The sequence below is a fragment of the Prionailurus viverrinus genome, chromosome X (assembly GCF_022837055.1).
Source record: "Prionailurus viverrinus isolate Anna chromosome X, UM_Priviv_1.0, whole genome shotgun sequence".
NCBI classification, from domain to species: domain Eukaryota; kingdom Metazoa; phylum Chordata; class Mammalia; order Carnivora; family Felidae; genus Prionailurus; species Prionailurus viverrinus.
Genome location: NC_062579.1, coordinates 56,121,329 through 56,193,417, shown reverse-complemented (window position 1 = coordinate 56,193,417; position 72,089 = coordinate 56,121,329). Strand labels below are relative to the sequence as shown.

At 38.9% G+C, this 72,089-nt stretch overlaps 2 protein-coding genes across 3 annotated transcripts; one reads left to right on the top strand and one right to left on the bottom strand.

Annotated features, from left to right (window-relative positions):
* Positions 1-36,038: 36,038 nt before the first annotated feature.
* TAF9B (TATA-box binding protein associated factor 9b) lies at positions 36,039-44,471 on the top strand. 2 transcript variants are annotated; one of them, XM_047844609.1, is made up of 7 exons: positions 36,039-36,167; positions 36,810-36,891; positions 37,431-37,567; positions 37,642-37,776; positions 38,605-38,680; positions 41,420-41,530; positions 42,501-44,471. In XM_047844609.1, exons 1-7 carry the CDS (start codon positions 36,117-36,119, stop codon positions 42,539-42,541), a joined length of 633 nt encoding a protein of 210 aa, XP_047700565.1. In that variant the 5' UTR covers positions 36,039-36,116; the 3' UTR covers positions 42,542-44,471. The 2 variants fall into 2 exon arrangements, with proteins under 2 accessions (XP_047700565.1, XP_047700564.1); XM_047844608.1 differs by having other exon boundaries at positions 42,406-44,471.
* A 3,529-nt stretch (positions 44,472-48,000) lies between these two features.
* Positions 48,001-69,780, bottom strand: PGK1 (phosphoglycerate kinase 1). The gene is made up of 11 exons (XM_047844556.1): positions 69,618-69,780; positions 63,995-64,045; positions 60,497-60,652; positions 60,243-60,387; positions 56,538-56,641; positions 55,347-55,466; positions 51,524-51,638; positions 51,095-51,274; positions 49,239-49,416; positions 48,864-48,962; positions 48,001-48,483 (listed from the first exon to the last, which is right to left on the bottom strand). The coding sequence occupies exons 1-11, from the start codon at positions 69,680-69,682 to the stop codon at positions 48,443-48,445; spliced, it is 1,254 nt and encodes a 417-aa protein (XP_047700512.1). The 5' UTR covers positions 69,683-69,780; the 3' UTR covers positions 48,001-48,442.
* Positions 69,781-72,089: the final 2,309 nt, after the last annotated feature.

Below are 72,089 nucleotides of genomic sequence, written 5' to 3'. Positions count from 1 at the left end.
ATGTGGAATGGGTTAACCCAAATTAAATTGGTTAACCATTACCCACCCACCTCCCCTCCAGCAACCCTGTTTGTTCTCTACATTTTAGAGTGTCTTATGGTTTACCTTATTCTCTGTTTTTATCTTATATTTCCTTCACTTCCCCTATATTCATCTGTTTTGTTTCTTAAATACCACATATGAGTGAAATCATATATTTGTCTTTCTCTGACTAATTTCTCTTAGCATAATACACTCTAGTTCTAGCCATGTTGTTGCAAATGGCAAGATTTCATTCTTTTTGAAGGCTGAGTAATATTCCGTTGTATATGTATACCACAACTTCTTTATCCATCCATCAGTCTGTGGACATTTGGGCTCTCTCCACAGTTTGGCTATTGTTGCTAGTGCTGCTATAAACATGGGAGTGCACGTGCCCCTTCAAATCAGTATTTTTATATCATTTGGATAAATACCTAGTAGTACAATTGCTGGGTGTAGGGTAGTTGTATTTTTTACTTTTTAAGTAAACCTCCATACTGTTTTCCAAGTGTCTGCACCAGTTTGCAGTCCCACCAACAGTGCAAGATTTCCCCCCTTTCTCCACATCCTCGTCAACATCTTTTGTTGCTCGAGTTGTTAATTTTAGTCATTCTGACAGGTGTGAGGTAGTATCTCACTGTGGTTTTGATTTGTATTTCCCTGATGATGAGTGATGTTGGTCATTTTCTCATGTTGGTTGGCCATCTGGTTATCTTCTTCGGAGAAGTGTCTACTCATGCCTTCTGCTTATTTCTTCACTGGATTATTGACTTTTTGGATGCTGAGTTTGATAAATTCTTTATAGATTTTGGATACTATCCCTTTATCTGATATGTCACTTGGAAATATCTTCTCCCATTCCATTGGTTGTCTTTTAGTTTTGTTGTTTGTTTCCTTTGCTGTGCAAAAGGTTTTTACCTTGATGAGGTCCCAATAGCTTATATTTTTGCTTTTACTTATATCCCTTGCTTCCGGAGACATGTCTAGTAAGAAGTTGCTGTGGTCAAAGTCAAAGAGGTTGCTGCCTGTTTTCTCCTGTAGGATTTTGATGACTTCCTGTATCATATTTAGGTCTTTCATCCATTCTAATTTTATTTTTGTGTATGGTGAAAGAAAGAGATCCTGTTTCATTCTTCTGCATGCCCCTGTCCAGTTTTCCCAGCACCACTTGCTGAAGAGACATTTTTCCATTGGATACTCTTCCCTGATTTGTCAGGGATTAGTTGGCCCTACATTTGTGGGTCCATTTCTGGGTGCTCCATTCAGTTTTGTTGATCTATGTATCTGTTTTTGTGCCAGTAGCGTGTTGTGTTGATGATTACAGCTTTGTAATACAACTTAAAGTCTGGAATTGTGATGCCTCCAGCTTTGGTTTTCCTTTTCAACATTACTTTGGCTATTCAGGGTCTTTTCTGGTTCCATGCAATTAGGATTATTTGTTCTAGCTCTGTGAAGAATGCTGGTGTTATTTTGATATTGCATTGAATGTGTAGATTGCTTTGGATAGTATAGACATTTTACCTATATGTATTCTTCCAATCCATGAGCATGGAATGTTTAACCATTTACTTGTGTCTTCTTCAATTTATTTCATAAGCTTTCCATAATTTTCAGGGTACAGACTTCTATCCTTTTGATTAGGTTTATTCCTAGGTATCTTATGGTATTTGGTGCAATTGCAAATGGGCTCAATTCCTTGATTTCTCTATCTGCTGTTTCATTATTGGTGTATAGAAATGCAACTTATTTCTGTACATTGATTTTATATCCTGCAGCTTCGCTGCATTCATGTATCAGTTCTAGAAGGTTTTTTTTTTTTTTGGTGGAGTCGTTTGGGTTTTCCATATAGAGTACCATGTCATCTGTGAAAAGTGAAAGTTTGACTTCTTCTTTGACAACGTCTTTGACTTTCATTTCTTTTTTTGCTTGATTACTGAGGCTAGGACTTCCAACACTATGTTGAACAACAGTGGTGACTGTGGACATCTCTTTCATGTTCCTGACCTTATAGGGAAAGCTCTCAGTTTTTCCCCATTGAGGATAATATTAGGTATGGGCCTTTCATATATGGCCTTTATGATGTTGAGGCATATTCCTTCTATCCCTACTTTCTTGTGGGTTTTCATCAAGAAAGAATGCGGTGTTTTGTCAGATGCTTTTTCTGCATCAATTGAGAGGATGGTATGGATTTATCCTTTGTTTTTTTTTTTATTAATGTGGCATATCACGTTGATTAATTTGTGGATATTGAACCAGCCCTGCAGCCCAGGAATGAATCTCACTTGATCATGGTGAATAATTCTTTTAATAAATTGATTGATGCATTCGATTTGCTAGTATCTTGCTGAGATTTTTTTGCATCCATGTTCATTGGGTATATTAGCCTGTATTTCTCCTTTTTAGAGGGGTCTTTGCTGGTTTTGGAATCAAGGTAATACTGGTTAATTAGAATGAGTTTGGAAGCTTTCCTTTTATTTCTACTTTTTTGGAACAGTTTGAGAAGAATAGGTATTCACTCTTTTTTAAATGGCTGGTGAATTCCTGTGTGATACCATCTGGCTCAGGACTCTTGTTTGCTGGGAGATTTTTGATAACTGATACAATTTACTTCCTGGTTCTGGGTTTGTTCAAAAATTCTACTTATTCCTATTTCAGTTTTGGTAGTTTGTGAGTTTCTAGGAATTTGTCCATTTTTCCAGATTGCCCAGTTTGTTGGCATATATTTTTTCATAGTATTCTCATAATTGTTTATATTTCTGTGGTGGTGTTGTAATCTCTCCTCTTTCATTCATGATTTTATTTACTTGGGTCCTCTCTCTTTTATTTTTTGATAAGTCTGGTTAGGGGTTTATCAATTTTGTTTATTCTTTTAAAAAAATTTTTTTTCAACGTTTATTTATTTTTGGGACAGAGAGAGACAGAGCATGAACAGGGGAGGGGCAGAGAGAGAGGGAGACACAGAATCGGAAACAGGCTCCAGGCTCTGAGCCATCAGCCCAGAGCCGGACGCGGGGCTCGAACTCACGGACCGCGAGATCGTGACCTGGCTGAAGTCGGACGCTTAACTGACTGCGCCACCCAGGCGCCCCCAATTTTGTTTATTCTTAAAAAAACAAGCATTTAGTTTCATTGATCTTTCTACTTTTTTTGTTGTTTCTATATCACTTATTTATGCTCTAATCTTTATTATTTCCCTTCTTCTGCTGGCTTTAGGCTTTATTTGCTACTTCTTTTCTAGCTCCTTTAGGTGTAAGTTTAGGTTATGTATTTGGGACCTTTTTGCTTCTTGAGATGGGCCTAAGTTGCCATGTACTTTCCTTTTAGTACTGCCTTTGCTGCATCCCAAAGGCTTTGGACTGTTGTGTTTTCATTTTCATTTGCTTCCATGTATTTTTTAATTTCTTCTTTAATTTCCTGGTAACCTATTCTTTCTTTAGTGAGATGTTCTATTTTTTTCTCTTTTTTCTTTTTTAAAATTTACATCCAAATTAGCTAGTATATAGTGCAGCAATGATTTCAGGAGTAGATTCCTTAGTGCCCCTTACCCATTTAGCCCATCCCCCCTCCCACAACCCCTCCAGTAACCCTCAGTTTGTTCTCCATATTTATGAGCCTCTTCTGTTTTGTCCCCCTCCCTGTTTTTATATTATGTTTCCCTTCCCTTATGTTCTTTAACTTCCATGCATTTTAGGGCTTTCCATTTTTTCCCCCTGTGGTTGATTTCAAGTTTCATAGTGTTGTGATCTGAAAATATGTGTGGTATGATCTCATTCTTTTTGTACCTATTGAGGGCTAATTTGTGACCTTGTAAGTGATCTATTCTGGTGAATGTTGCATGTGTACTCGAGAAGAATGTGTATTCTGCTACTTTAGGATGATAAGTTTTGAATATATTTGTGAAGTCCATTTGGTCCAGTGTATCATTCAAAGCCATTATTTCCTTGTTGATTTCCTGCTTAGATGATCCTTCCATTGGTGTAAGTGGGGTATTAAAGTCTCTTACTATTATTATTAAGATATTAATAATATCTTAATATTATTATCAATGAGTTTCTTTATGTTCGTGATTAATTGATTCATATATTTGGGTGTTTCAAGTTGGGGGCATAAATATTTAAATTGTTAGATCTTCTTGATGGACAGATTCATTAATTATGACATAGTGCCCTTCTTCATCTCTTGTTACAGTCTTTGTTTAAAATCTATTTTTTCTGATATAAGTATGGATACTCTGGCTTTCATTTCATGTCCATTAGCATGATAGATGGTTCTCCATCCTCTAAATTTCAATCTGCAAGTCTCAGTCCTCAGGTCTAAAATGAGCCTCTTGTTGGCAGCATATAGATGGATCTTGTTGTTTTATCCATTCTGATACCCTATGTCATTTAGTTGGAGCATTTAGTCCATTTACATTCAGAGTGATTATTGAAAGATATGAATTTATTGCCATTGTGTTACCTGTAAAGTTGGTGTTTTGGTGTTGTTCTCTGGTCCATTCTAGTCTTTGTTGCTTTGGCCTTCTTTTTTCTTATCCACTCAGAAAGTCCTCCTTAAAATTTTTTCAGGGCTGGTTTAGTGGTCACAAACTCCTTTGGTTTTTGTTTGTCTGGGAAACTCTTTATCTCTTTTTCAATCTGAATGACACTCTTGCTGGGTAAAGAATTCTTGCCTGCATATTTTTTTGCATTCAGCACATTGAATATTTCTTGCCACTCCTTTCCAGCCTGCCAAGTTTCAGTGTACATGTCTGCTACTAAACTTATGTGTATACCTTTGTATATTAAGGGCCTTTTGTCCCTAGACGCTTTCAGAATTCTCTCTTTATCTTTGTATTTTATAAGTTTCACTATGATATGTCATGGTGTTGACCTGTTTTTGTTGAGTTTTGAGGGGATTTCTCTGTGCCTCTTGGATTTGAATGCCTGTTTCATTCCCAGATTAGGGAAGTTGTCAGCTATAATTTGTACAAAGAAACCTTCTTCGCCCTTTTTCTGCTCTTATTCTTCTGGGATAACTATGTAGGGATAGTGTTTTGTTTCATGGAATCAGTTCTCTAATATCCCCTCATGATCTAATAATTTTATTTCCCTCTTTTTTTTAGCTTCACTATTTTCTATAATTTTATCTTCTATTTGCCTATTTTCTCCTCTGCTTTCTCAATCTTTACTGTCACTGTATCCAGTTTGTTTTGCGTCTTACATATAGAATTTTTTAAATTTCATTCTGATGAGCTCTTAGGTCTTTGATGCCTGCAGCAAGGGTTTCTCTGGTGTCGTCCTTGCTTTTTTAGAGCCAAGCTGGTAATCTGATGAATGTAGTTCTAATTTCTTGTTCAGATATAATGTTTATATTATATGAAAAAAGGGGAGAGGAAACTTGATCCCCCCAAAAAAGAGAAAAGAGAAGAGAAGAAAAAAACTCCAGAGAATCAAAAAACTGTAAGGCCAATTCCAAAGAAAACGAATGTAAAAAAGGAAAAAAAAATAAAACAGAAAAAAAAGAAAAAGAAAAGAACAAAAAAGTCTGATCTAAAGAAAAGAGAAAAGGAAGTGAAAAAAACAAGAAACTATTAGCCTGAGTTCAAGAGAAAAAAAGAAGGAAGAAGAAATGAAGAAAGAACTGTAGGTGTCATTGTTGAGCAATTGATTTTTAGTTCACTTGGTGCATGGGAGGTACTGGCTGTGCTGGTCTTCTGAGGAGAAGCCAGATGCATTGGCTCAGAGTCCATCTTGCCCCACTAAATAAGCAGTTGCCAGGCACCGTGGGTGGTGGGTTTTGGTGTAAGTGGATCCCACCTCCACTGATGGTTGTTGTGATGCTCTCTGAAGTACCACCATGTTGGGAGGAAAATTGCACAACCCCAATTTTTTCTTCCTGGGCCAGGGATCTTACCTCCATACTGTTCAGGCAGCCCTTACAGAATAGTGAGGGCAGTCAGCTCACCCTGTGTCACAACTCCCCTGCATTTTTTTCTTTGGCCTGTTGCTAGGATTCAAAACCCAAAGTCTTAAAGGACCCTGCACTGTGCAGATCTGCTTCCCTCCTCTGGAGTAGAGCGTCTCCACTCTATGGATGAAGCATCTTTGGCTGGCACCTGCAGGGTCTTTTCTTCTTGGGGTGACAATAAACCCTCTCCAAAAAGTACTCCAAATGGGGAATGTTCTCTCCTAGTATGACCCAACGATCTCTTCACCACCCTATGCACTCTGGGGCCAGCTCCCTCTTCCCCAGGACCGCATGACACTGCTCCACTCTGGATAAAGTCACACACTTCCAAATCCTTAGAGTTTGAGCTCCAAAGTCTGGAAAAAAAAATAAAACTAAGATACTAAGTACTTCTCACTCCCCAGTCCAGGCTCCAGAGAGGTTTTTGTCTTATGCTAACTTTATGCCATACTTTCTCAACCCCTCTCTCTTTCTCTCTCTTGTGTCTCTCCACGGAAATTTTCTCTTCCTTCTGCAACACCGCCATTTTTCTCTTTTCCATTTCACTTCCACACACTTCGCACCTTCTAAGCTGTCTCCCTGCAACTGTGGAGATCTTTATGCCACTCCACAGATCACTTTCCTGGGTGTTCTAAGTGATCTGACTTCAATACAGCTGTGTTTGAGGGATGAGGAAAGCCCAGGGTACCCCTAATTCTCAGCCATCTTAACTCCTCATATTTGTTCTTTAGTAGCTGGTTTATTTCACTTAGCATAATATTTTGAAGTTTCATCCATGTTGTAGCATGTGTCAGAATTTCTTTCCTTTTTAAGGGTTTATAATATTTCATTGTATGTGCACACCAATTTTGCTTACCCATTCATCCATTGATGAATCTACTTGGGTAGATTACAACTTTCAGCTATTGTGAATAATGCTGCTATGACATAAATGTGCAAATATCCCTTCCAGATCTTGCTTTCTGTCCTTTTGGGTATATAGCCAGAAGTGGGATTGCTGGATGAAGGTAATTTTGTTTTTAATTTTTGTAGGAAATACCATATTGTTTTCCATAGTGGTTGCATAATTTTTCATTCCTACACATAATGCAAAAGAGATCCAATTTCTCCACATTCTCATCAAGACTTATTTTCTCTCTTTTTTTTTTTTGAGAGTAGCCACCTTAATGGGTATGAGGTGGTATCTCATTCTGATTTTGATTTGCATTTTCCTAATGATTAGTGATTTTTCAACATCTTTTCATGTACATAGTAATTTGTATATCTTCTTTGGAGAAATATCTGTTAAAGTCCCTTGACCATTTTTAAAATCAAGTTTTTGTTGTTGTTGTTGTTGTTGTTGTGTTGTAGGGGTTCTCAAGTTTTTATTTAAATTCAGTTAGTTAACATAAGGTACAATATCATTTTTCAAGTATACAATGTAGTGATTTTTGTGCTTTTTAAAATATTTTAAATGTTTATTTATTTTTGAGAGAGAGAGACAGACAGAGCATGAGTGGGGGAGGAGCAGAGAGAGAGGGAGACACAGAATCCAAAGCAGGCTCCAGGCTCTGAACTGTCAGCACAGAGCCTGATGTGGGGCTCAACCTCATGAACAGTGAGATCATGACCTGAGCTGAAGCTGGACACTTAACTGACTGAGCCACCCAGGTGCCCCGATTTTTTTGTGCTTTTTAAAGAAAATTTATTTAGTTATTAATTTTAAGTTTTATTTGAATTCCAGTCAATATACAGTGTTATATTACTTTCAGGTGTACAATATAGTGAATCAACAGAATCAACATTTCTATAGAATTTCTGGTGCTCATCACAAGTGCACCATATCATCTATTTAACCTATCCCCACAACCACCTACCTTCATGTAACCATCAGTTTGTTCTCGATAGTAAGAGTGTCTTTTGTGGTTTGCCTCTCTTTTTGTAGTCTTTGCTCATTTTTTTCCTTAAATTACACATATGAGTAAAATCATGTGGTATTTATTTTTCTCTGACTGACTTATTTCGCTTAGCATAATACTCTCTAGCTCCATCAAATTGTGGCAAACATGAAGATTACATTGGTTTTTATGGGTGGATAATATTCCATTGTATGTATGCACCACATCTTCTTTATCCATTCATCAGTAGATGGACACTTGGGCTCTTTCCATAATTCAGCTATTGTAGATTATGCTGCTATAAACATTAGGGTGCATGCATCCCTCGTTATCAGTATTTTTGTATACTTTGGGTAAATACCTAGGAGTGCAATTACTGGATTGTAGGGTATTTCTGTTTTTAACTTTTTGAGGTATCTCCATACTGTTTTCTGTTATGCAGAAAACTGGTGGCTGCACCAGTTTGCATTCTCACTAACAACAGAGCATGAGGGTTCACCTTTCTTCACATCCTCGCCAACACTTGTTTCTTGTGTTGTTGATTTAGCCATTCTGACAGGTGTGAGATGATATCTCATTGTAATTTTGATTTGCATTTCCCTGATGATGAGTGATATTGAGCATCATTTCATGGATCTGTTGGCCATCTGGATGTCTTCTTTGGAAAAATGTCTATTCATGTCTTTTGCCCATGTTTAATTAGATTATTCTTTTTTCGGGGCTCCTGGGTGGCTCAGTCAGTTAAGCGTTCAACTTCAGTTCAGGTCATGATCTCATGGTTCATGAGTTCAAGCCCCACGTTAGGATCTGTGCTGACAGCTCAGAGCCTGGACACTGCTTTGGATTCTGTGTTTCCCTCTGTCTCTCTGTCCCTCCCCTGCTCGCTCTCTCTCTCTCTCTCAAAAATAAATAAACATTAAAAATTAAAAAAAAAGATTATTCATTTTTCGGGTATTGAGTTTGATAAGTTCTTTATATATTTTGGATACTAACCTTTTCTCAGATATGTCACCTACAAAACTCTTCTCCCATTCTCTAGGTTGCCTTTTAGTTTTCTTGATTGTTTCCTTCACTGTGCAGAAGTTTTTTTTTATTATGATGTAGTCTCAACAGTTTATTTTTTCTTTTGTTTTCCTTGACTCAGGAGACATATCTAGAAAGACATTGCTATGGCTGATGTCAAAGAACTGCCTGTGTTTTTTTCCAGGATTTTTCTAGGATTTAGGTATTTTATCCATTTTGAATTTATTTTTGTGTATGGTGTAAAAAAGTGGTCGAGTTTTGTTGTTTTGCATGTTACTGTCCAGTTTTCCCAACACCGTTTGTTGATAAGATGCCTTTTTTAGGTATTTTATCCATTTTGAATTTATTTTTGTGTTTGGTATAAAAAAGTGGTAGAGTTTTGTTCTTTTGCATGTTGCTGTCCAGTTTTCCCAATACCATTTGTTGATGAGATGTCTTTTTTTTCCATTGGAAATTCTTTCCTGCTTTCTCGCAGATTAGTTGACCACACAGTTGCGGGTCCATTTCTGGGTTTTCTATTCTGTTCCATTGATCTATGTGTCTGTTTTTGTGCCAGTACCATACTGTTTTGATCAGTATAGCTTTGTAATATAATTTGAAGTCCAGAATTGTAATGCCTCCAGCTTTGCTTTTCCTTTTCAACATGACTTTGGTTACACACTGTCTGTTGTGGTTGCATACAAATTTAGGATTGTTTGCTCTAGCTCTGTGAAAAATGTTATTGTTATTTTGACAAGGATTGCAATAAATACGTAGATGGCTTTGGTTAGTATAGATATTTTAACAATATTTGTTCTTCCAAGCATTAGCATAGACTTTCTTTCCATTTCTTTGTGCCATCCTCAATTTCCTTTATCAGTGTTTACAATTTTCAGAGTACAGGTCTTTCATGTCTTTGGTTTGGTTTATTCCTGGTATGTTATTATTTTTGGTGCGATTTTCAATAAGATTGTTTTCTTAATTTCCCTTTTTGCTGCTTAATCACTGATGTATAGAAATTGAACAGATTTCTGCACACTTATTTTGTATCCTCTGACTTTACTGAATTCCTGTATCAGTTCTAGCACTTTTTGGTGGAGTCTTTCTAGTTTTTATCTATACTATCATGTAATCTGCAAATATCAAAAATTTACTTCATCTTTGCTGATTTTGATTCCTTTTATTTATTTTTGTTGTATGATTGCTGAAGCTAGGACTTCCAGCAGTATGTTAAATAACAGTGGTGACAGTGGACATCCCTGTCCTGTTACTGACCATAGAGGAAATGACCTCATTTTTTTTTCCTATTTAGGCTGATATTAGCTGTGGATTTTTCATATATGGCTGTTGTTGTGTTGAGGTATGTTCTGTCTAAACCTACTTTGTTGAGGGTTTTTATGATTTATATGATTTTTTCAACCCCAGCTAGCGTTCTTATTATCGTGTTTTTAAATTCTATTTAATATGTCTTACTTACATCTGTGTTGATTAAGGCTCTGGGTGTCATTTCTTTCTGTTCTTTTAGGGTGAATTCTTTCATTTTGTCATTTTGGAAGAAGAAAAAAATTAGAGAAGAAAGTATATTCTGTTGCTTTGAGATGCAGAATTCTAAATATATCTGTCAAGTCCATTTGATCCACTGTATCACTCAGGGCCCTTGATTCTTTATTGATTCTGTGTCTAGATGATCTATCCATTGTTGTAAGTGGGATATTAAAGTCCCCTGCAGTTACCACATTCTTATCAATAAGGTTGCTTATGTTTGCGATTGTTTTATATATTTGAGGGCTCCAGTATTTGGCTTATAGACACTTATAATTGTTAGCTCTTCCTGATGGATAGTGCCTGTAATTATTATATAATGCCCTTCTTCATGTCTTGTTACAGCCTTTAATTTAAAGTCTAGTTTGTCTGATATAAGTATGGCTACTCCAGCTTTCTTTTGACTTCCAGTAGCATGATAGATAGTTCTCCACCCCCTCATTTTCAATCTGAAGGTGTCCTGAGGTCTAAAATGAGTCTCTCGTAGACAGCAAATAGATGGGTCTTGGTTTTTATCCATTCTGATACCCTATGTCTTTTGGTTGGAGCATTTAGTCCATTTTCATTCAGTGTTATTTTTGAAAGATATGGTTTAGAGTCCTTGTGATGTCTGTAGGTTTCATGCTCGTAGTGATGTCTCTGGTACTTTGTGGTCCTTGCAACATTTCACTCACAGAATCCCCCTTAGGATCTCTTGTAGGGCTGGTTTAGTGGTGATGAATTCCTTCAGTTTTTGTTGTTTGGGATGACCTTTATCTCTCCTTCCATTCTGAATGGAAGACTTGCTGGATAAAGGATTCTTGGCTGCATATTTTTTCTGTTTATCACATTGAAGATTTCCTGCCATTCCTTTCTGGCCTGCCAAGTTTCAGTAGATAGGTCTGCCAGTAGTCTTATGGGTCACCCTTTATAAGTCAGAGCCTGTTTATCCCTAGCTGCTTTCAGAATTTTCTCTTTATGCTTGTATTTTGCCAGTTTCACTATGATATATCGTGCATAAGATCGATTCAAGTCACGTCTGAAGGGAGTTCTATGTGCCTCTTGGAAATCAATGCCTGTTTCCTTCTCCAGATCAGGGAAGTTCTCAGCTGTGATTTGTTCAAGTACACCTTCAACCCCTCTCCCTCTCTCTTCCTTTTCGGGAATTCCTATTATACGGATATTGTTCTGTTTGATTGATCACTTAGTTCTCTAATTCCACCTCATACTCCTGGATTTTTTTATCTCTCTTTTTCTCAGGTTCCTCTTTTTCCATAATTTTATCTTCTAATTCACCTATTCTCTCCTCTGCCTCTTCAATCCGTGCTATGGCTGCCTCCATTTTATTTTATACCTCATTTATAGCATTTTTTAGCTCCTCATGACTATATCTTAGTCCCTTGATCTCTGTAGTAATAGATTCTCTGCTGTCCTCTATGCTTTTTTCAAGCCCAGCGATTAATTTTATGACTATTATTATAAATCCTTGTTCCATTATATTGTTTAAATCGTTTTTGATCAATTTGTTAGCTGTCGCTACTTCCTGGAGTTTCTTTTGAGGAGAATTCTTCTGTTTTGTCATTTTGGGTAGTCCTGGGGTGGCGCCAAACTGCAGGGCACTTCCCCTGTGCTGTCTGGAGTAACGTGTGTTGGTGGGCCAGGCCACAGTCAGACCTGATGTCTGTCCCCAGCTCACTACTGGGGCCACAGTCAGACTGGTATGTTTCTTATCTTTCCCCTCTCCCAGGGTCAGGACTCACTGTGGAGTGGTGTGGCCCCTGTCTGGGCTACTTGAACATTGCCAGGCTTGTGGTGCTGCTTTGATGGGATCTGGTATATTAGCCGAGGTGGATCTGTAAGGTGCACAGGGACAGGAGGGGTAGGCTGAGATTGCTTTGCAGTTGGTGGTCCCTGTGGGAGGGGCCCTGCAGCACCAGGAGGGAGGCAGACCTGTTGGAGGGATGGATCCACAGAAGCACAGCATTTGGTGTTTGCATGGTGCAAGCAAGTTCAGTGTCGGAAACTGGTTCCCTTTGGGATTTCAGCCTCTTCTGTGGGCCTCTTGTCTACGCTTGACTCCTGAGAATCCGTTCTGACAGTCTTCTGGTGGTTTTCTGGGTTATTTAGGTAGATGTGGGTGGAATCTAAGTGATCAGCAGGATGAGGTGAGCCCAGAATCCTCCTATGCCGCCATCTTCCCTAAAAGTCTCATTTTCTTCTTTTAAAATCACTTCTGATTTTAGGCAAAGCTGATTTCCAGCCCCATTCACAGCCATTCCTTCCTGGGACTCCAGTCACAACACATATTATTAATTGATAGTTTTAAGTTGTAAACATTTTTATTACAATCATTAAGATTTCTAATGGTACTGCAAAAGACTTTACAATAAGGACTATATATATTTCTTAGATTAAGCCTATACAGACTGCCTTTTAATGATCATGGGAAATTGTATCAGATTTCAACATCTTCAAGGTCACCTAGGAAAAATTAAAACCTCTAAACTAGAATTCTCTTTCCCTAACACCTAAATTACAGCATGTGAATAGTAATACTTGTGAGGTCAAATGGGAGTCTCTGGAGCCAATAAAAGGAGATCCAATTGTTTACAACCTTCAAATCATCACTGATAAAGGAACTGACCTGGTAAATTCTTGCAAATTTAGTCTTTAAAATTTTATAATTTTATATTCTACTTGGGATTGAGCTCTTGTTGTGGAATAAGATATCCTTTTAGAACGTTTAAAGTAATGAAATCTTATCCAAAAGACCTACCTTTTCCCTAAAGTTTTATGTATATATTACTTATTTTGGAACAATTTGCTTATTCACTTAATTAATATATCAAGACTGAATGATTTGATATTTCTAAGTTTCACTGACCACATGCACAACTCCTTCAAAACCAAATGAAATTAAAGTTTAACAATTATAAGTCTTTGTTATTTCTTACACTGGACAAAATTATGTGAGCACTACTGAGTCCTCATGATATTATAGACTGTAAGAGTAATTTTATTTTATTTTTGCTGTGAACATATTTATGAGATGAATGGGTTAATTCATATTTTTCTTGTCAAAAACTATACCATATTATGGCAAAACAATATAATTTTCACTTTGTCTCAATTTTCTTTAGATTTACAAAGGACCAAACACTTCATTCTCCTTTTCCAAATTTGTCACAAATTCACATTATCGCTTCGAGGTCTGTGCTGGACGCCAATACCACACTTCTGATGGGATACAAGAGCTCTGGGGACCATATAGCCCCAGCACTCTTTTCTCCACACATAAGCAACATCCAGGGCCTGGAAAAGGCAGTGAAGGAAAGGGGGGAAACAGCCCTAGTGAAGAGAAAGAAGAAAAGTCCAGAATGGAGATGAGTAATGATACATTTATTCTAATCCTTGTGATAGGATTTGCACTAGTTGCTATTTTGTGTGCTGTTGTAATTCAATATTTTCTAATCAACTAATTTTTATCCACTTTACCTTTTTAGGAAGTTCTAAAACAAATTACATCAAATATAGACATTTCTAGATACATCTCAATTCTTACTTAAAAGTAAATCTCACTTGGTAGAAATCCTTGTGAACATTCATCTAACAGCAAAAGAACTGCTTTATACTCAAGAAATTCATTGTGACAATGTAAGAGATTTTATTAGGAAATGGGTCTATTTTAAACTTGAGAATGTTAGCAATAAAAACAGTTCCACTATTATGTAAAACTATCTAGAATTTCTCATGAAAACCATTTCCAGCCTTAATTCTTCTAATTAATATTTTGCAATTTTTTTAGAATTATGAGAGGATAACAGCATTTTGGAATTTTATTTAGAAAAAAATGTGGAAAAATCAATTCTATATGCCAACTTACAATCATATGAAATAATAAAAACATATCTACCAATGATCTGTACTGTAATTTTTTCAAAGTAATGTATTTAGCTGTTTCACTTGTGCCCTGATAAATACTTTGACAGTAAGTAAACTTAGGGCACTTTGGGAGTAGAAGTTGGAAAGTGAGGAGCCATTTTATACTATTCTAAACCTATTCTAAACTCTTTAAAATACATTCAGTGGTGGTTACCCTCTAATCAGAATGACTAAACATATATATAATGACCCACACTTGTACACAGCATATTAAAATGATTTCTTTTGGTGAGAGACAGACTAGCACACAAGGTAGCTCATGGGGAAAATGAATCCCCATAGCAATTGGCTTGGAAAGTGAGAGAGACTAAATTTTGTGGTTTCTTGCAACCAACAGGGCTTAAAGCCTGGAGTGTTAAAGGTTGCTGGGCTTGGCTAGAATAGACCCCAGAGGGGAGTGTGCTGCTCTGGGAAGAAAAAAAAAACAGCAGGCAAACAACCTGCTGATACACAATGAGGAAACAGCAATCTGAAGAGTGCCTATGCCACACAGTGGGGAGTTTATTCACTCATCTCAGAGCCCATCCCAGACACTACTCATGGAGAGACCCCTCCAGGAAACTGGTAGGCATCATTTCCCTTTACCTGCCCCTCAGCATAAGCACAGGGACACCTGAGGGAACCAGGGTAGCACCAACACTCACTAATTTCCACCAAGCCCCACCCTCCACACTCACATGGAACACCCCCATCCAGTCATGCTTCCCTCAGTACAGTAGGCCCCATCCCCCAGAGGACAAGTGTAAACCACTGCTCACACCACATCTCCCAACATGGGAGTTTTGCAGAGCCTCAGTTCCAGTGGCAGTGGCAACATATCTTATTTAACAAACAGACCAAAGTGCACCTAGTTAAAATGTGCCACATGCAGGACAGAGACCAAACACTGTCCACAATAGGCAAAGAAAGCCTCTACAGATGACTGGCCTGAAGTATAAAAGACAAAACAGCAGAGCGCATGCAGTACCCATTAGAGACACTCCCAAACACTGAAGGCCCTGGGGATTATGGGATACTACACAGTAGAGCTCACAGGACCTATTCATAAGGCCATTACACTCCAAGAACAAGAGATATAGTTTACTTTCCTAACACAGAGAAACAGGCACAGAGACTTAGACAAAATGAGAAGACAGAGAAATGTATCCCAAATGAAAGAAAAGGACAAGACCATGGTCAGTGATCTGAATGAAAAAGACATAAGTCACATGCCTGACTAGAGAATGTAAAGTAATGATGTTAAGAATACTCACTGGGTACTGGAGGAACATGGTAGCATAGGAGGACGCTGGGCTCACCTCGTCCTGCTGACTTAGATCCACCCACATCTGCCTAAATAACCCAGAAAACTGCAAGAAGACTAGCAGAATGGACTCTCCTGAGCCAAGCATGGATGAGAGGACCACAGAAGAGGGTAGGAAGGGGGGAGAGGAAGTGTGTGCTACATGGACTGGCGGGAGGGAGCCGAGGCAGTGGAGGGGCAGCCCGCCAGGCAAGGCAGAGCCCCCAAGTCTGGCTTACAAAAGTGGAGGGACCGGATGGAGTGTGTTCTGACAGCCAGCAGGACTTAACATCTGGAATGTTATAAGCCAACAGCTCTGCTCAGAGAGCGGGAGGGCAAGAGGACAACGGGAGGGACAATTGTTGAGCCCCAGAGGCCAGAGCTCAATTCGGCAGGGAACAAAGGCGCTCGCCAGCGCCATCTCCCTCGCCCATCACCCAGCCAAAATCCCAAAGGGAACCGGTTCCCATCACGAAACTTGCTTGCACCACACAAACACCCAAAGCTGTGCTTCTGTGGGTCCATCCCTCTGACGGGTGTGCCTCCCTCCCAGTGCCACAGGGCCACTCCTGAAGCAGAACACCAAAGGCAAAGCAAGCTGAGTCTGCCCCTCCCGCCCCTGTGCACCCTGCGGATCCACCCCAGCTAATATGCCAGATCCCACAAGCACCACAAGCCTGGCAGTGTTCAAGTAGCCCAGACACAGGCCACACCACTCCACAGTGAGTCCTGCCCCTGGGAGAGGAAAGATAAGGTACACACCAGTGGCCCCAGCGGTGGGCTGGGGGCAGACATCAGGTCTGACTGCGGCCCCGCCACCAACCCAAGTTACTCCAGACAGCACAGAGGAAGAGCCTTGTAGTTCCACACCACTCCAGGGACTATCACAAAAGAGGAAATGGAAGAATTCTCCTCAAAAGAAACTCTAGAAAGTAGCGACAGCTAACGAACTGATCAAAAATGATTTAAGCAATGTAACAGAAAATGAATTTAAATAATAGTCATAAAACTAATCACTTGGCTTGAAAAAAGTATAGAGGACAGCAGAGAATGTATTACTACAGAGATCAAGGGACAAAGAAACAGTCAGGAGGAACTAAAACATGCTATAAATGAGCTGCAAAATAAAATGGAGGCGACCACACCTCGGATTAAAGAGGCAGAGGAGAGAAGAGGTGAACTAGAAGATAAAATTATGGAAAAAGAGGAAACTGAGAAAAAAAGACATAAAAAAAATCCAGGAGTATGAGGGGAGAATTAGAGAACTAAGTGACACAATTAAACATAATAACATACGCATAATTGGGATTTCAGAGGAGGAAGAGAGAGAGAGGGGTACTGAAGGTGTACTTGAAGAAATCATAGCTAAGAACTTCCCCCATCTGGGGAAGGAAAAAGGCATTGAAATCCAAGAGGCACAGAGAACTCCCTTCAGACATAACTTGAATTGATCTTCTGCACGACATATCATACTCAAACTGGAAAATACAAGGATAAAGAGAAAATTCTGAAAGTAGCTAGGGATAAACAGGCTCTGACTTATAAAGAAAGACCCATAAGACTAGTGATGGATTTATGTGCTGAAACGTGGCAGGCCAGAAATGAATGGCAGGAAATCTTCAATGTGATGAACAGAAAAAATATGCAGCCGAGAATCGTTTATCCAGCAAGTCTGCCATTCAGAATGGAAGGAGAGATAAAGGTCATCCCAAACAAACAAAAACTGAAGGAACTAGTCACCACTAAACCAGCCCTACAATAGATCCTAAGGGGGATTCTGTGAGACAAAGTATCAGAGACATCACTACAAGCATGAAACCTACAGACATTACAATGACTCTAAATCCATATCTTTCAAAAATAACACTGAGTGTAAATGGACTAAATGCTCCAACAAAAAGACATAGGGTATCAGAATGGATAAAAAAAACAAGACCCATCTATTTTCTGTCTACGAGAGACTCATTTTAGACCTCAGGACACCTTCAGATTGAAAGTGAGGGGGTGGAGAACTATCTATCATGCTACTGGAAGTCAAAAGAAAGCTGGAGTAGCCATACTTATATCAGACAAACTAGACTTTAAATTAAAGGCTGTAACAAGACATGAAGAAGGGCATTATATAATAATTATAGGGTCTATCCATCAGGAAGAGCTAACAATTATAAGTGTCTATGCGCCAAATACTGGAGCCCTCAAATATATAAAACAATCACAAACATAAGCAACCTTATTGATAAGAACGTGGTAATTGCAGGGGACGTTATACCCCACTTACAACAATGGATAGATCATCTAGACACACGGTCAATAAAGAAACAAGGGCCCTCAATGATACATTGGATCAGATGGACTTGACAGATATATTTAGAACTCTGCATCCCAAAGCAACAGAATATACTTTCTTCTTGAGTGCACATGGAACATTCTCCAAGATAGATCACATATGGGTCACAAAACAGCCCTTCATAAGTATACAGGAATTGAGATCATACCATGCATACTTTCAGACCACAATGCTGTGAAGCTTGAAATCAACCACAGGAAAAAGTCTGGAAAACCTCCAAAAGCATGGAGGTTAAAGAACACCCTACTAAAGAATGCATGGGTCAACCAGGCAACTAGAGAAAAAATTTAAAAATATATGGACACAAATGAAAATGAAAAGACAACAATCCAAACGCTTTGGGATGCAACGAAGGCAGTCCTGAGAGAAAAATACATTGCAAACCAGGCCTATGTGAAGAAACAAGAAAAATCCCAAATACAAAATCTAACAGCACACCTAAAGGAACTAGAAGCAGAACAGCAAAGACACCACAAACCCAGAAGAAGAGAAATAATAAAGATCAGAGCAGAAATAAACAATATAGAATCTAAAAAAAACTGTAGAGCAGATCAATGAAACCAAGAGTTGGTTTTTGAAAAAAATAAACAAAATTGATAAACCTCTAGTCAGGCTTCTCAAAAAGAAAAGGGAGATGACCCAAATAGACAAAATCATGAATTAAAATGGAATGATTACAACCAATCCCTAGAAATACAAGCAATTATCAGGGAATACTATAAAAAATTATATGCCAACAAACTGGACAACCTGGAAGAAATGGACAAATTCCTAAACACCCACACACTCCCAAAATTTAACAGGAAGAAATAGAAAGCTTGCACAGACCCATAACCTGTGAATAAGTTGAATCAGTTATCAAAAATCTTCCAACAAATAAGAGTCCAGGACCAGATGGCTTCCCAGGGGGATTCTACCAAACATTTAAAGCAGAAATAATTCCTATCTTTCTCAAGCTATTCCAAAAAATAGAAAGGAAAGGAAAACCTCCAGACTCATTCTAAGAAGCCAGCATTACTTTGATTCCGAAACCAGAGACCCAGTAAAAAAAGAAAACTACAGGCCAATATCCCTGATGAATATGGATGCAAATTTCTCAATAAGATAATAGCAAATCGAATTCAACAGCATATAAAAAGAATTATTCACCATGATCAAGTGGGATTCATTCCTGGGCTGCAGGCCTGGTTAAACATTCGGAAATCAATCAATGTGACACATCACATTAATAAAAGAAAAGAGAGGAACCAGATGATCCTGTCAACCGATGCAGAAAAGGCATTTGACAAAATTCAGCAACCTTTCTTAATAAAAACCCTCAAGAAAGTCAGGATAGCAGGAACATACTTAAACATCATCAAAACCATTTATGAAAAGCCTACAGCTAACATCATCCTCAATGGGGAAAAACTGAGAGCCTTCTCCCTGAGATCAGGAACGTAACAGAGATGTCCACTCTCACCGCTGTTGTTAAACATAGTGTTGGAAGTGGTAAAATCAGCAATCAGACAACAAAAGGAAATCAAACGCATCAAAATTGGCAGAGATGAAGTCAAGCTTTCACTTTTTGCAGATGACATGATATTACACATGGAAAACCCGATAGACTCCACCAAAAGTCTGCTAGAACTGATACTTGAATTCAGCAACATCGCAGGATACAATATCAATGTACAGAAATCAGTTCCATTCTTACACACTAACAGTGAAGCAACAGAAAGACAAATACAGAAACTGATCCCATTTGCAATTACACCAAGAAGCATAAAATACCTAGGAATAAACCTAACCAAAGATGTAAAAGACCGGTATGCTGAAAACTATAGAAAGCTTATGAAGGAAATTGAAGAGGATATAAAGAAATGGAAAAACAATCCGTGCTCATGGGTTGGAAGAATCAATATTGTTAAAATGTCGATACTACCCAAAGCTATCTACACATTCAATGCAATCCCAAGCAAAATTGCACCAGCATTCTTCTTGAAACTAGAACAAGCAATCCTAAAATTTGTATGGAACCACAAAAGGCCCCGAATAGCCAAAGTAATTTTGAAGAAGAAGACCAAAGCAGGAGGCATCACAATCTCAGACTTTATACTCTACTACAAAGCTGTAGTCATCAAGACAGCATGGTATTGGCACAAAAAAAGACACATAGAGCAGTGTAGTAGAATAGAAACCCCAGAATTGGACCCACAAACGTATGGCCAACTAATCTTTGACAAAGCAGGAAAGAATATCCAATGGAAAAAAACACAGTCTCTTTAACAAATGGTGCTGGGAAAACTGGACAGCAACATGCAGAAGGATTAAACTAGACCACTTTCTTACACCATTCTCAAAAATAAACTCAAAATGGATAAAGGACCTGAATATGAGACAGGAAACCATCAAAACCCTAGAGGAGAAAGCAGGAAAAAAACCTCTGACCTCAGCTGCAGCAATTTCTTACTTGACACATCCCCAAAGGCAAGGGAATTAAAAGCAAAAATGAACTATTGGGACCTCATGAAGATAAAAAGCTTCTGCACAGCAAAGGAAACAATCAACAGAACTAAAAGGCAACCAACGGAATGGGAAAAGATACTTGTAAATGACATATCGGACAAAGGGCTAGTATCCAAAATCTATAAAGAGCTCACCAAACTGCACACCCAAAAAACAAATAATCCAGTGAAGAAATGGGCAGAAAACATGAATAGACACTTCTCTAAAGAAGACATCCAGATGGCCAACAGGCACATGAAAAGATGCTCAACGTCGCTCCTCATCAGGGAAATACAAATCAAAACCACACTCAGAGACTATGTATTCTAATCAGGAGACTATGTATTCTAAATGAACAAATCAGGAGACTATAGATGCTGGCGAGGATGTGGGGAAACAGGAACCCTCTTGCACTGTTGGTGGGAATGCAGACTGGTGCAGCCACTCTGGAAAATAGTGTGGAGTTTCCTCAAAAAATTAAAAACAGACATACCCTATGACCCAGCAGTAGCACTGCTAGGAATTTACCCAAGGGATACAGGAGTGCTGATGCATAGGGGCACTTGTACCCCAATGTTTAGAGCAGCACTCTCAACAATAGCCAAATTATAGAAAGAGCCTAAATGTCCATCAACTGATGAATGGATAAAGAAATTGTGGCTTATATACACAATGGAATACTACGTGGCAATGAGAAAGAATGAAATATGGCCTTTTGTAGCAACGTGGATGGAACTGGAGAGTGTTATGTTAAGTGAAATAAGTCATACAGAGAAAGACAGATATCATATGTTTTCACTCTTATGTGGATCCTGAGAAACTTAACAGAAGTCTACAGGGGAGGGGAAGAAAAAAAAAGAGGTTAGAGTGGGAGAGAGCCAAAGCATAAGAGACTGTTAAAAACTGAGAACAAACTGAGGGTTGATGGGGGGTGGGAGGGAGGGGAGGGTGGGTGATGAGTACTGAGAAGGGCACCTTTTGGGATGAGCACTGGGTGTTGTATGGAAAACAATTTGACAATAAATTTCATATTAAAAAAAAGAATACTCACTGGACTTGAGAAAAGAGTGGAAAACATGAGGGAGACACTTAATACTGAGATAAAGAATAACATAGCAGAGATACAGGGCTAAGGAAGCAAAATGAGAAATACAATTGATGGAATGAACAGCAGGATGCAAGAAACAGTAAGGAAATTAGTGATCTAGGAGAGTAATGGAAAGTAATCAAGCTGAACAAAAAAACACAATTATTTCCTCAATTGTTAAGGAATAGAAAACCCAAAAATCTATGGCTAACTAATCTTTGACAAAGCAGGAAAGAATATCCAATTGAATAAAGACAGTCTCTTTAGCACATGGTGTTGGAAAAACTGGAGAGCAACATGCAGAAAAATGAACCTGGACCACTTTCTTACACCATACACAAAAATAAACTCAAAATGGATGAAAGACCTAAATGTAAGACAGGAAGTCATCAAAATCCTAGAAGACAAAAACTTCCTTTACCTAGGACACAGCAACTTCTTACTCAACACATCTCCATAGGGAAGGGAATTAAAAGCAAAAATGAACTATTGGGACCTCATCAAGATAAGATGCTTCTGCACAGCGAAGGAAACAATCAGCAAAATTAAAAGGCAACCAACAGAATAGGAAAAGATATTTGTAAACGACATACAAGATAAAGGGTTAGTATCCAAAATCTATAAAAAATTTATCAAACTTAACATCCAAAAAACAATCCAGGGAAGAAATGGTCAAAAGACATAAATAGACACTTTTCCAAAGAAGACATCCAGATGGCTAACAAACTGAAAAAATACTCAACATCACTCATCATCAGGGAAATACAAATTAAAACCACAATGAGATACCACCTCACACCAGTCAGGATAGCTAAAATTAATAACTCAGGAAACAACAGATGTTGGCGAGGATGAGGAAAAGAGTATCTATTTTGCACTGCTGGTGGGAAGGAATGCAAAGTGGTAGCCACTCTGGAAAACAGTACGTAGGTTCTTCAAAAAGTTAAAAATAGAACTACCCCCACAACCCAGCAATTGCACCACTAGGTATATATCCAAGGGATACAAGTGTGCTATTTTGAAGGGGCACATGCACCCCAATGTTTATAGCAGTGCTATCAACAATAGCCAAGGTATGGAAAGAGCCCAAATGTCCATCAACAGATGAATGGATAAAGAAGATGTGGTGTATACATATATATACAGTGGAGTATTACTCAGCAATCAAAAAGAATGAAGTCTTGACATTTGTAACTATGTGGATGGAACTAGAGGGTATTATGCTAAGTGAAATTAGTTAGATAAGACAAATATAATATGATGTCACTCATATGAGGACTTTAAGATACAAAACAGATGAACATAAGGGAAGGGAAGCAAAAATAACATAAAAACGAGGGTGGCAAAACATAAAAGAATCTTAAATACGGAGAACAAACTGAGAGTTGCTGGAGGGATTGTGGATAGGGCATAGGCTAAATGGATAAGGGGCATTCAGGAAGACACTTGTTGGGATGAGCACTGGATGTCATACACAGGGGATGAATAACTGGAATCTACTCCTGGAATCATTATTGCACTATATGCTAACCAACTTGGATTAAATGAATGAATGAATGAATGAATGAATAAATAAATGACTTAAGGAACTCAATGACTCCATGAAACATAAGAGCATTCGTATTATAGGATTCCCAGAAGAAGAAAGAGAAAGGGGGAAGAAAATTTATTTGAAGAAATAATAACTGAAAACTTCCCTAATCTGGGAAAAGAAACAGTTATCCAGATCCAGGAGGCACAGAGAACTCTCATCAAAATTAACAAAAGCAGATCCACAGCAAGACATATTGTAATGAAGTAGCAAAATATAGTGATAAAGAAAAAATTTTAAAAGCAGGAAGAGAAAAGAAGACAGTGAGGTACAGAAGAAAACCTAAAAGGCTATAAAGGGATTTCTCAGAGGAAAATTTCCAAATCAGAAGGGAGTGATATGATATAGTCAAAGTGCTGAGTGGGAAAAATCTGCAGCCAAGAATATCCAGAAAGGCTATCATTCAAAATAGATACTTTCTCAGACAAAAACTAAAAAAGTTCATGACCACTAAATAGTCCTGCAGGAAATATTAAAGGGGACTCTTTGGAAAGAAGAAACCAAAACTAACAGTATAAAGGTAGCAAACACAAAGGCAGTGAAAATGAAGATTTTTTTTTTTTAATTTTTTTAAAAATATTATTTATTTTTGAGAGAGACAGAAACAGAGTGCAAGTGGGGGAGGGGCAGAGAGAGAGAGGGAGACATAGAATCCGAAATAGGCTCTAGGCTCTGAGCTGTCAGCACAGAGCCCTACACAGGGCTCAAACTCACAAACTGCAAATCATGACCTGAGTGAAGTAGGACCCTTAACCAACTCGGCCACCCAAGTGCTCCATGAATATTTCTTTAAAAAATCAGTCAAAGAACTCACAAAATAAAAGCATGTAAAACATAACAACATATACCTAAATCGTGAGGAGAGGAGTAAAGAACGAGTTCAAACTTAAATGACCATCAACTTAACACATACACTGCTATACGCAGAAGAGGTTATATACAAACTTAATAGTGGTAACCATATATCAAAAACCATTAATGAATATGCAAATAAATCCAGAGAAAGAAATACAAATATATCACAAAGAAAATCAACAAACTAGGGGTGTCTGGGTGGCTCAGGTCATGATCTCGCGGTCCGTGAGTTCAAGCCCCGCGTTGGGCCCTGTGCTGACAGCTCAGAGCCTGGAGCCTGCTTCAGATTCTGTGTCTCCCTCTCTCTCTGCCCCTCCCCCGCTCATGCTCTGTCTCTCTCACTCTCAAAAATGAATAAATGCTAAAAAAAAAAAAAAAACATTAAAAGAAAGAAAATCAACAAACCATGAAAGATAAAAAGTAAGGTTCAGACAATTTTAATCTTCAAAAACAACCACAAAACGAATAATAAATGAATAATTTATTCATGAATAATTTATTCAGTGAGGCCATATGGTCTTGTGTTTTTCTGTGCTGGCAGATTTTTGATTCCTAATTCAACCTTCATTCTTGCTATTGGTCTAAAAAGATTTCCTACTTCTTGGACTCAAGATTCATGATCTAATCTTGGTAACTTGTGCATTTCTAGGAATTATCTGTTGGTTTTTTCTAAGTTACATGACTTGTTAGTATATGACTATAGTAATCTACTATAACTATGTATTTCTGTAGTTATCTGTTATATTGTTTTCTCTTCCATTTCTTATTTTGGTCTTTGAGTCATCTTTTGCTTCCTAGTGAATGTCGTTAAAGCACTGCCAATTTTGTGTATTTTTTTAAGGTGGTCATTATTTTCAATGTTACATTATTTATTTTTGTCTCTGTTTTACTTATTTCTGATTGTTCATTGTTATTTCCTTCCTCTGCTAAATTTCAGCTTTTTTTTCTTTTTCTAGTTCCTTCTGGTATAATGTTAAGTTGTTTATTGGAACTATTTTTCTTAATACAAGCATTTATAAAAGCATAAATTTCACTCTAACTGCATCCCTTAAGTTTTGGAATATTGGTTTTCATTTGTTTTGGGACATATTTTGATTTGCTGTTTGATTTCTTATTTGGCCCACTGCTTTTGCAGTAGTATGATGTGCAATATTTACGTATTAAATATTTAATATTTACATTATAGATTTTCCAGCATTGTCTGATTGTTGATCTTTAGTTTGGTACCATTGTGGTTGGAAAATATACTTGGTATGATTTCAGTCTTCTTAAATTTGCAACACTTGTTATATATATTTTTTATGTGATTTAACCAAGAGAATCTTCTGTGTGTACTTGAAGAAAATGTATATTCTATTTTTCTTGGATGGGATGCTTTACATATATCTTCTAGAACTATGTATTCTAAAATATGCTTCAAGTAAAAAATGTTTTTAAAAAAATGAACAAAATGGACAAAACAAAACAAGACACATCTACATGCTGCCTACAAGGGAATCATTTTAGAACTAAAGTTATCTGCAGACTGAAAGTGGGGGATGGAGAAACATCTATCATACAAATGATGTCAAAAAAGAAAGCCAGAGTTGCCATACTTATATCAGACAAACTAGACTTTAAAACAAAGACTGTTGGGACCACCTGGGTGGCTCAGCCCATTGAGTGTACAACTCTTGGTTTTGGCTCAGGTCATGATCCTAGGGTCATGGGATCAAGCCCCACATCAGGTTCCACACTGAGCATGGAGCCTGCTAGAGAGTCTCTCCCCCTCTGCCTCTGTCCCCCCAATTGTGTGTTCTCTCTCTCTCAAAAAAATTAATAAATAAAAAATACAAATAAATAAAATTTTTTTAAAAGACTATTAAAGAAGACAAAGAAGGGCACTATATCATAATAAAGGGGACAATCCAACAAGAAGATCTAACAATTTTAAATATTTATGCACTCAACATACATACATATAGCAGCACCCCAATACATACAATAGTTAATAACAAACATAAAGGAACTATACAACAGCAATACCATAATAGTAGTGGACTTTAAAACCCCACTTACATCGATGGACAGATCATCCAAACAGAAAATCAACAAGGGGACAATGGCTTTCAATGACACACTGGACCAGATGGACTTAACAGAAAATTCAGAACATTCCATCCTAAAACAGCAGAATATACATTCTTTTCAAGTACACATGGAACATTCACCAGAATAAGTCATATATTAGCCACAAAAAAAGCCTCAACAAATTCGAGAAGATTAAAGTCGTACCATACACCTTTCCTACCACAACGCTATGAAACTAGAAGCTGACCATAAGAAAAAAAGTCTGTAAAGACCACAAATACATAGAGGTTAAATAACATGTTACTTAACAATGAATGTGTCAACAAAGAAATAAAAGAAGTAAAAGAATACATGGAAACAAATGAAAATGAAAACACAATGGTCCAAAAACTTTGGGGGATGTAGAAAAGCGGCCATAAGAGAGAAGTTTATAGCATTACAGGCCTACTTCAGAAAGCAAGAAAAACATCAAATAAATAACCTAAACTTGCACTGAAAGGAGCTAGAAAAAGAGTAACAAAGAAATCCTAAAAGCAGCAAAGGAAGGAAATAATAAAGATTAGAGCAGAAAAAAATGATAGAGAAACTAAAAATACAACAGATCAATGAAACCAGGAGTTGGTTCTTTGAAAAACACAATAAAATTGATAAAGCTCTAGCCAGATGTATCAAGAAAAAAATAGAGAGGCACCTGGGTGGCTCAGTAAGATGAGCATTCGACTCTTGATTTCAGCTCAGGTCATGATCCCAGGGTCATGGGATCGAGCCCCACATCATGCCTAAAATTCTCTCTCACCCTCTGCCCCTCTTACCCACTTGTGCTCTCGCTCTCTCTCTCTCTCTCTCTCTCTCTCTCTGAAAAAAGAAAAGAGAAAAAAAGAGAAAGGACTCAACTAAATAAAATCACAAATTAAAGAGGAGAAACAACAACAAACACTACAGAAATACAAACAATTATAAAAGAATATTATGAAAACTTATATGCCAATAAATTGGGCAGTCTGGAAGAAATGGACAAAGTCCTAGAAACATAAACTACCAATCTGAAACATGAAGAAATGGAAAATTTTAAGAGACTAATGCCTAGCAAAGAAATTGAATCAGTAGTCAAAAACCCCCAACAAACAAAAGTCTAAGGCCAGATGGCTTCCTAGTGGAGTTCTACCAAACATTTAAAGAATAGTTAATGCCTATTCTTCTCAAACTATTACAAAAAATGAAAAGGGAAGGAAAACTTTGAAATTCATTCTATGAGACCAACATTACCCTGATATCAAAACCAGATAAACACACTACTAAAAAAGTGTACAGACCCCCCTGACAAACATGGATGCAAGAATTCTCAACAAGATGCTAGCAAATTAAATTGAATAGTATGTTAAAAGAATTGTTCACCATGATCAAGTGGGATTAATTCCTGGGATGCAAGACTGGTTCAATATTCACAAATCAATCAATGTGATACATTACATTAATAGAAGAAAGGATAAAAACCATATGATCTTATCAAAGATGCAGAAAAATCATTTGACAAAATATAGCATACTTTCTTAATAAAAACCCTCATGAAATTCAGGATAGAAGAAACATATCTTAACATCATAAAAGCCATATATGAAAAGCCCACAGCTAATATCATCCTCAATGGGGGAAAACTGAGAGCTTTCCCCCTGAGATCAGGAACACGACAGGGATGTCCACTCTCACCGCTGTTGTTTAACATAGTGTTGGAAGTCAGTAATCAGCAATCAGACAACAAAATGAAATCAAAGGCATCCAAATTGGTAAAGGAGAAGTCAAACATTCACTTTTCATAGATGACATGATACTCTACATGGAAAACCTGAAAAACTCCACCAAAAATCTATGAGAACTGATACATGAATTCAGCAAAGTTGCAGGATACAAAAATCAATGTACAGAACTTGGTTGCATTTCTATACACCAATAATGAAGCAACAGGAAGAGAAATAAAGAAATCAATACCATTTACAATTGCACCGAAAAACATAAAATACCTAGGACAAAACCTAACCAAGGATGTAAAAGTTCTGTATGCTGAAAACTATAGAAAATTTACGAAATTGAAGAAGACACAAAGAAATGGAAAAATATTCCATGCTTATGGATTGGAAGAACAAATATCGTTAACATGTCAATACTACCCAAAGCAATGTATACATTCAATGCAATCCCAATCAAAATTGCACCGACATTCTTCTCAAAGCTAGAGCAAATGATCTTAAAATTTAGATGGAACCACAAAAGACCCCCAAAGAGCCAAGGTAATGTTGAAAAAGAAAACCAAAGCGGGAAACATCACAATCCCAGACTTTAGCCTCTACTACAAAGTTGTAATCATCAAAACAGTAGGTATTGGCACAAAAAACAGACACATAGACCAATGGAATAGAATAGAGAACCCAGAAATGAACCCACAAATGTATGGCCATCTAATCTTTGACAAAGCAGGAAAGAATATCCAATGGAAAAAAAGACAGTCTCTTTAGCAAATGGTGCTGGGAGAACTGGACAGCAACATGCAGAAGTATAAAACTGGACCACTTTCTTACACCATACACAAAAATAAATTCAAAATGGATGAAAGACCTAAATGTGAGACAGGAAACCATCAAAACCCTAGATGAGAAAACAGGCAACAACCTCTTTGACCTCAGCCACAGCAACTTCTTACTTGACACATCTCTGAAAGCAAGTGAAATAAAAGCAAAAATGAACTGTTGGGACCTCATCAAGATAAAAAGCTTCTGCACTGCAAAGGAAACAATCAACAAAACTAAAAGCAACCGACAGAATGGGAAAAGATGTCTGCAAATGACATTTCATATAAAGGATTAGTATCCAAAATCTACAAAGAACTTACCAAGTTCAACACCCAAAAAACAAATACTCCAGTGAGGAAATGGGCAGAAGACATGAATAGACACTTCTCCAAAGAAGACACCCAGATAGCCAACAGACACATGAAAAGATGCTCAATATCACTCATCCTCAGGGAAATACAAATCAAAACCACATTGAGATGCCACCTCACACTGGTCAGAGTGGCTAAAATTAACAACTCAGGAAACAACAGATGTTTGTGAGGATGTGGAGAAATGTGAACTTTCTTGCACTGTGAGTTGGAATGCACACTGGTGCAACCACTCTGGAAAACAGCGTGGAGGTTCCTCAAAAAATTCAAAATAGAACTACCCTACAACCTAGCAATAGCACTACTAGGAATTTATCCAAAGGATATAGGAGTGCTGATGCATAGGGGCACTTGTACCCCAATGTTTGTAGCAGCACTTTCAACAATAGCCAAATCATGGAAAGAGCCTAAATGTCCATCAACTGATGAATGGATAAAGAAATTGTGGTTTATATACACAATGGAATACTACGTGGCAATGAGAAAGAATGAAATGTGGCCTTTTGTAGCAACGTGGATGGAACTGGAGAGTGTGATGCTAAGTGAAATAAGTCATACAGAGAGAGACAGATACCATATGTTTTCACTCTGTTGTGGATCCTGAGAAACTTAACAGAAGACCATGGGGGAGGGGAAGGAAAAAAAAGGTTAGAGAGGGAGGGAGCCAAAACAGACTCTTAAAAACTGAGAACAAACTGAGGGTTGATGGGGGATGAGGGAGTGGATGGTGGGTGATGGGTGTTGAAGAGGGCATCTGTTGGGATGAGCACTGGGTGTTATATGGAAACCAATTTGACAATAAATTTCATATTAAAAAATACTCCACTTATAGCAATGGACAGATCATCTACACAGAAAATCAACAAAGAAACAATGGCTCTAAATGACACGCTAGACCAGATGGACTTAATACACACACACACACACACACACACACACACACACACACAACATTTCATCCTAAAGTAGGAGAATACATATTCTTCTCGAGTGCACATGGAACATTCTCCAGAATAGATCACATATTGGGTCACAGATCAGCCCTCAACAGGTAAAAAAATATTGAGATCATACCATGCATATTTTCAGATCACAACATTATGAATCTTGAAATGAACCACAAGAAAAAATTTGGAAAGCCCTCAGATACGTGAAAGTTAAATAACATCTTACTAAAGAATGAATGGATCAACCAAAAAATTAAAGAAGAAATTAAAAAAATACATGGAAACAAATTAAAATGAAAACACAAGAGTCCAAGTCCTTTGGTGTGCAGCAAAGGCAGTCCTAAGAAGAAAATATATTGTAATTCAGGCCTATCTCAAGAAATGAGAAAGGTCCCTAATACAAAACCTAACCTTATACTTAAAAAATCTGGAAAGGAGCAGCAAATAAAGCACAAAGCCAGCAGAAGAAGGAAATTTATAAAGATTAGAGCAGAAATAAACAATATAGAATCTAAAAAAGTAAAAAAAAAAAAATTTTAAAAACCAGTAGAACAGATCAATGAAACTAAGGGCTGGTTTTTTGAAAGAATAAACAAAATTGATAAACCCTTAGCCAGACGTCTCAAAAAGAAGAGAGAACCCAAATGGATAAAATCATGAAGGAAAGAGGAGAGATGACAACCAACACCACAGAAATACAATTATAAGTGAATATGATGAAAAATTATATGCCAACAAACCGGAAAATCTGGGAGGAATGGTCAAATTCCTAGACACTCACACACTACCAAAACTCAAACAGGAAGAAATAGAAAACTTGAACATACCCATAACCAGCAAAGGAATTGAGTTGGTTATCAAAACCTCCCAGCAAACAAGAGTCCTGGGCCAAATGGCTTCCCAGGGGAATTCTACCAGACATTTCAAGAAGAGTTAATCCTATTTTCCTCAAACTGTTCCAAAAAACAGAAATTAAAGGAAAGCTTCCAAACTCAGTCTACAAATCCAACATGACCATGCATCTAAAGCCAAAGACCCCACTAAAAAGGAGAATTACAGGCCAATATCCCTGATGAACCTGGATGCAAAATTTCTCAATAAGATACTAGCAAATCAAACCCAACAGTACATTAAAAGAATTATTCACCATGATCAAGTGGGATTTATTCCTAAGCTGCAAGGCAGGTTTAATATTTGCAAAATAATTAATGTGATACACCACATTAATAAAAGAAAGGATAGGAACCATATGATTATTTCAAGAGATGCATAAAAAGTGTTTGACAAAATACAGCATCCTTTCATGATAAAAACCTTCAAGAAAGAGGAATAGAAGGAATGTATCTTAACATTATAAAAGCCATATATGAAAGGCCCACAGCTAATACCATCCTCAATGGGGACAAACTGAGAGCTTTCCCCCTAAGGTCAGAAACACAACTGAGATGTCCACTCTCGCCACTGTTGTTGCTACTGGAAGTCCTAGCCTCAGAAATCATAAAACAAAGAGAAATAAAAGGAATACAGATCAGCAAGAGAGAATTCAAACTTCACTCTTCACAGATGACATGACACTCTTCATGGAAAACCTGAAAGACCCCACAAAAAAACTGTTAGAGCTGATACATGAATTCAGCAAAGTCACAGGATACAAAATCAATGTACAGAAATCAGTTGCATTTCTATACACCATTAATGAAGCAGTTGCATTTCTATACACCAATAATGAAGCAGCAGAAAGAGATATCACAGATTGGTCCCATTTACAATTGCACCAAAATCAGTAAGATACCGAGGAATAAACCTAACCAAAGACGTAAAAGATCTGTATGCTGAAAACTACAGAAAGCTTATGAAAGCAACTGAAGAAGATACAAAGAAATGGAAAAACATTCCATGCTCATGACTGGAAGAACAAAAATTGTTAAATGTCGATAATACCCAAAGCAATCTACACACTCAATGCAATCCCTACCAAAATAACACCAGGATTCCCCACAGAGCTAGAACAAACAATCCTAAAATTTGTATGGAACCAGAAAAGACCCTGAATAGCCAAAGCAATCCTGAAAAATAAAATCAAAGCTGGAGGCATCAAAGTTCTGGACATTAAGGTGTATTACAAAGCTGTAATCATCAAGGTGTATTACAAAGCTGTAATCATCAAGACAGTACGGTATTGACACAAAAACAGACACCTAGATCAATGGAATAGAATAGAGAACCCAGAAATGGGCCCACAAATATATGACCAACTAATCTTTGACAAAGCAGGAAAAGAGTATCCAATGGAAAAAAAGACACTCTCTTCAGCAAATGGTGCTGGGAGAACTGGACAGCAACACACAGAAGAATGAAACTGGACCCCTTTATTACATCATACACAAAAATAAATTCAAAGTGGATGAAAGACCTAAATGTGAGACAGGAAACCATCAAAATCCTAGAGGAGAAAACAGGCAGAAACCTCTTTGACCTAGGCCACAGCGACTTCTTACTTAACATGTCTCTAGAGGCAAGGGAAATAAAAGCAAAAATGAAAGATTGCAATTCATCAAGATGAAAAGCTTCTGTACTGCAAAGGAAATAATCAGCAAAACCAAAAGGCAACTGATGGAATGGGAGAAGATAATTGCAAATGACATTTCAGATAAAGGGTTAGTATCCAAAATCTACAAAGAACTTACCAAACTCAACACCTGAAAAATAATCCAGTGAAAAAATGGGCAGAAGACATGAATAGACACTTTTCCAAACAAGGCATCCAGATGGCTTATAGACACATAAAAAGATGCTCATCACTCATCATCAGGGAAATACAAATCAAAACCACAATGAGATACTACCCTCACATCTTTCAGAATGGCTAAAACGAACAACTCAGGAAACAACAGATTTTGGCAACAATGTGGAGAAAGAGGATCTCTTTTGCACTGCTGGTGGGAATGCAAACTGGTGCAGCCACTCTGGAAAACAGTATGGAAGTTCCTCAAAAAATTCAAAATAGAACTACCCTACAACCCAGTAATAGCACTACTAAGAATTTATCCAAAGGATACAGGAGTACAGGAGTGCTGATTCGAAGGGGCACATGCACCCCAATGTTTATAACAGCACTATCGACAATAGCCAAATTATGGAAAGAGCCCAAATGTCCATCGACTGATGAATGGAGAAAGATGATGACACAGTGGAATATTACTTGGCAGTCAAAAAGAATAAAATCTTGCCATTTGCAACAACGTAGATGGAACTAGAGTGTATTACGCTAAGCACAATAAGTCAGTCAGAGAAAGACAGATATCATATGATTTCACTCATATGTGGAATTTGAGAAACACAACAGATGAACATAGGGGAAGGGAAGGAAAAATAAGATAAAAACAGAGAGGGAAGCAAACCATAAGAGACTTGTAAATACAGAGAACAAGCTGAGGGTTGCTGCAGGAGAGGTGGATGAGGGGATGGGCTAAATGGGGGTGGACATTAAGGAGGACACTTTTTGGGATTGAGCACTGGTTGTCGCATGTAAGAGATGAATCACTGCATTCCACTCCTAAAGGCAAGACTACACTGTATGTTAACTAACTTGAATTTAAAGTAAGCAAAAAGAAAAAAAGAAAAATTAATAAAAAGTTGAAATAAAAAAGGATGAATGTATAGATGCAAAGTGCCTATCTAACTGACAAATAACTGCTCTACCAAGACAAAACCTCCAGTACTAAGTGAATAGACATTTCTAGAGAGCTTAGAACTAATTCCTACAAATCTAAAAACCTGATATTCCTAGCAAGTAATACTTAGGAATATTACATACTCAAACACTTTTTTTGAAAGGACATTTAGGTTGATGTCACCACACTGGACTGACACCAAGAATCAGTCTAATGTGGACTTGATAAGACCAAAAATTCATATAAAAGTGAATATTATGTTAGACTATATTCAGTTTTACCACTACATAAAAGAAAAGAATGATGGCTGCAGTTAATGGCTGCAGGCAGTTCAGAGAAGTATTTTTCGATAAACAGAAAGAGCAAAATTATCCTACTGTAACATGGGGCCAAGAAAAACATTTCATTGTTATTTTTACTAAATATAAGCAATAGAAGATATGTTTAACTTGTCATAATGTATTCACATTCTCTTTTTTAAACATTTTATATTTATGTAAACTAAGAATACATACTACAACTTATAAAATTTAAATATCCAAGAATTAAAATAAATTGCTGTAACGGGACAGAAATATGAAAAATATTATATTTTCTCACACAAAGTATTTAATTAGTCCTACTATTAATACTAATTGCCACTCTTAATTAGTCCTATTGTCTTGTTTAAATAATAGCATGTATGTAACAGAAAATACAGAAAAGCAATTTTAAATAAACATCTATTTTCATATTTTTATATTAAAGCAATAACACATGTGCACAGTTATTTATTATATATTATAGGCCTTTCATAGGTCTTTTCATCTTGTATGGCTGTGTCCTGTGTTGGCGCCCTAAAGTTTCATCACCCCAACTGTATGGTACCATTCGGATGGAGGAACAAAAAAATTAAAAAGTTGGTGTTTGTAAATTACATAGACAAGAAACTGGTAAACAGTGGTGCCTCCTGTGAAAGATAAATTAGTGGCTAGAAGAAACCAGAAAGTTTCTTTTTCTTATTTTTTTAAATGTATTTTTAAAATTTTGCACCTTGTGTATCTACTACCTATTCCAAAGTGAGAAAATCACTATTAGTCTTATATAGTGATCGTCCACGGTCAGCTGAGAAAGGTGCTTGTGGGGCCACAGGGATCAGTGTTCCCCCTGGAAATGGTGTGTTAAAAACACGTGATTCTTGGGGGACCTGCCTCATATTCAAGATGGCTGACTGGCCGACGACTGATTCAGAGGAGCCTGATGAGGTGAGCTGGTGTCCAAAACTAAAGGGCCTGCTAACCCCCAGAAATCAGTAAGAATTTGTTTTGTGAAGGAAGCCATTAGAGGGCTTTAAAGAAAGGAATACAATTATGTGATGTATGACTGAGAGATCCGTTGGGTTGTGTGAAGAAGGTGAGGTAGCCCTATTTTCAGGACCTTTTTCTGTAGTCTTGGTGAGTACAGCTGTTGGTTTGGACTGTTAGCATGGTTAGCACTGGATGAGGATGTGGAAACACAGACATGGTCCGACTTTGGGAAGTGGCCCTGATAAGACTTGTTATAGATTGTGGATTGTGGGGAGGGTGCGTAACATAGCTGACTGCTATTACTGGCCTCGGTAGCTCAGAGTGCCTTTTCGTGGGATAAAGAACACGGTGGTGGATTGTAGAGAATAGGAAAGAGTTCTCTCAGGGACACTTTAAGCCAGAGATGGTTAACTGATGCATTGGTTTTTTTTTAAAGTCAGAGAGATGGTTAACTGATGCATTGTTTTTTTTTTTTTTTTTAAGTCAGGTTATTCTGTGGAGACTGGAGAGGGGAGAAAACTACTCAAGAACAAGGGACAAGGCTGGAGAGGCTCAGCAGGGTGGGGAATCTTGCAGGCCCACAAAGGCTTTAGCTTTTCATCAGTATGAAATGGGTGAGGATGACAAGGCGTTGAGCTTGACGAGAGTTGGCCAAAGGCCTGCTGTTGCCAGATTTAACAAATGAAAATACAGAACGCCGAGCTAAATTTAAATGTGAGATCAACCACAAATAATTTTTTACATAAATATAGCCTATGTAGTGTTTGGGATATACTTTGGCTGAAAACGTATTTGTTGTTGATCTGAAATTTTAACTGGGTGTTATTTACACAGGCAACCCTACCACAAGGGCACGTGGAGGCAGGGCTTGTGCAGGCATTACAGGGAGATGGAAGGGCCAGAGTGGCAGCAGGGAAAGTGTGAAGAAGGGTCCCAGCAAAGACAAGGGTTACCCGTTTGGTACATTTTACCGGAGAACAGCTCTAGAAAGACGAGCTTCTTGGTTCTTCTAAGCGTTGGCCGAGGGTTCCCCGGGGAAGGCTTACTCGTCTCTGCCAATCCTCCGCGGCCTGCCGGCTCCGCTAGCCCAGCTGCCCTCAGCCTCCACCGCGTGGAGTAGCAGTAGAAAAGCCGCAGCCCGCTGGGCCGGAGTTGTAACCCCGCCTTCCGCACCCCGCAGGGGTGGAGTCTGAGCGAGGAGCCTGCGATCAGCCCTCTCTCCACGGATGACAGGCGGCAGGATAACATGGAGTCGAGCAAGATGGCGCCTCCCAAGAACGCTCCGAGAGATGCCTTGGTAAGTGCAAAGGATGAGAGGCGGGGCATGAAGCTCCGCGCGGCCAGCGTCTAGGGAGGCAGGCCCCGGCGGAGGGCCTGAGGCTGGACTCGCGTGCGGCTTCAGCCCAGCCGGGGCGGCCAGGAGTGGGATAAGGGGCTGCCCTCCTGGACCTTGGGGCGCTTCTCCCGCAACCCCCGCGGCCCCGCTAGAGGGAGGCTTGCGGCCCGCCGAAGTGCGCAGTCCAACCACCCGGCTTTGTCTACTGGCCCTTGGGCCCCAGACTCTTTGTGGTCTCGCCAGGTTGGCCAGCCGGGATTCTCACGTCCAGCGTTCTTCCCCCATCGTCACAGAAGAAAATGACAACCAGCTGTAGCCACCCCTGCCTTTCCCGGGGTGAAAGGCAACCCGGGCCTTTTTCTTCTCTTTGCCCCAGCCCCCACCCCCGCCAAAAAAAAAAAAAAAAAAAAAAAAGTTTTCAGCAGAGGTTACAACGGGTTTGGGCGTGATTCTGATACACACTTGAGAAGAAAAGGATAGGAGTACAAGTTTGGAGCCCAGAGAAAGGGGGACCTTGTATCATAAATACAAATACTACCTTCGGCCCAGTCTTGATTTCTAGTGCCTACATCATACATCTGACGTTTTTATTCGAATCTACAGGTGATGGCACAAATCCTGAAGGATATGGGAATTACGGAGTATGAACCAAGGGTTATAAATCAAATGTTGGAATTTGCTTTCCGTAAGTTAACAAAACACCAAAAATTTGCCTAACTTGTGAATCTGAAAAGATTGTTTTATTGTAAGAACATTTTCAACTAAATTGCTTTAGCAGTTAATAAATATCATAGAACTTGGCTAAAGCAGAAAAAAGGAGCTCAAGCTAGGGGACAGTAGTATTTATACTGTGATACCTATTTAAAATTGATCATATAGAGGGGAGCCTGGGTAATTCAGTCATTAAGCTTCTGACTCTTGATCTTAGTTCAGGTCATGATCTCCTTCCTGGTTTGAGAGATTGAGCCCCTTGTTGGGCTCTGCTGTGACAGCACAGAGTCTGCTTGGGATTATCTCTCTCCCTCTCTCTGCCCTCCCCTGCTCACCTCGCTGTCTCTCTCAAATAAGCTTAATAAAAAAATTTTTAGTTGATCATGTAGATCAATTAGATATTAGAACCAAAATTCATAAATTTTCTACTGGTAGAACCTTCCATTAAGAAAAATGGCCATAAATATTAGGCTGTTTTCATAGGTTTAAGAAAATAATGTTTTGTTCTTAAAGGATATGTGACTACAATTCTGGATGATGCGAAAATTTATTCAAGCCATGCTAAGAAACCTAATGTTGATGCAGATGATGTGAGACTGGCAATCCAGTGTCGGGCTGATCAGTCTTTTACTTCTCCTCCTCCAAGAGATGTGAGCAAAGTTATTTGAAGTTCATTTTACTTAAAAATTTTTAAATTGTAGTTCTAATAAGGCTTTTTTTTTAGTTTTTACTGGATATTGCAAGGCAGAAAAATCAAACCCCTTTACCACTGATTAAGCCATATGCAGGACCCAGACTGCCACCCGACAGATACTGCTTAACAGCTCCAAACTATAGGCTGAAGTCCTTAATTAAAAAGGTAAGAATTTTTAGTCAAATTAGTTTTTTAAAAAGATGAGATGTGTTAGGGCAATTTGTAAAAAGCACATTCCTATAGATAGATTAGTAGAATAAAGACTAAGATAATTTACTAGGATTTTTAAAATTTATAGCGTTGAAAATACCGTGTCTGCAATTAACTACTACATTAAAATACAAAATTTTTAGAGCTAAAAAGAACTTTAATGTTCATCTAACCCAACACTTAATTTTCACAACAGGAAACTGAGCCTCGATCCATCTGTGGAGTTAGTAGCAAAGCTGGGACTTATTCCCAGGTCTCATGCCTCCAAATATTTCCACTGTTTATCAGTTTTTTGTGACACCTGATAACAGAGTAAATGATATACCATAAGGAATTGGACTTATTTTCTGAAATATGAGCTAAGGCTCTCCCACCACTGAGAAAGTTCTCCTCACATTCAGCTAGCTGCCTTTGTTGTCTGAAATTCTGCTAGAAGAGAGTTTCTTTCTTTTTAGGTTAAGGTATTGACTAGTTAAGATTAAAAGTCATAAGGATGTTAGTTGTTATCCCCCAAATAAGACTCTACGTTAAACACTATATAGAATTTTCTATGTGTATGTTCATATCCATGTCCATATGCATATGCATTATATTTATATTATATTTATGTTTGTGAAGACTAGTTTCAATGTTGGATTTAGAACACTGATGAAACAAAAACGACATTCTTGCCATAGGTTTATCCATTAATAAGTCACATCAGCAATCCTAATTTCATTCTTGGTAAGTTTAGGGGTCAGATCTAAACAACATTAAAACTAACTTGTTTTTGAAATCCCCTAGGGACCTAACCAAGGAAGACTAGTTCCACGGTTAAGTGTTGGTGCTGTTAGTAGCAGACCTTCCACTCCTACTATAGGTAAGTGAGAGAGGGAAATGGTTTTTCTGACTGGTAAAGAAGTTCCTTAGCACTTAATTTTAAATTATAATCCAAGTCAAAAGCTGAGTCAGAAATTCCCAAATGTGTATTGCCATTGATACATTTACTTATCCTCTAGTAAAACTATAAACATATATCTTATCAGATTTCAAAATGAGAAAGCCACAAGGAATATCTGATCCCAAATGAGTATAGAATTGGACATTACCCACCGTTGTTGGAATAAACTGGGATACCAAAAACAGTTTAAGCTGTGTTCTCTGCCTTCTATACAAATCAAGTTGCCAAACACAACTCATGGCAGTAGCCTACTTATTTTCAGAAATTAAAGAACTTTCAGAGTAAACTGGCAAGAGAATGCAACCCAAACAATTTTAAAGTGTACAAAAAGCATATCAAAGAAAAACTCATTGTTTTTAATACTAATCTTTTCAGAAGTAGTACTGATTGTCCTGTGTTGTCCCTTCAAGGTGTCTCCTGTGTCGTGACAGGTCCCCATCATTCTTTGAGCCTTTATTGCTTTTTGGCACAAGATGATCTAAGCTCATCTTATATTTTCCCTTACTCTAGTTCTACAACCAGCCATTTCTCCAGAGCCCTAGTTCCTTTTGGTGGAGAATGGTATTTAGAAACCGTTAGGTTTCTTTTTAATGTTGTTGCTTAGGTAATAAGGTAAACATAAATAGATTTAGAGTTCCTGATTTTTTTTTTTTTTGGTCCTACATTCCTGCTGGATTTCTTTCATAATCAAAGTATTTTCAGAAATAATCCTCTTTGACCAGTACTGATTTCTTGGCTCTTATGTTTTATAACTTGAGTCCTATAGATGTCATATAGCTCTAATGTAAGCAGCATTTGATTTATGCAGTGTGTGGACAATCTCTTCATATTCTCATTTAAACATTTTAAAATCAACCGGGTATAGTATTAGTTGTACACTTCCAGTTACCTGCATGTGACCTTTGTGGGCAGAAATTCGCATATATAATTTATGTAACTTTTAGGTCATATACTGTGTATCTGTGGATTCATATTACTTTAGTGAATACCAATTTTTTAAAAACTCTGGGCTGTGGTAATCCACTGCACGTGTTGGCAAGTTAACCAATTTTAGTTATCAATTGTGATTTTTAGACACTTATTATACATGTTTTAGAGATTTTTAAAATCTAAAATGAGGGAACTGCTAAAATCTAGTATTAAAATACAAGTTTTGAACTTTGAAAACATGGAATTCTATAAAGTATCCAAGATCTAAGCATCTACTCTGTTCAATTTTAAAACCTAAACTCCATACTTCCTTAAATGTTAAATCGTTATGGTAATGGCCAAGAAAACATCTACCTATTGTGAATTTCTTGACAAAATAAAACACATACTGTTTCATTAAGCTTCACCAAATTCTTTGAACTGATCCTTAATACAACAGAAAACTTGCCTAGGAATGAAGATACCTTAGAGTAAGGCCTCACCTTCTCAATTTGGGAGAGAAAGCATTAGAGCCAGATTCCTGCGTACCTTTGAACTCTCTTCCCCTATTTAGGCTTTCTTCCCCTATTTAGGCTTTCTTCCCCTATTTAGGCTTTCTTCCCCCATTTAGGCTTTCTTCTCCTTTGTTTCTGGAGAGGGTAGGGTAGTTGTAGTTTTTTCAGCAACTCTTCCCTGAGCAGACTGCTGGTTCCAGGAGAAAGGGATGTATGGAAAACCTGCATCCCCAAAGGAAAAACTAGGAACACACATGTTTCCATAAATATATTTTTTAAGAGAGCTATGATGTCAGTATACATCTTTGAGTCTTGCAAAATTTATTCATTAAACAAAAATTGTTGAGTGCCTATTAGGAGTAAGGCACAAAGACCATATGTTCTTAAGGATAAAAAGTGTTAGCCAAGCTTGTAATTTAGTGAACAGGAGAAGATACTAATAAAGGTTCCTATGACAAGGCAATTTCAGAGTCAGGCATTGACTTCTGAGCAAATCAAGGAAATTTTATAAAATAGGGTGGTATTTGAGTTGTACCTTGGAATAACTGGTAGAGTTGAGGGGAGTTTGGACTAGGTTATCTCCACAATCCCTTTCTGTTTAAAAAAAGTACTTGGATATAGAATAGGAATATGACTTTTGTACCCACCTGGGGACCCTAAGAGGTGTATTTGATAGGCTTTTGTTAGATGCATGTTGATTTACCTTCATAGGCATAGTAGACATCTTCTAATTCTCAGTAAGTGACAGATTAAAAGTGCCACCTAAGGTAATTAATAGAAAACTTGGGTCTTTATTCTGCTGGTTTATTTGGACACTCAGTTTCACAACCTCACGTAGCTAAAATTCAGTGCCAGGTGGTTTAAAGAGCTATACATGGATTATTTTAACTTTCCCAAGAATCTTATGTGATAGTTATCTCCATTTGACAGGTGAGAAAACTAAAGTATTAAAAGATTAAATAACTTGCCCAAGGACACTCATCTAGTAGGTGATAAAGCCTGAATTCAAACTCAAGTAGGTAGGCTCCAGAGCCTACATTCTTTACTACTAATCTGTTCTGAACTTTTAGCATTTAAACCGTTGAGTTTGTACTTTGCTTATTTCTGATTTTTTTCTCACCATTCATTAGTTCCTTGTGCTTTGAAGGTAGTTTCTTATAAGCTAAGGAGTGCAGAATATGAACCTGTGTAATGAAGTCACCTAACTAACATGGTCTGTTAATTACAACTACAGCAACCCCACAAACAGCTTCTGTCCCAAGTAAAGTTGCACCTCCAGTGTCAGTGACAAGCCAAAGATTTACAGTGCAGATTCCACCTTCTCAGTCCACACCTGTCAAACCAGGTAACATGATGGGGAGGGTGGCATTGAAAGTGGTTCTTTTATTTTTTCTGAATCTTAAAATTTGTGAATAATTTGTGATTATAGAATAATTTGTATTCTTATAGCAAGAGTTAAGTTGTTTTAATATACCAGGAAGGTGGCAGTAATGCTGCAAATTAGTGTTCTTCAGAAGGGTCTATGACCCCACTAAAATTGTATGAAATTTTACAAATATGTAATGTTTTGGAAATGGAGAGTATTCAGCATGATAATCAGATTCTCAAAGAACACAACTAAAATAAGTTAGGGTCCACAAATCTAAGGCATCTTCAGGGAAAAGCACTTAGGGTTAAAGCTCAAAAAAATAATATAACTTAGTGTACAACAAATAAAAATTGTACTTTTACTCACTTTATTGAAGGATACATATAAAGTTGGAATAATATATAAGTAGAATTCTGTTATAGCCTAATTTATTACTGAATATATTTCAATTGAACATCTTCTGAAACCTAAATGTACATAGTGAACTACTTATATAAAATACTGGCTTATAATGGGAATGTGATTCCTGACCTTTAATATGTTCCATGATGAATCCAGCACACTGCTTCCCATGGCTAAGTATTAACTAAAATTTTAGGTAGCTAAGTTTAAAAAAAAAACAGAACTTTAATGTTGTACTAGATACTAGTTTAAATACTGTAAAGTATTAAAAAATTTTATTCAACTCCTAATGCAGTATAAATACCCTAGTTTCTTCTATGATGTAGTTGCTATTCATGCTATTAAAATTGTTGTTAGAATTAGAATTAGAATTTAGATTTGTTGAATACTTTTTACCATGTTTCTGATTTGGGGTAATTCAGTTTGAAGGTATTTTCTCCTGTTTATAGTTCCTGCAACGACTGCAGTTCAAAATGTTCTGATTAATCCTTCAATAATTGGGCCCAAAAATATTCTTATTACCACCAACATGGTTTCATCACAGAACACGGCCAACGAATCAAACCCATTGAAGAGAAAACATGAAGAAGATGATGACAATGATACTATGTAAGGAATACAATCAAGATGTATTTCAAACGTGTAGTTGGTTTGGAGCCCAGTATACTGAACTAGAATATTCTTTATCTTCTCAAGTTTTATCTTAGAAAACTTAAATGTAGCTGCAGTATTTTTCACTTTGGCTTAAACTGTTAGATGTCTTAAGCATACCAGTGTTTTTTCATTAGGCTCCAAGTAAAAAAGTATTTGTTTAATACATTAATTCATTAATGTTAAATTCTATCATGACAGTTTTTTATTTGGAAGCAGTTTTCTGCCATGTTTCACTGACAGCAGCACTTAAGTTTCAATTGCTACAGCCTGATCAGTAGACTAATCTTTAACAGCATCATTTCTATCTACATTTAAATACTACTTTCTTTTCAAGGTAAAATAGTCACAACTTTGGTTTTCACCAACTTTTTTTAACCAAATCTCTAAATTTAGGAAGCATTTTTTTGGAAAAGATGGATTTAAAGGGATTCTAAATCCATTTTAAGTGTATTTGTTTCTTGTTGTTCTCTAACCTCCCACCTCAACCCCGTTTCTAGATCCCATTCATTTTCTGTACTGCCTCTTCCCCATAGGGTTAAGTTTCTCCCAGTGCTCTTAGAAGGCCAAAACTGGAATTTTAAAAGTGTAGTTCCTGATAATACAGTTCAGTGTCATTTTCCTATTTTTAAGACCTGCTTTTACATGCCTGATATTCTGTGGTTCACTTTAACCCGAAGGTTTGCCTTGCTGTTTTACTCTCCATACCAGAACAGTTGAGTTTTACACCTTTCCTTTTATGCTCCTTGAGCTTTATTCTGCTTTTAACAGGTAGTTTTGGGGTCAGCTACAATTTCGATCTTATATTCCAAGTTGATAACTCCACCATATTTCACATTTCTAAATTTAACATAGAAGATGCTGTAGCTTTAAAATCTGCGTTGAGAAGTATATTTACACTGGACTTAGGCAAAAACCACTGAAGAGGAAGTTTTCTTCCTTTTTATCACATACATATATGCTATAATTACTACTGCTTGAACCCTTCTATTGGTATAATTCATTTTTCTAGCTTGTTGCTGAGGTTATCATATATGAGATGGGATCAAACCTGAAAATTCTCTAATGGTTTTCCTTCCTCTAGAAGGCCAACAATAAAAGCAAATCAGTGTAATGTGACTGGCACTTAGGTGTACCAGTAGGTTTCCCAGTAATGTTGTAATGTTGCTGAACACTTTTCTCTTATTTTCCATTTATACACATTTAAACCTCTTAGTGGGAAAGATTGCAAAGCTTTCAAAAATATTAAATAGGTTTGTTGTTTTTAAGTTTGACATTCAACATTGGAATACTTTTGCAGAATTTTCTAAAATTTTCACATCATATCATAATTTAGAACTTGTAGCCAAGGATCCTCAAAACTTCAAACACAAGAAAGTTTCATGTTAGGATGGTGCTCTAGATAAATTGAAGAGAAATACTCCAGTAACAGAGAAGACATGTCTCATCACAGTCTGCGTGTTTTTGGATATTAGGAAAAAGGTGATATCAAATTTATAAAAACAGATCTGATCAACATCATAGGAGAGAAATGTTCATTATATAGCATAGGATATCATTACTTGAATGTTCTCAGGGAGGCAGCATGTCAGAAGGCCTAGGGTCTAGTCCTGGCTCCATCATTTACCAACTATGTGACCTTACTTCACCTCTGAGCCTAGTTCTCTAGGCTAGTATACTGAACTAGGATAATAGGAATTATTATTCCTGTAATAGAAGAACACCGACCCTGCCTACCTCACAGGGATGTTGTGAGGGTTTAATTGGTATATGTGAAAGTTCTTTGAAGATTGTAAAATGGCTTATAACTCTAAGGAATTGTTCATGTATTTGTTCCAAGATTATTAATAAAAACTGAACTTAACCATTTCTTTCATTTTTGATTTAAGGGATTCAAGGAAGATGAACAAGACCCAGTAATTCTGAGGTCCAAGAAGCAATTAAGATTTAATGGGTGACTTAATTATAAATCAGGGAATTGCTTGCTTTTATTTGCAATCAGCATGTGACTCATCGTGAAGCAAAACAAAAATGAATATGGGCTTAAGTCTGTTAAAAACATATCATGCTGTTGAGACTGCAGTTGGAGTGTTCATTCACTTGCTAGGTCAGCCAGGGGATGCATTGCTCTTTCAAATGCAGACTGCTTTATCTTGCAGATCTCCCTTCCCTATAATTGCATCCACCCAATATAGCTTCTAAAATGACTTAAGGCAGCTCTTGTCCTCCAGCTTCTAGGTGGAATTTTTTAAGAGTTACTGAAGGTAAATGTGGTGAGGACATTGTCCCAAGTTCTTCCTTTTACAAGTGGGAAACAAGTGTTTTTGATCTGAGTATGAATATAGGAGTACAGCCAGTATGTGGAGAAAATAGAAAACATAATGCACACTGGTCCCAAGAAGTCCAGAGTGAAAGTACTCAAGAGTTAGGAAAGACAACACTAATCAGAACAGCACATTCAAAACAGTGTGTATAGTAGGCTACCATATATATTTTAATTTATATGTATATACATACATAGGATATGCTTTTTATATACCTTAAGTAGCTCTAGAATGAATGAAACCAGTCTGACGGTAGCTGTTTCTAAAGAGGGTAACTGGTGGTTGGGGGACTGAGGTAGGAAGGTGTCTTCTCATTGTATACCCCTTTTTGACTTTTGTATCATGTGCTACAGGGAAGTTTTGGACATAAAGAAAACAAGGAAAGTAGGAAACACAGAGTTTAAGAGACTGAATTGGTTGATGACACAAAGATCATAATCTCTATACAGGCATATACATCTATCATATGGAGGTTAAAACTGAATTTGTGACACATGCTAAAACTTTGCAATATTTTATCAATAATTCATAATTCTGTATTAAATCAGGAAGCACATCCTTGTACTACTATTCTAGTTTATGTGCTCACAAGTTGTTTGTTACATATTACCTTTCTCAACTAGGTGGTGAATTTCTTCAGGACATAAATGCTATCTTATATTCCCTCCATTATGTCCTAAGCATATGGCAGGTACTCAAATATTTGGCTATTTGTGTTTCCCCATTCATTCTCTGGATTAATGAACAAATAAATGGAGAATGATCCTGGAAGCAGTCTAGTAGAAAGTACTTAAAAGGTACAATCCAGGTTGGTGGATGGATGAATTGACAATTGTAGAATCTAAGTGCTAGGTTTACAGGTGTTTATACAATTCTTTTAATTCCTCTGTACATATGAAATAAAATGTTGCAATTCCTCTGTACAATAATAAAATGTTGCAGGAAGGTAATCAGTGGGGGGGGGGGGGAGTCTAGCCCAGCTGTAACATTAATTTGCTGGATCTATGAATAGCACCTCTGGGTCACCTCTACAAAAAAATCAGCCTAGAATTCCTGCTTCTCACACCAGGATATAGGTGTACCATTAGAGGTATGCAGAAACATGGTGCATTTTAAAATTTACTACAACTATGGGGACAATATTAATTAAAATTCAAATGAATTTTTTAAAAATGCAAGCCTTCAAAATTATTTTGTTTAAAAGCAACCACCAAAATTTTCTTTTGCTCTTCTCTCTAGAGTTAAATACTCCTAGGCTAGAAGCATCATTTCGGGGAGTAAGGCACAATGAAAAAGCAGCCTTTGGAGTCCAACAAACCTGAACTTGAATCCCTGCTGTTACATACTAGCTTTGTGATCCTGTCCAAGATCTTGTTTCTTAAGAAAGGTGAAATACACATCTAGTATGTAAAATGTAAAATGCCCTGCAGACTTTTGAAATCTCATGTTTACCTCTGCTCACTCCCAAAACTCCATTAAAATGACAGGAAAGAAAAAGGAAGGGAAAGTTACAAGGATAATACATGAATCAGAATGTCATTAGAATCACTTCTCAGCCTTTTTGCTAAGATCAAGTGCAGAATGTCATTAGATTTTAAGCAATGACAATGAAGCAAAGCCTTGAAATCTGGGAAACTGATATGTACACTGATTCTACATATAGCCAAACAGGCAAGTATTAGGGGTTGAATAAAGACATTTTCAGACATAAAAGGTCTCAAAAACTCTGAGTCCCAGGTACTCCTCAGGAAGCTAGTAGAGTTCTGTGTTTCACAAAAAGAGTCAAGCAAGAAAAAAGGGGGAAAAGGAATCCAGGAAAAGGGAGGCCCAACACAGGAGGTAAAAGGAATCCCCAACAGGGTTACCCCAAAGGGATTTCTTCTAGAAAAAGAAATCCCAGAGCAACAGCTATATAGCAAACCTAGAAGGCAGCCAGGGTAAACTGGAGTGGAAGCAGAGGACTCCAGGAGGAATATCGCTAATAAAAATGAACAGACTTGTCTCACATGTTTGAATACACTGGGTATGAATCAGTGATAGGTACATAGAAAAAAAGTAAACTTTCAAAACTTATTAACCCCAAATAAAATAAAAAGGTACATTATATAATCATACCACATGACATACCTCAGCTGTGAATACTATTTATAATCACAATGTAGACTACTGATGTAATCTAGGATTATAACAAAACTATACTGGGCAAATTAAGAAGGGAAGTATATGTGGAACAGAGGCTATAAGAATGCTAAATCTTCCCATGGCATGGCATTAATACATATCGTTTCGTAAAAATCAAGAGATTAATAATATTAAGTATGTTACAGAAACATGGAGGTAAGTACCAGAAAAAAGCTAAGTGTTGAAAGCAGTCATCTCTGGGGGATGGAAATCACAAATGGGAGGAATGGGCTGAAGCCTATTTTGTTGTCATAAGCCTTGACGTTTTTAAATTATGGTCATGTGTAACAGATAAAATAAAATCTAAAATAAAGCACCAGGGTGCCTGGGTGGCTCAGTCAGTTAGGTGTCTGACTCCTGATTTCAGCTCAGGTCATGATCTCACTGAGACCAAACCCCACATCAGGCTCTGCACTGGGCATGGAGCCTGCTTAAGATTCTCTCCCTCTCCCTTTGCCCCTCCCCGCCCATTCACTGTCTTTAAAACACAAACAAAAAAAAAATAAAAAAATAAACCACCTATCACATTATCTGCCATAAAGTAGGGATTCAATAAAATAAGTACACATTTATGGGGCACCTAGGTGGCTCACTCAGTTAAGCATCCAACTTTGGCTCAGGTCATGATCTCACGGTTCATGAGTTTGAGACCCGCATCAGGCTCTCTGCTGTCAGCTCAGAGCCTGCTTCAGATCCTCTTTCCCCCTTTCACTCTTCCCTTCCCCGAGTCTCCCAAAAATAAACATTTTTTAAAAGTACACATTTATCTAATCTCCCCTACCCCCCCACCACTGCTGCCCCGTCTCTTGCATTCACAATGTAGCTGATTTGATCTCTTCCCTCAAGATTCTGTTCTCAACCTAGCAAAGTATGACAGGAAAAAAGTAATCCCATTTCAGTGGATACTTTTATTATTTATTGAATAGATCACCAACTTTGTCTCCCTACCTACCATTAGAATATCATCTTATTTCCGTTCTGAGCAGTGAAACAATGACAAAGCTAATCAGAATAAGCTACTTCAAAAAGAGAAGCTAACACAGCTCATTTTCTTTTAACAGGCAAAATATAAATATATGCAATCTAGAATGCACAATGGTTTAGTCACTAAGAAATTCAAATGGTATCTTGAAGAATGTAGGCAAATCCAGGGTGCAGTAAAGAAGAGCTGAGATGCCGTGCAACTGTTTTAAGGGTTCCTGGCGTTACATCTCTTAGCCACTAGCTGAATCTTGACATGGGGGAAGATTTTAGCTAATGCCAAGTAGAGATGCAACAAGGGCTAAGTTGACTTAGGGGCTGTGCACAGGAACCAAAAGGCAGGAAAGTACTAAACACTGCTGAGAGCATCCACCCCAGGAAGGATTTTACCTGTTTTTGAGAAAGCACACACACACAGACAGCATTACTATAGGACCATGAAGCCAGATATGCCTCCTATCTTCCCAACATGTCCCAATAACATGTCTGCTCTTCCTTAGGATAGATCTATGACCAAGAGTTGGTTAACTTTACATTTTGGATCCCAGGTCTACTAGAGTGTAACCTCTCTGGAATAAGTCTTCCTCTCTGCCCCTCCCAACCCAAAATGGATGCTAGGAGCCTTATTTGAAGTTCCTCCATTTGTACTGTCCAGCTAATAATGAACAGTAATGACAACACTACCTACTAGCTCCACTCCATTTTACCCACTTCTCACCACATAACCCCCCACCTTCCCCCAAACAAGCCTAGGAACAGAAGAATCTCACCTTCCAGGAGCTCTAAACTGGCACCACCCCCAGTGCTCACATGGCTGACTTTATCCTCTGTGTTCCATTTGGCACAGCAAGTGGCAGTGTCTCCACCACCTGTTGAATGAAAGCCAAGTTAAAAGAAAAGAAAAAAAATAAAAAGTATTGGCACCAAACTATAAGGCAGTATGCTCGTAAGCCTAAAAGGTAGCTGACGAACCCCCAACTCCATCTCATTAAGATGTTCTTCCATGGATTATACACACCCAGTCAGCTCTCAAGATTCAACTGGCAGCAAGAAGCTCACTAAAATTTAATCATTTCCCTTCTACTTCCTGCTGATCAGAATTCAGTCAGATCACACTGGCATTAACTTTGTAGAGGATCCTGTACCTATGATGGTGATGCAGCCCCTGGAAGTGGCTTTCACCACCTCATCCATGAGGGCTTTGGTTCCTTGGGCAAAAGCTTCCCATTCAAATACGCCCACAGGGCCATTCCACACAATCTGCTTAGCCCGAGCGACTGCCTCAGCATACTTCTTGCTGCTCTCAGGACCACAATCCAAGCCCTAGGAGGCAGAATTAAAGATGAGTTATCAAGAAAAGCTACTTACAGAAGTAAATACCACCTCCAACAAGACCTGAACTCAAGGCAGAACACTAGAGTTTCTTGTAGAACCAAAAGATACCCTTCAGTCTTTAAAATGATAAACCTGCTCGTGCCCTTTATGGAAGATCAAATGGAAGGGAAAACCTCAGGTTATTTGATTAAAAAAAAAAAACATTCTTAACCACACTATTTATGACTATGAAGAACTAAATCAGTAGTTTTCAACCAGGGTCAATTCTGCCCACCCCCAGGGGCCATGTAGCAATGTATGAAGACATTTGGTTGTCACAACTTGGGAAGAAGGGGGAGATTCTACTGACATCTAGCGAGCAAAAGTCAGGGATGCTGCTCAACATCCTGCAATGTGCAGGACAGCTCCCACAACGAAAACTACCTGAGATGTCAATAGTGCCAAGGTAGAGAAATACTGATCCAGATTCAATGGTTCTCAAACTTTGGCATGCATTGGAATCACAAGGAGGGCTTGTTCCAGCAAAAATTGCTGGTCCCAACTCCCAGAATTTCTGATTCAGTAAATCGGGGGTAGGGCTCTGAAACTTGCATTTTTTTTTAACAAGTTCCAAAATGTTGCTGATGCTGCTATTCTTGGAACCACACTTTGAGAAACAATGAAATAAATAATATCCACATGCTTAACAAAAGGAAAATGAGTAAGCAAACTAGTTTGTCAACATATGATTTTATACAGCTATTAAAATGATAATATGTGGAGGAGTGCCTGGGTGGCTCAGTTGGTTGAGCATCCAACTCTTGATTTTGGCTCAGCAGTTATAATCCCCGGGTTATGGGATCAAGCCCCAAGTCCAGCCATGGGCTAAGTGTGGAGCCTGCTTAAGATTCTCTTTTTCTCTCCCTCTGCCCCTCTCCCCTGTTCACACTCTCTCTAAAAAATGATATGTACAGGGGCGCCTGGGTGGCGCAGTCGGTTAAGCGTCCGACTTCAGCCAGGTCACAATCTCGCGGTCTGTGAGTTCGAGCCCCGCGTCGGGCTCTGGGCTGATGGCTCAGAGCCTGGAGCCTGTTTCCGATACTGTGTCTCCCTCTCTCTCTGCCCCTCCCCCGTTCATGCTCTGTCTCTCTCTGTCCCAAAAATAAATAAACGTTGAAAAAAAAAAATTAAAAAAAAAATGATATGTACAGAACACTACAATCAACTATTTAGTCTTTAATGTACACATACCTTTTTTCCTCTTTATAATCAGTATAATTCTATCTTAATGTTTTCATATAAGATTTTTATATAGGTTTCTAAGTAACAACATAATCCAGAACAGTCCAAATCATGACAGTACATAGCACCATCCCCAGCACATAGTCAAGTACTTAATAAACCTTAAATAAACGAGGAAACAAAACATGGTTTTGCCCCCACATTACTGATGAAGACAGCAGCAATCATACCATTGCTTTTTCCCCCCATGGATTCTCTCTTGAGGAGGGGCTCACTGCTACACTTGGAGCCCTCTCTGACAGAGATTTCCTGTAGAGCTTCTTTTAAAATGTTTGCTAGTCGGTTGAATGAATGAGTGAAGAAGTGAGTGATTGTATGAATGAACAAATGAATGAAATCAAAATGTTTTTGTTCACTCATATTACCGACCACCCAAGTGACTCACCATCCAGCCAGCAGGTATGCCAGAGGCCACAGTGGCTTGCCCAGTCTTGGCATTCTCATCAAACTTTTCAGCAGTGACAAAGTCAACAGGCAAAGTAATTTTCACACCATTCTTCTCAGCTTTGGACATCAGATCTTTGACGATCTTGGCTCCCTCTTCATCAAACAGAGAAGTGCCAATCTATACACAGGAGCCAAGATGAAGATCAGCCTCTACACTAAGAACATGATTACCTCACAAAGCATAGGAATAAGATACAATATAATATAAAGAAACAATTCCAGGACAAAAGAAAAACAACTTTCAAAATAAATAAAAATGGAAGTTTTGTTAGGGCTCATGTCAGAAGCTGGTTTGCTTTTTAAATTTACATAACCTGCTATTTCTCACGGAGAGCGATTTCACATCCATTTAGCATTGGTTTCCTACCTCCATGTTGTTGAGCACCTTAAGGAAGGTAAAAGCCATTCCACCACCAATAATCATCTCATTGACTTTGTCCAGCATATTATTGATCAGCTGGATCTTGTCTGCAACTTTAGCTCTAGAAGGGAAAGCAAGAACATCACCAAAAGAACAGATGGACTAAGGAAGTGATATTAAATAGTGCCTGAGTTTTTATACCAAGGCATAGGAACAAGGAAATGTCCTCCAAGTGACAAAATTATTGGCTAACTACTCTGGAAAATAGTATGGAGGTTCCTCAAAAAGTTAAAAATAGAACTACCCTACAACCCAGCAGCAATTGCACTACTAGGTATTTACCCAAAGAATACAAAAGTACTAATTTGAAGGGATCCATTCACCCCGATGTTTATAGCAGCATTATCAACAATAGCCAAATTAAGGAAAGAGCCCAACGTCCATGGACTGATGAATGGATAAAGATGTGGTATATACATACAATGGAATATTACTCAGCCATAAAAAAATGAAATCTTGCCATTTGTAATGATGTGGATGGAACTAGAAAGTATCATGCTAAGCAAAATAAGTAAGTCAGAGAAAGACAAATACCATACGGTTTCACTCGTGTGGAATTTAAGAAACAAAACAGATGAATATGGGGGAAGAAAAAAGAGAGGCAAACCAAAAAACAGACTCTTAACTACAGAGAAGAAACTGAGGGTTGCTGGAGGGGGGAGGTATGTGGGGAGAATGGGTTATATGGGTGATGGGTATTAAGGAGGGCACTTGTGATGAGCTCTAGGTGTTCTATATAAGTGATGAATCACTAAATTCTACACTTGAAACTAATATTACAGTGTATGTTAACTAACTGGAATTTAAATAAAAACTTGGAAGAAGAAAAAGAGTATTGGCTAACTTTGCCCTATGTTTCTTCAACCCAAAAGGCCAATCTATTTCTAAGAAAACTTCTACAACATAAAGGACTTAGAATACCTACTATTGGGGCGCCTGGGTAGCTCAGTCGGTTGAGCATCTGACAGTTGAGTTTGGCTCAGTTCATGATCTCAGTCTTGGGATCGAGCCCCACATCAGGCTTTATGCTGGGCCTGGGTATGAACCCTGCTTAAGCTTCTCTATCCCTCTGCCCCTCCCCCATTCACACTCTGGCAGAACGAGAAAAGAAAAGAAAAGAAAAGAAAAGAAAAGAAAAGAAAACAAAACAAAACAAAACAAAAGAAAACAAAAGAAAAGAAAACAAAAGAAAAGAAAACAAAAGACGAAAGAAAAAAGAAAAAGACCTACTGTCCAAAGAAACCATGAGACCCAAACAGGTCTAGTTTGCCTTCTCTCCACAAAAACCAGAAGTCAAGACAGCTAATTATACTTCAGCAAGACTGCTAACTGTGGGATCCCTGAGCCCACTCAAAACTGTCCCAACCCTACAGAAGGGATCAGATCATATCCCAAACAACTATATACCAAGCAAAAACAGGTATCCACACTCTTAGATCTATGTTCAGTTGCTGGGACATGTGGTTTATGGCATTTATGATTCCACTGGACCACTTAACTCAACACATCTATCAAGCACCTTCTCTGTGCCAAACAGTGTTCTAGGTCTTTGAGAAATATCAGTGGGCAAAAACCAAAGACCTCTACACCTTCAGAGCTTCTAGTATAAGTAAATAAGACAATAAATACAGACATACCTTTCAGCTCCCTGAGAGAGACAAAAAACCTAAACATAAACACTCCTATATATGTAAATTCCATTGAAACAAACAAGAGATCCCCTTGGGCCTGTTTCCCTCTTCATTCAATAAACAAGATGATGTCTACCCTGTGAAAGGCCCTATGCTACGATTTGTGAGAGGGAGGTTCAAAACAATAGTGACATGGGGTACTGAATGGCAAGAAACTGTTTATCTCCCTTGTAAAGATTGGTCACCACCAAGGGTTAAACATGGATTAACTACTATCCCCACACACAGAGCAAGAGCACAAGAGAGAGAACATAAATAAGAGGGAGAAAAGGAAAGAGACTCAATCTCTTCTGAAGAATGTGGGATGGATAATGCTACAGCTCAAGTGCCCAGCTTCTTCAACAAATCAATGGAATGAAAACAATAAGGAAAAGGATACTACTACAGAATAAAATATGCCTAACAACCAAACTCAAGGCATGGACTTCATCTGGATCCTTATTCAACCAAACCAACTGTAAAAAGATAATTTTTGAGATGACAAAGAACTTCTGAATACAAACTTGATATTAGATGACAGTAAGAAAACTGTTAAATTGTATTAAGTATAACATAGTGGTTACTGAAAAAGAAATCTCCTGATCAGTTATGAGATACATACTGAGCTATTAAGTGAAATTATATGTCTAAGATTTGCTTGAAAATGCTGTACTCCTGACAAAAATGTCAGTAATTGTTGAAGCAAGGTATTAGGTACCTGGGGGCTGATTATACTGTTCTCTCAACTTCTGTACATGTTTGGTGCTTCCACAATGTTTTTTAAAATGTAAAATTTCCCCCAAACTGCGAATGGTCTAAGACTACACTGGAAGAAAGGTGGCAAAAAAAGACCCTCCACATCAACTTTCCCCAAAACAGTGATTTCAGGGTCAGCCTAAAACCTAATCATAACAACTAGGTGGCACTCATTCCCATATTACAGGACTACAGAAGGATGAAGAAAAGCAGCTCAAATCCTAATCTCTAGAGCAGCAAAGATAAGAGTGTGACCTTTATAACTCAGTGCACAAGAGGGGCAATACTTCTAGGACACAGATGACAACCTGTACCCACCTGAATTATTTTTAGGACCCTGAAACTGGGCTCATGAAGCCTGAAGAGCAACTATGCTACCTGAAATTGACACCGAACTCCAGAGTCAGCTTTCATAGGAAAATGCTGAGTGTGTTCAATCCCATGGAAAAAAGAAAACATGCTCACAGAAGGGTCAGTGGCATCCAGCCATAACAAGGGTGCTACCTAGATAGCCATGCCAAGTGACAGGAAGTTATCTTATCCAAGCAGTACACTAGGTCCCTGTGCCCACTCTATCACCTAAAATCTATCTTCCTAGCCTCTTAACCCTTGCAATTCTAAAATTTCTACTTCTAACTAAGCCATTAGAATATCATTATCTATGTGGTACCTTTCCCCATAGGGGAAAATATGAAAAGGTATATAATTAGGGGAAATGAGTTCCAAAGGATAAATTAAATACATATGAGGAGATTTTATGGTTATTCTTGCCATACTATATGTATGTGAAAGGCTCAAAGGCTTCAAAAATAGTAAGATGAGCAACTATGGTAAATTTTTCCCATTCTTCCCTCCAAAACCACTTGCTCTCCTTCTGGGCCCTGTTTTGTCCCAGGAGGCTGACCTGCATGGACTGCATCAAGGGGCTCTCTGGCTTCCAGTTGGATTGCAGCCAACTGGAAGTGGGAGAGGAAACATCAGAAGACTGAAGGGAGATGAGAGTATTTATTTCCCTGGCTATCCCAATGTCCCCTGACCAAGGCTACAGTTTCCATCAGAGGGCCCTCTCTACACAACTACCCTCTCTGGATTCTGATAACCACTTCTCTTTGTCCCTTCAGGCCTAGGGACTGTGATGGCTGTTTCTAGCCCCAGATTACTATACTGTCCTTTTGGGGTTTCCCTGAACCCTACCTATACCGTGGTAGATAGATAGTCCCTTTATTAAATTCTCCTCAGTTACCCACTTTGATTGTGCTTTCTGACCAAAAACCACCCAAGTCATGGCCTACTATCAGGCAAATATACTATTTAAAACATGATCTCAGAAAGGTTCTTGATACCCGCCCAGAATGGCCAGGAAGGGTCGCTCTGGGCTCTCCAAGGCCTTGGCAAAGTAGTTCAGCTCCTTCTTCATCAAGAAACCTCCAGCCTTCTGTGGCAGATTGACTCCCACCATGGAGCTAGAAAAGAACAGAGATATTTAAATTTTGGTCAATCCCTTACCAATTCTCCCAATTCTAGAGGCCATCTCCTTATCGTTGAAATACATTCACAGTTTTCAACCTTAAACTGCAATAAAAACACATAAGGTTTTTGATTAATAGAGCAGTGCCAAAGGGAGCAAGTAAAAAGCAATGACCTTAAGTAGAATTTAAGATACCCAATTAATAGTCTTCAAGTCAAGGGTTTAACCATAATAAGCAAATCAGCCAATTGGTGACAACAGGAGAAAATTCTTCAATTGCTTCCTAATAACAGCATAAGACCCTGATCTTATAGGGGCACTTGGGTGGCTCAGTCGGTTAAGCGTTCAACTTCGGCTCAGCTCATGATCTCATAGTTCATGGGTTCAAGCCAAGCTCTGCGTTGACAGCTCAGAGCCTGGAGCCTGCTTCGGATTCTGTATCTCCCTCTCTCTCTCTCTCTGCCCCTCCCCCACTTGTGCTCACCCTCTCAAAAATAAATAAATAAACAACTTTAAAAGACTGTGATCTTACAATTTTAACACAGGGAGGACTCTACCTGAAATATCCTAAGAGCAACCTCTTCCTAAAACTTGACAAAAAGCTCCATAATTCTCAACATGTTTCACTTTTATTTCCTCAATAAAATAAGAACCAAGGATATTCAACAAGGACCACAGTCTAGGGGCACCTGTGTAGCTCAGTCAGTTGGGTATCTGAATTCGGCTCAGGTCATGATCTCACAGTTTGTGAGTTCAAGCCCAGCTTCGGGCTCTGTGCTGCTAGTTCAGAGCCCAGAGCCTGTTTCAGATTCTGTGTCTCTGTCTCTCTCTGCCCGTCCCCTACTTGTGCTGTCTCTCTTTCTCTCTCTCTCAAAATTAAATAAACATTTAAAAATTTTTAAAAAAAGAACCACACTCTAATTGGAAGCTCCAATTAGAGGCTGAAAGGATCATGTTCTATATAATACATCACTCACAGAAATCTCCAAAAACAACCCAGAACTTGGGCTATTCCAGTAAAGAGAAGATTACTGTTGCTAGTTCAACATCAAACAAGACTTAGTACCTGTGGGCTCGGTGAGCAGTGCCAAAAGCATCATTGACATAGACATCTCCTAGCTTGGAAAGTGAAGCTCGGAAGGCTTCTATTTTGGCTGGCTCAGCTTTAACCTGCAACAACAAAAATACAAAAACAAACAGAAAATGTTGATTGCTCCTAAGACAACTATAAAAGCATTTCATACCAAGAGTCCTTTTGAACATCTCTAAAGACCCAGAGTTGGTGGGACAGCAATTTTCACAACAAGCAATAGGATATATTTCTTTTTCCAAATACTCCAGGTCTTTTGGTCACTTCTACATTCTGGTCTCCATCATCTTGCCTCAAATTGAAAACTTAAGATTCCTGAACCATGGCTTAACTTCTAGTCACACAAAGCTAATCACATCCCACTGACCTCTCCCCAACTCCTAGGACAAGATTCTGATTATCTTTCCCTTTCCTTAGCTTGACTCATATCCTCATTTTAACATATCCTTGTAAAAGTCAGGATTATACTTGACTCAGGCTTCTAGATGCCACGGCCTTTTTGCAAAGGGAGAGGCCCTCACACATATTCTTCATGAGCCTGGGACAGAGAAGGCAGGTGGACACATGGCAACAGAAAAGGACCTCAGAAATATTTTATATATATTAAAAGGCTGTATTTTATAGAATCTTCCCTAGAAGTTAGGCATCTAAGAAAACAAGAAATACACTTCTACCAAAAAGAGAAGCAAAATTAGAAGTAAAACATGGCTTTGAAATGTCACCTCGGCACCATGGGTGGCTCAGTCGTTAAGCATCTGACTTCAGCTCAAGTCACGATCTCATGATTTGTGAGTTCGAGCCCTGTATCAGGTGAGCCCTGCTTCTCTCTCTTTCTCTCTCTCTCTCCCTTCCTCCCTTCCTCTCCCTCTCTGCCCATCGCTCACTTACACCCTCTCTCTCTCTCAAAAAAAAGTCTCACTTTTGAGAGAGACATTTTTAAGAGAAAGGGGAATCCAGGGATCCCACCACCCAAAAAAAAGGGACATAAAGCAGGATGGAAGGATGGACAAAGATCTCCAGAAAGAGACCAAGAAAAATGCACGGGGGGACATGGCACTGAAGAATATACAGCACAGATGTTTATTTTAGTCACTGCCAATCCCACTCCCCTGTGTTTCAAAGTGAAGGAGGCTACACAAAGAACAGGGGCTTTCCTCTAATGACCCAAAGAATGCAGGGGCCCTAAATGCTAAAATTAAAGACTGCAGAACCCACATAATCTTTCTAGAATGGAATATCACCTGCCCTTGGTGACTGGAAGATTATTCGTGTAGTAATGAAAACACTGCCCAAATGGCAGGACACCTGGGTTCTAGGCCCAACTCTAACACTAATTCACTGTGAAAACCTTTGGCAAGTTGATCTCTGACCCCGACATCTTCTCATCTATTAAAGACATGATAACCCCTTTAAGAACTGTTTAAGGAAAAGGGGGGCAAATTGAAGCTCTTCATGAAAAAAAGGCACTATAGAAATTAACAATATTCAGAACCCATTTCTCATTTTTGATCTGCCAATAAATAAAATGTTCCTAAAAGACCAATGTGGGTACACTGGAAGAAGGAAAACTCTTATGTCCCTGCTTTGTTGTTGTTTTTATCTATTTTCAACTTACTACTGGGTCTTGAAATTTCGAGCATCAAAGCCACTGGACACTTGACACTAATGTGTGTTTAAATGCAAAGTTAACTAAAAATGTTATAGGCTAGCACAGTTAGTTCATCACTCCCTGAATAACAGGTTTTCCCTCTATTTGCTACCACCTCTAAGTCCCAGAGTCTGTGCAAGTGATTCTCACTCTAAAAGGGCACCAAATTTGAGGTCAGCATTTGACTCCTACTACTGTACCAAGACCATGCCCAAGGCAGGATAAGGCCTGAGTTGCTAAGAAAAGAAACTGCTTGAAAGCTGGTACTCCAATAACCTTAAGAAACACCAGAGGGGTGTCTGGGTGGCTCAGTCAGTTGAGCGTCCAACTTTGGCTCAGGTCATGATCTCACATTCATGGGTTCCAGCCCCGCATCAGATTCTGTGCAAACAGCTCAAAGCCTGGAGCCTGCTTTGGATTCTGTGTCTCCCTCTCTGTCCCTCCCCTGCTCGCACTCTGTCTCTCTCAAAAAATAAAAATAAATAAAATGTTAAAAAAATTTTAAAAAGAAACACCAGAAGTACAACAGGAGATTGAGATACTAGCCTCAAAGAATCTTGTTCCCCAAGACACTAAACACCTTAAGAGTGGAAAGTTCTAAAGGATGACTTCAGCTTCTCTTCTACCAATAGGCAAATTCTAAATCATCTTCAAAGAGCCAGCTTATAATTTAATATTTGAATTATGGTTGTCAGGTCATAGTAATCTATCTTGTGGATTATCTACAGTTGCTCTTTTTTTGTTTGTTTTGGGTGGTTTTTAACTATAGTCGTTTTTGCACAACACCAGAGTTGAGTAGCTCCAACAGGATCATATACAGTCATGACTGTACAGCTTACAAAGCCTTATCGTCTGGCCCTTTATAGAAAAAGTTTGCTGATCTAAAGGACTACGCTAGATATAAAGCCCAGCAACAGCACCACTGCCTCTAACTTTAGTAAAATGAGTGCCTTTCTGAGACTTAAATTTCTTTATGAAATGATGATAATACCTGTACTTACTTATCTTTTTTTTTTTTTAATTTTTTTTTCAACGTTTATTTATTTTTGGGACAGAGAGAGACAGAGCATGAACGAGGGAGGGGCAGAGAGAGAGGGAGACACAGAATCAGAAACAGGCTCCAGGCTCTGAGCCATCAGCCCAGAGCCTGACGCGGGGCTCGAACTCAAGGACCACGAGATCGTGACCTGGCTGAAGTCGGACGCTTAACCGACTGCGCCACCCAGGCGCCCCTGTACTTACTTATCTTAAAGAGAATTTAAAAAAATGGTTTACACTGCATAAAAAAAAATGCCTTAAATCCAAGGCACTGTCATCATGAACATCATTTACCCAATTTACAACAAATTTTCCCAAATAGTCCCTTTCCACTTGACTTAGGAAAGTACTTTTTCTGCTCACATAATTTTTTTATAAGAAAATCCCAATTATATCACATTTAATTTATGGTTTTAAGAGTATCAACCTCAACCATTAAGTTAATTCCCCTTCTAAAGAAGAATATTCATTGTCCTTCCATAACACATTAGGGCCTATTGCTTAAAAAAAACTGTCCCAGTCTTAAAAGAATCTAATACTGGCTCTGTTGGAGGAACACCTGGTAGAGCATGGACACCCACCCCCTCAACTGCCTGTGAATGTCTGCTCTCAGCACTTGGGAATCATAGCCCAAGTAGGATTATCACATAATGTCAGATTTCTCATGTCATCATAGGCCAAGTGGGTACCAAAGGAACAATTGCAAAAGCATGTCCACTGAATACTCATACCCAAGTATAGCCGATATTCTATTCCTTGACGTAGGTGGTGGTTACACAGGCGTGTGTACTCTGTGGTAATTCATCAAGCTATGCATTTATGTGTGTGTATATATGTATATATATATATACATATACATATACATATATAGGTGTGTGTTAAACTTCAATAAAAAGGTGTGTAAGGAAAAAATAAACATGAACTACCTCTATTCTTCAGTCTTCTACAGACTCAGCCCTCCTCACCCCCAGTAATGTCAAAGTCCCAGGTCCTACCTTATTCCCAGAAGCATCTTTTCCCTTCCCTTCTTCTTCCACATGAAAGCGAAGGTTCTCCAACAGGATGACAGACCCAGCAGCTGGGTCAGCACAAGCTTTCTCCACTTCTGGGCCCACACAGTCCTTTAAGAATAAAACATCCCTGGGGAGAGCACAAGATGGAGACACTTGAGCAGTCTGAAAGAAAGAGTAACAACATGCTTCACAACATCTCCTGTCAGAGTCCACCAGCTCCAGACCCTGGCACTTACTTGCCAAGCAGAGATTTGAGTTCTACCGCAACTGGCTCCAAAGAGTACTTGTCAGGCATGGGGACACCATCAGGCCGGCCCAGATGGCTCATAAGAACAACGGACTTGGCTCCATTGTCCAAGCAGAATTTGATGCTTGGGATGGCAGCCTTGATTCTGTAACCAAAAAGAGACAGGCAGTAGAGCAAGGTTACTCCTATGAATTAGTGGGAACTATTTTATTTATGGTCTCATAAAATATAAAGCCCTTTTTCTTCTCTTAAATTCCTTCAAATCTGTTGGCAACTCAGTGATGGTCCTCATGTTCATGTTCAGGGAAAGAAATCAATTATGATGCTAACCTTCCACCTAGGATTGTTCCATCTGATCCTGTTTTGCCCCTTAGGCAGAAAAGATTTAATATAGCAGGCCTGAGGCTGCTATCTTTAGAAAGACTTGCTTGCAAAGTTGGCCCCTGGCCAGTGTCTGAGAACCTGGCTTTCAAAGTGGTCCCTTGGTTCTCTGACATGGGCTGTTCACTGCTCCTAGAGTGTACAAACTAGGTGATTTATGCTGAACACCTGCTTTCCTCTAAGAGTCTGGAAAATTGTTGGTTGTTAGGCAGTGGGCACTCATATGACCAGCTCCCAATAAAAATCTTGGGGGCTGAGTCTCTAATGGGCTTTTCTGGGCAGAAACAACACATACAACTACTGCATTTTCCACTGCTGGAGGGAAAGAGCACCGGAAGCCCCTGCATGGATTTCTCCAGATTTTATCTGTCTTTTCCCCTTGCTGATCTTGTCATGCATCCTTTCACTATAATAATAAACCTTAGCAGTGAGAACTATATGCTAAGCTTGTGAGTCCTTTTAGTGAATCACCAAATATGTGGGTGGTCTTAGGGACCCCTAAAACATCCCTTTTATGTGACTGAGAAGAAATCTAAAATTCCCAAATCTTGGGGCACCTGGGTGGCTCAGTCAGTTAAGTGTCTGACTTTGGCTCAGGTCATGATCTTGCAGTTCGGGAGTTCAAGCTTCGCATCAGACTCTGTGATGACAGCTGGGAGCCTGGAGCCTGCTTTGGATTCTGTGCTGTGTCTCCCTCTCTCTCTGCCCCTCCCCTGCTCACGCTCTCTCTCTCTCTTTCAAAAATAAATAAACATTTTTTTTAATTAAAAAAAATAAATAAATAAAATAAAATTCCCAAATCTTAGCACCATTAAAAGAAATTTGAGGAAAATTTAAAAATATGTAGTAACTTCTTGAGGGCACCTGTTGGGATGAGCACTGGGTGTTGTACAGAAACCAATTTGACAATAAATTTCATATTAAAAAATAAATAAATAAATAAATAACAATAAAAATAAAAATACGTAGTAACTTCTTTGCACTCATTACAGATCCTAAGGCACTTTTTTTTGTAGGAAAAAATACATTACATAGAACATAGTTTAAATAATGTATCACATTATCTATAGTTTAACCAAAAAGTTATTAAACTCCCTTTAAACATGTCAAATTTTTTTTAAAGATTTAATACAAGCTTTACATTTTTGCCAGTCTTTCAGAAATTAAAATTGATAATGAATAAAATCATTCATTTATTCAACAAATATTTATTGAATTCTTCTTATACCAGTTACCTTTCCAGATTCTGAGAATACAACAGTGAATAAAAACAGTCTCTGCTCTCACTGAAGTGAAATTCTAATGGAGAGACAATAAATATATGTATATATATAAAGTATATATGTATATACATGTATATACATAATATATATATGTATATATTATATATATATATGTGTGTGTATATATATATAAATATGTGTATGTGTGTGCATCAGGTGGTAATAAGAGCTGCGTAAAAAATAAAGGTAGGGAGACAATGATTGGGGAATAGTGGTGGAGGGGATATTAGATAGGGTGCCCAGGGAAAGTCTCTGATAAGGTGACATTGCAGCAGAGAATGGAATAAAAAGCCAAGTTATGCTTCTAAAATAGATTATGCTATTTGACATATGTAAAAACTCACTAATACCAAATAAAGAAGAAACCTTCATTAGGCACAAAGTTTGCCCAAAAAAACAAATTAATCTTCAAGGGTATCCCTTATTGGCAAGTTCTATTATTTCTAATGCTTCAGTTTGTGAACTCAACGCATTTTCTGAAAATGAAAAAATGTACTCAGACATGTTTATCTGCCTTTTATTCATAAAATACCTTGATAAGCTTGTTTCCTATCTTTTCTGTGTGCTGCAGAAAATGAAAATCAAGAAAGGTCAGAGCTGCCTTGTATAAAACAAAGACCTTCCACTATGGCGCAGCAGGGATGTACTTGGTAGAACGCCAGACTCTACTCTGGGGCCAATATCTGAAAATGTTTTGGGTCTAGACCTGTACTGTCTAATAGGTAGCCATTAGCCTCATGTGCCTCTTAAATACTAGAGATGCAACTAGTCCAGATTGAGATAGTGCTATTAAAATACATGTTGCATCTTGGAGACTTACTACCAAAAATGTTCACTGTCCCTTTAATTTTTTATTGATTACATATTGAGATCATTATTTTGGACTTACTGGATTAAATAAAATATGTTATTTAAAATTAAGTTCACCTGTTTCTTTTTACATTTTTAATGGGGCAATTGGAAAACTTTATATCTGGCTCAGATTTCTATTAGACAACACTGCTCTAGATCATTGGAAAACACCTTTCCAGCTCAAACCCTTCATTTAAAATTAAAAATTACTTTAAAAAAAGGGGGGGATGCCTGGGTGGCTCAGTTGGTCAAACATCCAACTCTTGATTTCTGCTCAGGTCATGCTCTCACAGTTCGCGGGATGAAGCCCAGTGTTGGGCTCTGTGCTGTCAGCATGGAGTCTGCTTAGGATTCTCTCTCTCTCCCTCCCTCCCTCCCTCCCTCTCCCTCTCTCTCCCTCTCTCTCTCTCTCTGCCTCTCCTGCATTCACAAGGTCTCACTCTCCCTCAAAATAAATAAAAACATTAAGAACAATACTATCATATAAAATTTCTGCTCCTGATTTTGGAGCCAGGATATTTAGAACAGCCTAAACTAACTGAAAATATTACTTCGGAAGTCTTTTCCTTTACATCAAAATTCTCAAAAACTGATTGTATCTGGGCCATGTGGAAAAATACACGTAAGCTTAAATGTTACTAGTATTAAAAAATCATCTTGCACTGTTCTTTATTTTCCAAGGGAAGCCAAGTAACCTTCGACTTTTGTTATTTTTTAAAAATGCATAACCCCAAATCCTTCAAATTTTCAAAACATGGGGAGATTAAAAAAGTCACTTTCTTAAGATGACTTATCCCAATTTTTACATTTTTATAATAAAACAGACCAGAGAGTGGGTTTGTGGAAAGCCAAGAATATATGGCTTAAGTTACCATAGTTCTACAATAAGAAAAGAAAACCATTTCATCTTATTTAGCCATGGACACACACACACATTTTAAACCAAGCTCAAGGTTTAGCAGAGACCTTACCTCTGGTTGTTTGTTATCTGGTTGTTCTTCATTGGAACATTGAAGTCCACTCTAAAAAAGAAACAAAATTTCAGGTTTAGAGCCATGATCCATTCGATTTGTTGTTCCCTCAAAGATTAGGAGAGGCACTTTTAGTGAACCAGTTAAATAAGGTGGGAGTTCAAAATCCACCTTCAAAATAATGTGCCATTAGAAGTCAAGACAGTGGTTAGCCATGGAGAAGAAGATGGGAGTAGGGCCTGTGATAAGACACCAGAGGGTGCTTCTGGGGTTACAGTGTATTTCTTGACCAGGGTGATTAAACAAATGTGTTCGTTTTGTGATAAGCCTTTGAGCTTATGATTTGTGTCCTTTTAAGTATATATCTCATACTCTAAAAAAGGAATTTTTAAAAATAAAAATCAAACCTAACTGAAATCACAGAAACTAGCCCTGAAGTCCTGGGAAGCTAAAACCAGTTCCATCTAAAAAGATTTTTATGTGGACCTAGCATGATAGTAGCTAATAATAAATGGCAGCTGGATAGGTAAGGGGTAATTAAGGAATACATCTTGATTCCGATTCCTTTGGTATTATTTCTGGGTCCTAGTGAAGGTAACTAACATCACTAAAAAGAAAAAAGTAACTGGAAAAATAAAACACATCAATTGAGTATCATTCTTTTTGGAGAAAGCCTGGGGCCTTGTGACCAGAAAAAACTCAGTGTTGAAGACCGAGTTCACAGGATTCTTCAAGCAAAACACACAATAAAAATAAGATACCTTCTTTCAAAAAACCTGATAGGAGAGGGTGGAACATGTGACCCTGCCTACCTGACAAATAGGCAATTGGAAGAGAAGTGATCAAGATGGCACAAGCAAATAATTTCTCTCCTTTGTCACCCAACAGATTACTGCTTTACCATTCATTTTTTAAGAACCAATAATTCCTCCCCTCTTCTTCTGAACTCCTTGGAACGTCAGCCTAATTCAATCTGACTGAAAACAACTACATGGGATAGCTGATTGTAGGGTCTAAGTGTTGCCTGCAAAATCTTCCTTAAATTTCTTTCTCACCTACAGAAGAAGAATGATAGTATCTACCTCTTGGTTATTGTGAGAATTACATGAGTTAGTGATCTGTAAAGGGCTTAGAAGAGTACCTGGTACATGGTAAGTGGTATACAAATGGCAGCTATTATTATGTATGTTAATGTTTCTCCAACCATTACAAAAACAGCTAGCAGGTCACACACTGCAGGGAAGGTATGACCTAGTGGAGAAGACCGCTGCCAGGCTTGAGGCCTGGCAGACAATGACAAAATCCTAGACCTATTAAGAAGACCACCAATTTCCTATATCCCCTAGGACAGTACTCTGATCTACATCATTGAAGAGCAGCCTTTCCAAAGGTGGGTTGAAGGAATAATTCTATGTTCAAACATTTTAATTAAAAGTCTTCAAAAATAAAAGCAGTATGCCTCTGCTCAGAAATACACTCTACTCAGTTTCGGGCTACTTGATTATGATTCCAAGCATCTTCTCTAAATATCCTGAACAAGGCCCCTGCCAGCCTTAAAGTACATTCCAAAGAAGACAGAGTATCCCATTGCCTGTGTCATTTTCCTTCTTACAGGCTCCCAGAAAGGCCTGTGGTCAAAAGCACTAATGGCAACAGGCTGAGCCCTAAGCCAACCTTTGCAGTGCTCCCTATTCCCTCCCTTACAGGGAGGAAATTCTTTGGGCAGAAAAACTCAAGAATCTGTGTCATCTATCCAAGCTGCCATGGCATACCTTACTGATGAGAACTGGACTTCTCCCTTCTCATTGCCTGTGGATTACCTCCTTTCATCATCTCCTAGAATCTCAACAACAGCTCTGCTTTTAGCTTCTTTCTGAGGACTCCACCACAGAAATTACTCTTGCCTACACATTCCACTTCTTCTATGTAAAATCGGCAGCCCTTCCATTTCCACTTCCCTGAAACACTCCTGAACTTAGCCTCAGGCGTGAACTCAGATATCACTACGCAGCTATCAGAATGGCTGAAATAAAAAACAGTAACACCAAATGCTGGTGAGGATGCAGAAAAACTTATCACTCATACACTGCTGATGGGAATGTACAATAGTGTGCTTGCTTTGGAAACCTTCCTGGGAACTCCTCAAAAGGTTAGGCATATGACCCAGTGATTCCACTCCTAGGTGTTTACCCAAGAGAAATGACAGCCTATGTCCACACCAAGCAAGACTTGTGCATGAATATTCAATGTTCACAGCAGCTTTATTTGTAATAGGCCCAAACTGAAAAAAAGCCAGATGTCCTTCAAGGGGTGAATGGCTAAACAAACTGTGCAACATCCATACCATAAAATACTACTCAGCAATATAAAGAATGAACTACTGATACATGCAACAACTTGGATAAATAGAGGGTATTAAGCTGAGTGAAAAAAAAAAAGCCAATACCAAAAGGTTATATACTGTGTGATTCCACTTATGTAACATTTTTGAAATGATAAAATTTTAGGGACAGGGAACAGATCAGTAGTTACCAGGTGTTGGAATGGAGGGAGTGGGGGGAAGGTGCACGACTCTGAAGGGGTAGAATGAAGGAGGGCTTGGTGGTGATCAAACAAAACAGTTTTGTAATTTGACTGTGGTAGGAGTTACACACAACCTTTGTGTGATAACACAGCAAAGAACTATATACTTTATTCCAATATCAACCTCCTACTTTTGATATTGTACCAGAATTTTGTAAGATGTATCCACTGGGGGAAATTGGGTGAACAAAGACTTCTCTGTACTATTTTTGCAACCTTCTGTGAATCTGTAAGTATTTAAAAATAAAATGTCAAAAATACTGATTTAGAGTAAGATATCAAGTCTCTAACACCTGCAATTTCAGGGCTCCAGGCCCATTAAAAGCTCTCAAGAGTACCATGCCCACTCTTGCTTCACTGGAAATACCCTCTGACTGGAAAATTGGAGTATTATGAGCATCTTAAAGACTTTTTCTCTGCTCAGTTTTTCCTCTCCATTTCTTTTTCCACTACATCAAAGCTGTTGCTTAACAAGTTACAACAGGTTCAAGAAACACAGGTTTAAAACAAAACAGGGGTGGAGGGAGCAGGTAAAAGGGAAGTGCTTCACAAGTCAGCAAAGGAGTAAGACTGGCAATCTTTGATAGGAAGAAAGGAAGTGACATTGCAAAAATAAGCAGGAAGTTTACTCAAAAGGCTATAGAGTCAACTGGAGACCAAAAAAATGGAGGTGGAACCTGATAATTACCCAGTCAGGTTTCTGGCTATTCCCCAACAAATCAGTCAGTTTCCCTGGGCAATTCAAAGCAGGAGCCAGAAGACTCAGCAAACATCAGAGTTTTCTTTTGCAGGACAAAGAGAGGAGGCAAGGGAAGCCACACTCAGGAGGCCCCATTTCTGAATCACTGCCAGCAACCACCACATAAACGCACTGAAACAAGAAGAAATTTGAGCTGACAAGGCATAGCTGGCCTAGGCTCTTCCAAAAAGTAGTCCTACAAAATGTGACTCCATTCAAAAGAGATACATTAATAGGGAACAAAGTAACTTCTTGTCCTCAGGCCAAATAATTAGAATTTATCCAGAGTACAGGGGGAAGAATATGGATTGCAACCTTCACAGACAGTCTTTAACCTGTCCTTGTTTACAATGGTGAGTATTCAGAGGATGTGGCTGACAGCCAGAGACCCAAATTCTAGTCCTAGCTCTGCCACCAATTTGCTAGTTCAGTGACCTTGGACAGGTAATTTTCCATCAGCAAAACAAGACTAGCCAATCATTTCAAGGCTCAGGGTTAATCTGTGTTAAGTGAAACTTTGAGTCCTTGAACAGCAAGTTATTTCATGTTGGGTCTGGAGGGAGAAAAGATAAGCACCTCCTAAAGTCTCACTCTCCAACAGCCCAGTTAATTCCTCAAACCAGTTTCCCTGAGGAGAGAAAATAAAGCCTAAGACTGCAATTGCAGGAAGGTGACCAGCAAGCATGACGCCCCACCCCTTGTCTTCCAGCTGGTGTATGTTATCTCGAAAGGTCAGCCTTGAGCCCAGTGAAGATGAGAGGCAATAATTAAAACCTAAGATCCGGTTGCATGCCAACATCCACTTGGCCAATTTTTATAGAATCTATCCCTTTCCTTAAGATCATCAGAAGGGTAGAAAGGGCCCATTTTTAATACCAGGATGGCTTTGATTCCTACTTTGTCCAGAGTGCTAATGCCTAGATCATTGGGGAAAATGTGGATGCCAGGTGTTTTTCGTGGCCCTAAGATATTGAGTTTTTCTATTTCCACAACAAGACAGAGAAGGCCACTTGCAAACTAATAGTGGCCACAATGAAATTAGAGAAAAAGGGAGAGCTGCATCAACTTTTACGGTGCCCAGAGTTCTGAAATTCATAGTGCCCTCCTATATTTAAGCCTAGGGTAAAGGGAGATTCCCTACTGCCTAATGTGTCTGTTAATATCCAAAAGATGCCCTCACTTGAACCAGCCCAAATTGGGAAAGGGGCTGGATCACACCATTCACATGCCTGTCCATCAATCAACCACTTCCCAAAAAGGACAAGACTGCACAACGCTATCAATGCAAGCCCTGTGACTCCCAAAATGCACCATCCTTGGATCCTATCAAGGTATATCAACAGTCAAGTCCAGCAGTTACATTCCTAACTGTCCTCCTGCACTTTGCTCCTGGCATGCAAATATACCGTAGGTTACAAAAAGGATAAACGCAAAAGTTCCATGCACCATACAATTTGGGCATACAAGGGAGAAGCCATGTTGGTTAAGTGACCAGGGTGCCACATGTGCAGAGTAAAAGACCCCTAAGTGCCTGGGTAGCCATCATCACTTCTAATATCCTGTTTCTCTAGCCACCTGTGAGGTGAGGTTGGAAAAAAAGAATGAGCAACCACACCCTGCTCTACCATCACCCAGCATGTGTCACAATTCTGATGTAAACCCCATGCATGGCCTGTAGTCCAACGGTGGCATGTAGAGACGCCTGTTACATAAGCTCTGTAGGGCCTCCTTCTGTGCACCCCACCCCACTCCACCCTCCCATCCCCAATGCTTTAGGGGGTGCTACTCCTGAACATCTAAATAACCTCTTCAGGGAAATTTTTCCTTTTGTGCAGTGACCTTTGGATTGTGGGCCTTTTCTTATTTATCTGGGATGGTCTAGGGCGGTGGGGGAAGGGAAACTAACCAAATGACCTTTCAAGGTCCCCTTCTTGGGGCCTAGGGATTTGCAGGCTAAGCATTACGTCTCACCTCGCCGGCTGGGGGCTGGAGGCGATGGAACCTCATCTCAGGAATAGGAAGGAGGGCAAAATGGGTCCCGGAATTGAGCTCTTCCTCGGCGGAGCCACCTCCAAAGGGCAAAAACGGCTCCCTTTCTCGGGTGGGGCAAGAGATTAGAAATCGTAAAAGTGGAGCAAAGCCTCAGCCACAATGGTGGACAGCCTCACTCTGCAGGGCTAGAACCCACGGGGCCGAGCCAAGGACTAAAGCAACTTTGGGCAGCCAAGGAAGCAAGTTGGCTGTGGCCAGAGACGCGGCAGCAGAGCCCTTGAGGGAGCATGAGCAGATGTGCAGAATTACCTCATGATGACCCGCTTCGCCTTCACGTTCAGCTTGTCCAGAGTCAGCTTATTAGAAAGCGACATCTTGGCAATTCAACGGCAGCAAGGCTGAAGGCTTAAACAGCGGAGAAGAAAGCGGCCGACGTACGTTCTAGTAGCGTGCGGAATGCAGAGAGCGGCTCAGGCCACACCGCCCCGCCTACCAGCCCTCCCTTTCCCCTCCCGCGCGCTGCGCATAGCAGCCACTATTGGCCGAGGCTAGAAGGCGCCGACGCCCTGCCATTGCTCTGAGGCGCTGTCCGTCTGCGAGGACACTGGTGGGACGTGCGGTTTTAATTTGTCACGTCCAGCACGCAGCAGGCCGCTGGAGACCTTTGTGATTTGAGGGCGGGAGCAGGAGAGGGCGCCGCGCGGTCGGCAGCGGGAGGAAAGAGTAGTGTGTGGTGCTCCAGGCGGACGTGGCGAAAGTAACAGGCTCAAGGCCTCCGCCCGGGCCCTGCAGCTGCTCCACCCGGAGCAACTGCAGCGCCTAGCAAACCCCAGACAGCCCGGGGAAAAGCGCCGCCCCCCACCCCACGGAATTCTTGGCAGCCCTACCAGGATAGATGCAAAGGGCACTTCCTTTTGGAAAACTAATCTGGTTTCCTGGCTGCCTAAAACGGAATTCTAAGTAAGGCTGCTGATTGACCTTAATAATTGAGACCTCTCAGAATTCGGGAATGGCCTAGGTCCCCCGAGCTTCCCCTTTTTTATAATTAAAAATGCAATGTCTTTGTTCCGGTTTTGACACAATTAATGCTAATGGCAAATAGATAGCATTTTTCATATATTAACGAATAATGGTCACAAAACTCGGAAGTAGGTATTGCCTTCCTCATTTTACAGATGAAGTAAATGATGCAGAAGGAGGTTTAGTAACTTTCCTAGGGTTTCAGATCTTGCAAGTAGTGGATTCAAACCTAGGCAGTCCAGACTTAGAGTCCATATCTCTGAATAGGGAGAGGGTTAACATTAGGCAGGGAGAGATGAAGGACCTTCAGGGAGGTAGGAAGCAGCACAAGTGGGAGGCTGAAGAAGCAGCAGCAGAGAATGGTTTAAAAAAAAAATAAGGGTAAGATGAATGTATTCGGGACCTGTCTGGGCTAAGTGCTATGCGTGGAGTCTGACAAACTTCATGATAAGGTCCCGATTAAAAAGGCAGGGGCAAAAATCTTCAGCGGCTACCCGATTGTGACCCCTCTCACCCTGGAGAGCTTTATACTTTCCCTCAGTAAACCTTATCGTTTTGCTCACTTTTGTTCTGGAGATTCATTCTTCGACTCCGTGAGACAAAGACTAGCGTCTCTCCCACCCTCCTGTAACATAATGATACTGTAATACAGACACCATTGCTGGGAAATAGGTACTCCATGTCCAACATGCTTGCAGAATTGGCTGGATTTGTAAACAGAAAGAGTTAGGGGTCCTGGGGAAAAGAAAGACCAGATGTAGTGATGCCTACAGACTGGGCCAGAGGACCCAGAAGGACTCCTGCAGGACCGGCCATGAGAATCCTTAGCTTTGGGCAGGATAGAAATCAAACGCCCGCCAGCCCAGCTGGAAGTGAGAGCAGAGTTCATCAAAGATAAAAAGCAGATACAGTCGAAACATCTGGGAGACTTGGAAAAGAAAGTAGCGTGACTCTCATCTTTGTTCTTTTTCGGTTCCTGGGGGGTTTCATTGAGGGTGATTGTCTGCTGTACGTGTCCCCCTCAGACATCCAGGAAGCAAGAACCGGTTAGAACAAAGACCGGGGTCCAGGTGTTATTCCTTGGAGTCAAGGGGCCTTAGTATCTAGATATCTAGCGCTAGTGGTTTGGACTATGCATATAATAATTTCTTCCTTTCATTCTCACCTGGTCCTTCCTCAGATGTTACCTATTCTAGAGAAATCATTAATTTCCTGTCCCTTTGAAGGTGGACAAACATGATTTGCATTACAAGGTTTGTGTAAAGTGGGGTGAGGTTGCAAGAATAGATGCAGGAAAAGGAACAAAAGCAGATTTTTATGGAGTCCTTCAGTTTCCCTGCCTTTTTTTTCAACGTTTATTTATTTTTGGGACAGAGAGAGACGGAGCATGAACGGGGGAGGGGCAGAGAGAGAGGGAGACACAGAATCGGAAACAGGCTCCAGGCTCTGAGCCATCAGCCCAGAGCCTGACGGGGCTCAAACTCCCTGACCCGAGATCGTGACCTGGCTGAAGTCGGACGCTCAACCCACTGCGCCACCCAGGCGCCCCCAGTTTCCGTGTCTTAATAGCTTTCTTGACGTAAGAAAAGTCATTTTAGGCCCCTGTCCTTCTTTTATGTGAAAGAACGTAAAGACAAGCCACTACCAGGCCAGGAGATAACCTAATCATATCCAGGACAATAAATCACTGGTAAAACTCCCAGTGCTGATTCAAAAGTAAAGATTGATCTGACATACATTCTTTTTTTATTTTTTTTTTTA

Coding starts and splice junctions, on each gene's coding strand:
- TAF9B (XM_047844608.1), top strand. CDS start 36,117: ATGGAGTCGAGCAAGATGGCGCCTCCCAAGAACGCTCCGAGAGATGCC. Junction 36,168..36,809: donor ACGCTCCGAGAGATGCCTTG/GTAAGTGCAAAG, acceptor TCGAATCTACAG/GTGATGGCACAAATCCTGAA. Junction 37,777..38,604: donor TGAAGTCCTTAATTAAAAAG/GTAAGAATTTTT, acceptor GAAATCCCCTAG/GGACCTAACCAAGGAAGACT.
- PGK1 (XM_047844556.1), bottom strand. CDS start 69,682: ATGTCGCTTTCTAATAAGCTGACTCTGGACAAGCTGAACGTGAAGGCG. Junction 60,653..63,994: donor CAGATAACAAACAACCAGAG/GTAAGGTCTCTG, acceptor TTTTGGTTACAG/AATCAAGGCTGCCATCCCAA. Junction 51,275..51,523: donor AGGTGCTCAACAACATGGAG/GTAGGAAACCAA, acceptor TCCTGTGTATAG/ATTGGCACTTCTCTGTTTGA.